The following is a 67,443-nucleotide window of genomic DNA, read 5'->3' as shown; positions in this document are numbered from 1 at the left end:
ACGCACGCACACACACACACACACACACACACACTCCCTCCCTCCCTCCCTCCCTCTCTCTCTCACGCACACACACTCCCCACGCAAAAAACCCTCTGGAGGAAAACTTTCTGAACAATCTCAGAGAACTTTCCTGACAAGCTCCCGGCGCCCTCTCCGAGTCGCGAAAGCTCGGGTCCCTACAATCGGCTGTCGGGCGCCGCTTCAGCGTGACCGACCCCCGCCCCACCTTCTCCGCCCCCTCTCGGCCGTGGGCCCCTAGGCTCCGAGTGCCCGCACGGTCGCACAGTCGCCGGGCGGCTCTGCCCGCCTCGGCCGTCGGCGGGGACTCTGGCTGCAGGGCCGGTGGCCGGTCCGTCCCCTCCCCACACCAGACCCACCTTGGGTGCCCGCGGCTCCGGGGGGCAGGAGGGCGAGGAGGAGCCCCCAGCGGCACCAGGCCGCCAGCTCCATGGTGCTCACTGCGGCTCCGGCCCCATGGCTCGGGCTGCACCGGGCTGCGGGTGCGGGGTGCGGCGGGGGCAAGGGCCGGGCGCGCGGCCCGGAAAGGCGGCCTGGGCTGGGGCGCGAGCTGCTCGCGGGGCTCTCCGGCTCTAGGGTCCCGGTCGAGGGGAATCTCAGCTCCACAACTTCATGCTGTACTTCCTCAAGCTGCCCTCCTCCTCCACCTCCTTCGCCGCCCGTGATTGGGAGCAGCGCGCTCCCGGCTCGCCCCCCCACCCCTCCAACTGCATTCCAACAAGTCTGGGAGTGGCAACTCCCAGCTTCACTTTCTCCCTCTCGGCGCAGGCCTGGGTGCGTCCCTCCCAGCGCCCGGTCGCCTGGGTTGCCTGCAGTTCTCACCCATTTCCGTGGAGAAGCCCTAAAAGCAGACGAGGGTGATCATCGTCCTCCCGTGGAGTCTGGGTCAAATTCTCCAGGCTGCCATCCTTGACCCTTTGAAACCTCAGGTTTTTATCTTAAACATTCCTGGGGAGTTTGCATCCTACTCCATCACATGCCTATGTGTTTTAATATCAAATAATGGTTTCTCCACTACATTCTCAAGTAAAATCGACAGTCAAGGAGGGCCTGTGTTGTGTCTAACTGTGTCTTCCAGGACTCCCTGAGATAGCTTCTCAAATCTTTTGGGTTTCTCCAGTCAAAAAAGCATGATATTGAAGGGGTCTACAAATCTGGGAAGAGACAGATTGGAGAGGCTTCTATCTCAATCCTTCCAAGAACATCTTTCCGGTTTCTTTATGGGGGCACTAAGCACCCAATTCGTTCAAAGTTTCTTCTCAGCTCCTTACCTTTTATTAGCTTGTTAATTCCACTTTGAGTCCCTGACCCTTTTCCTAAGACCTGGTGGTAGGGAGGGGATGGAGAGAAGGCCTATTTTTGTTGAAAATTCCAACAACATATTGCGTGGGACATGTTTATACTAACAAATTAGTCATTGTTTATCTGAAATTCAAATTTCACTGGACATCCTTACTTTCATTTGCTAAATCTGGCAATGCTAGTTGGAATGCTGTAGCCAAGAACACACCTGTACTGGTCAAGAAGGGATTATAGAGCCAGGCACAGTGGGGCATGCCTGTAATCCCAGCAGCTCAGAAGTTCAAAGTCAGCCCCAGTAAAAGCAAGTTACTTAGGGCCTTGCTAAGTTGCTGAGGCTGGCTTTGAACTTGAGATTCTCCTGCCTCAGCCTCCTGAGCTGCTGGGATTACAGCTGGGCATCATCACACCCAGCCTTACTGAGCACAGTTCTCTGTAGGCACTTCCACAGTAGGGGAGTTGTTCCACAGAATAGGGGGTTCTGGTATCCAGATGACCTGGGTTCAAGTCTTGACTACATTACTTGGCAGCTGTGTGACCTGGGCAAATTACTGAGCTTCTCTGGTTCTCAGTTTGATTATCTATAACATAGGATCTGGCATACTGTGCTAGGGGTTAAAGGTGATAATGCTGCTGAAGCACTCAGCACAGAAGTTGGCACACAATAATTGCTCAATATATGATCCCATATTTAATTATATACTATGGCAGATCCAGGTTTTGTGGGGCCTGAAGTTTATAGAATTTGAGGGACTCTGTTTAAGAAAAGGAATACAAAGTTAGACACATATGCAAACGAAGGCCCAAAGTTTACCCTTTCTTACCAATTTAGACTGTTGAGTGGAGTCTTTTTTTCTTTTTTTTTTAAGAAACAGAATGAGGGGCTGGGGATGTGGCTCAAGCAGTAACGCACTCACCTGGCATGCTCGGGGCGCTGGGTTTGATTCTCAGCACCACATAAAAATAAAATAAAGATCTTGTGTCCACCGAAAACTAAAAAATAAATATTAAAAAAAAGAAACAGAATGAGGTATGGGGTTATAGGTCAGTGGTGGATCATTTGTCTAGAATGTGCAAGATCCTGGATTTGGTCTCCAACATTGCAAAAAGAAAAACAAGAAAAGAAAAAGAGAAAGGAATAGAAAAGATCCAAACATACCACCTGTCCTAAGAGTCAGGTGTAGTTTTGTTGCTGTTGTTGTTTTTAATGTGGTGATGGGGATTGAACCCATGGCCTCATGCATGCTAGGCAAGTGCTTTATCACTGAGTTATCTTCCCCCTTCAGGTGTAGTTTTTTATGTGTGTTCTGTGTGATGATATATTTATTCCCTGGATTATTGTCAAGAACATTCAAGAAATACTGCTGTACCTGTGGGATAGCCATCAATATCCCTATTCTCTTTTGGGGGTAGTTGTAGGGTTAGGGTGAGGATTGGGGAAACTGGGCCTCAAAAGAGTTAAGCTATTTGTCCAGGACATCTTCAGGCCAACAAGAGAAGTTAAGAATCCATCAAAACCCAGCCCTTGCCCTTACCCCATTGTTCAACCCAGGTCCTAATCCACAGGTCTCCAGGACCTGCAACTTCTAAGTTTTTTGGGGGGAGAGGATTCAGTGACCTGGTTCCCATATTCACTTGCTGGCCATACCCTGGAGGATTTGTGCCTAGGCAAGTGCACCTATGGCTTTAGAGAAAATATCCAATGCTAGGGTCAAAATTAGAGGTGTCTCTTCCCCGCCAGACCCCATCCCTCCCATGTCCTCTGGTTAGGAAGGGCTCATCCAGATGGGAAAGCTGTTGTGGATGCTGTCCTTTACTGGCCCCTACTTTGTGCCACTCTGTCCTAGAGCCACATCACTCACTTCACGGAATCCGTGAAGTTCCAGAGGAGGCACTCCTTTCCCACTTGGCAGAAGAGGAACCCTGAGATTCCAAAAGGTAAAGGAACTTTTCCAGGCAGAGCTGGGAACTGAGCCACGGAAGCTTTGGTTTCCACTCATTATCCTCATGATCCAAGAATCAAGGGTACCATGAGCCCACCCTCTCCCCAGGCCCTTGTAAGGAAGTCAGAGGTGGCCCCTCCAAAAAGCCATCAGGGCCCCTCCATCAACAAACATCTCTTCTCCTCCCTCCCTTCACTCCCTGCTCCACGCGGAGGAGAGATCCCAGATCCCAGGAAGAACCAGCGCAGGCGGACTACGCTCCATCCTAGTGGGCTGAGGGAGGGCGGGGCCGAGGCCGGGGCGGGGCGGGAGGGGCGGGGCTGGGGTCAGAACTCACGCCCCGGGGAGGAGGCTCGGGAGGAGGCTCGGGAGGGCCGGTCCGCGCCGAGAGAAAGAGCGCATTCAGAAGCCCGGGAGGAAGAGGGAAAAACCTTGTCTGGTGTTTGACAAGAGAAGAGGAAGGGGGGCAGGGTGGGCGCTACTGATTTGATTCTTTCCTCAACCGTCCTTCCAGCCAGGCCTGGCAGGAGAGCCAAGGAAAGAGGATGTCTGAGGGACAAAGACCGTGGGGGGAGCCTCGGGGAGAAAAGGGGGATTGTTGGAACTGCAGAGTTGTGTGAGGAGAGCCCAGCGAGAGGCCTGGGAGGCTGGGAGACGGGGCTACAGAGGGAGGGGTGGCCGTGGGACAGGGGCCCTCAAACCCAGACTTAGAAGGCAGATGCATGAGCTTCGCCACAGGTACCAACACTGCGGGCAGTGGAGGTGGCCACTGAACGGAAGAGGCAGCAAGGGGCTCTGGTTTATGGAGGTGACCTCTAAGGGTTACCAGGGTCTGAAACCAGCAGCCTGTAAAATGTCAGTCAATCATTGACCAGCCTCTTAGGCTGGGGGGCATAGGAGACCTCTGTGTGTGTGTGTGTGTGTGTGTGTGTGTGTGTGTGTGTGTGTGTGTGTGTTTAGAGTCTCTTCCCCTCTGCATACCTCGCCAGCCAGCCTGGGGTCAGAGGACTACAAACAAAAAGAAAAAGGGATGCGATGGTCCAGTCCAGAGTCCGAGGTCCAGTCCATAAACTGGGGCCTACCCCACAGACCTTGAGACTGGGGGTGTGTGTGTACGGATTAGTTACTTGGAAGGAATCCCCCAGAATAGGCATAAGGCTTCCCTGGGACCAAAGGGGAGTAATTCAGAAGTTTATGATCAGAACAATGGTCCAAGCTGGGCGTGGTGGCACATGCCTGTAATCCCAGCTACTTGAGGCTGAGGCAGGATGATGGCAAGTTTGAGGCCAGTCTCACCAAATTTAGCAAGATTGTGTTCCCTAACCATGGCCCTCACACTGAAGCATTTCAAAGATGCAGGCCATTAGTGAGAAGTGATATTTCCCTAATGAGATGTGGGTGGTACCTAGAGTACTATTTTGCCCAGACCCTCTCAAACTCATGGGCTTAAGAAATCTTCCTGCTTCGGTTGTTTTGAGGAAAGGTTTCCATTTCCCAGATTGGTCTCAAACTCATGAACACAAAGCAGTCCTCTTGCCTCCTGAGTAAAAGGGGCTTGACACTACTGAGTACAATTCAAAGTAGCCCTCCCCTCCCTGCTGTCACTATCCCATTAGCCATTGCTACTGTTCACAGCTTCTGGTTAATGCTTTAGGATTTGGTGTGGGGGTAGTGACCCCTTCAACCTCCATGCTTATCCCTTGAAAGGCTCATTGAGCCATCCCTTTCTGGATTCCAGATTCCTTGTTTCATGAGCTCTGAGTCTTCCCACTCCACTGCTCCACTAGGCCCTTCAGGACCACAAGCTCACCTTTCCTGTTGCTAGAGGTATAGACCACTGGGGTATGAATGAGGACACTCTTGCCTCTGGCTTTTGGTTTTAGAAAGACAAGACTAAGAAACTTTCAAAAGCATACAGCTATGGCAATCACAAGATCCTGATTTGGGGGACAATTCCAGTTTCAGATGATTTCACTCACTAAACGTAGCACCTTGTTGATCCTTCTGTTTCCTTGCCCTTTATACCCAATCATTCCTGGAGATCTACCGACTCTCTTCCAATACACCGATGCTTTTTCTACCTCTACCACTGGCTAGTCTAAGCCAAATAAATATATTAAACCTAAATCAGATCATGTAATTCCCCCTAGGGTGAAATACTCCTCAAATGGCCTTTCTTTGCCTGCAGTCTCCATGAATCTATGGGATCAGACAGAGCCTGGTCTCTGGCTGCTGCTTCAATCTCAGAGCATCACAGCCACCTAAACTTCTTTTCTGTTTTTCAAAGACGTCAAGCTTGTTCCTGCCTTAGGGCCTTTGCACTGACTGTTCCCTTAACCTAGAGGTAACTGCCCCCGGGCTTTGCAGGGCTGGTTCTTTCTGGTCATTAGGGTTTCAGCTCAAAAGATCTTCTATGGTCCTGCAATTCAAAGTAGTCTTTCCCTCCCTCCCCAGGCCCTCCTCTCCCTGCTGTCACTATCCTATTGGCCATCATATGTCACCCAATACTTGTCCATCCATAAAACTTATTTTTACATCTTTTTTTTTCTTTCTTTTATTCCCCTAGTACTGGGGATAGAACCCAGAGTCTCACACATTCTAAGCAGGCACTCTACCTCTGAGCTACATCCCAAGCTCTCTCTTTGTTTCTTTCTGTAGTTATCTATTTATTGGTACTGGGGATTGAATCCCAGGGCACTGAACTACTACGGAACTAAAATACCCAGCCTTTTTTGTATTTTATTTATAAACAGGGTCTCTCTGAGTTGCTTAGGGCCTCGCTAAGTTGCCTCAGTCTCCTGAGCTGCTGAGATTACAAGCATGCACCACCGCACCTGGCTCTTTATTTTTAACTGAAGATATATGCAGATCACTGATACAAAATTTTAATAATTTGAGGATAAAAAGTGTCTTTCACCTCCCTGTTACTCAGACACATAGTTCTATTTCTGCCCAAAGACAATAATTATTTCTACTTTCTTATATATCTTTCTAGATATATTCCCTAAAATAACAAGCATATATTCTTTTATGATGAGTAATGTGTGTATGTGTGTGTGTGTGTGTATATATATATATATATATATATATATATATATATATATATTCTGCACATTTTTGTGCTTATTAAAAATACTGCGAGCCAAGCACAATGGTGCATACCTGTAATCCTAGCATCTCTGGAGGTTGAGGCAGGAGGATCACAGTTCAAGGTCAGCCTTAGCAACTTAGCAAGGCCCTCAAAAACTTAGTGAGATCTTTTCTCAAAATAAAAAATTAAAAGGGCTGGGGATGGAACTCAGTGGTAAACCACCCTCAGGTTCAATCCCGTGTATGTGTGTGTGTGTGTGTGTGTGTGTGTGTGTGTGTGTGTGGAGAGAGAGAGAGAGAGAGAGAGAGAGAGAGAGATTTTTCCATGCCAGTACATTTCTATTGATTTCTATTCAGCATTAATTGAAAGCAATTCATTCCCTATCAATAGGCATTTCATTATTATTATTTTTGTTATTCCAAAATGACAAGTGCTGCCACAACTAGCTTTGTACTTACAGCATTTGCACTTGTGTAGGTATACCTGGGAGTGAAATTGCTGGGTTACAGAGTGTTCATATTTTCCAGTCTGATAGTGCCAAATTATCCTACTGAGTGGTCGTACAATGTGTTCTTCCCTTAGCAATGGCATTATCTTGGTCTTTTGTCTGATACTTGTTTGTGTCCCTCCTCTATGAGAATGAACAGTGCCTTGTTGATCATTCTGTCTCCAGAATGTTGCACATTACAAACCTTAATAAATATTTGATGAATAAGGAACCCTCATGGTAAATAATCACCAGTGTTTGCTCTAAGGACATGGTCAGCTTGCCATTGAGCCCTTACCATACTGTGTGACTTGCTTTGTCTGTACTGGGAACCATTTCTTTTATTTTCTTTGTACCAGGGATTGAACCACTGAGCTACATCCCCAGCTCTTTAATTTTTTTATTTATTTATTTTTGAGACAGGGTCTCACTAGGTTGTTTACAGCCTCACTAAGTTGCTGAATTTGGCTTTGAACCTGCAATCCTCCTGCCTCAGCTTCTGGAGCTGCTGAGATTACAGGCATGCATCACCTCACCTGGCTTCTAATTGATTTTCATTCATGGTTCATGATTGGAGCAGCCTCCATTCTACAACACAGAATGAAGTCTTCCACTGAGCAATAGTGGAAGAGTGGGTTTTTAAGGCAGAAACAAGGGAACAGAACAATAGGGGAAAAGTTAATTGGTTTTTTGTTTGTTTTGGTACTGGGGATTGAACTCAGGAGCACTAGACCATTGAGCCACATCCCCAGCCCTATTTTGTATTTTATTTAGAGACAGGGTCTCACTGAGTTGCTCTGTGCCTTGCTGTTGCTGAGGCTGGCTTTGAACTCTCAATTCTCCTGCCTCAGCCTCCTGAGCTGCTGAGATTACAGGTATGTGCCATCATCCCTGGCATCAGATGACTTTTTTTGACTGTGTGTTGGAAATTGAATCCAGCTAGGGCTTCAAGTGAGCTAGGCAAGTATTTTACACTGAGCTATAGCCCCAGTTCATATCAGGTTACTTCTTTTGTAAGGATTAAAGCAGCGGGGAATTCCTTATTACACTCACTTAGAAATCTTCTGTTCTCCAGAACAGCTGATCTGTTTTGTGATCTAGCTACTTCTCTAATGATTATGTGGCATTTAGCACAAATAACTCCATTTTGATCTCTTCTACTGGGCCCCAGTGCAGGGGCACAGTCCAAACAATGGCCTCCCCACAATTTTGTTTAACAACCCTATCTCCCAACAGGACAACAGTACAGATGACTTTAAGAGGATTGTGTTCTCTGTCAAGCACATAAGCATATAGGTACTCAGGGGTCTATGAAGCACTTGGATTCTGAACAAATTTTCACTGTTAGCTCAAAATATGCTACGAAAATTAATATTTATCAAATGTATATAAATGTAGCAATATTTAAGTTATTAACAGTAACTCAACTATAATTTTTATTTAATATGGGATATTGCCACATTTCAATATATTTAATATAATATAGGATGAGACTTTCAAATTTGGAACCTGAAGAGCTGGGATGTAGCTCAGTTGTACAGAACCTGCCTAAAATGTGCAAGGTCCTGCGTTTGAAAAAAAAAAAAAAAAGTTGAAACTTAAATGTTTTGAAAGAGTCATGTCTGTGAATACAAGTTTTCTCAAAGGAAGAATACTTATTTGACAAGACTTCATCCTCTTTGATCCCAAATGTCCTCATCTTTAAATGAGGATCTTCATAAAAATATTCATCCCAACACTGTAAGGACAAAATGAAAAAAAATGTTATGAAAGGGCTAATAGGTCAAATGCAAAGAAGTAGTGGTACTTGGTTGTTTTCAATCAGCTAATGAAGGGCTGAGCAATTGTTTTATTCATTTCAGCTTCCCAGTTAGTATCAACTAGGTGCTTAGCTCCAGGGCACATTATTCAAGTCATATTAACTTGAAAAAGTGCCATCCACAGAAAAGGCTTTACTTAGTGGCATAGTGCTAGAGCTAAGGACTCAGGATATGTTTGCTAGGTGACTGAATGAATAGAGGCAGATGTTAACTTCTTGCTTATTCCACTACCTCCCCAATCCTAACTCCCTCTCCAGGATACAAAGGAACAATCTGACAAAGAGTCAAAGAATGGGGGAGGAGAAAAGGCAATCATTAGCTACCTGACTTCAATGCTTCAATGAGATTTGCTTGAGTGAGTGGGTGCTGGTGGTCGTTGAGGGAGGTATGAGGAGTTACCAAAGCAAGCATCCTATTTCCAATGGTCCCCCTTAATTTTTTCCTCAAATATTACAGTTATTCTATCTCAGTGTATAAGCATGCTGGTGATTTCGCAGCTCCTGATTTAAGTAACCAGTGTTATGTTGTTCATTCATTAAAAGAAAGTGCACTAATTCCTTAAGTTTAATTTTATGCTAGTGCTGGAGGTAGAGTAGTAAGCAAAACAGGAGAGGCAGATGGGCAGGTGGCACACACCTGAAATCCCACCGGCAGGAGAAGCTGAAGCAGGAGCATGGCGAGTTCAAAGCCAGCCTCAGCAAAAGCGAGGCGCTAAGCAATTCAGTGGGACCCTGTCTCCAAATACAAAATAGGACTGGGGATGTGGTTCAGTGGTTGAGAGAGTGGTTCAATTCCCCATGCCCAAAACAAAAAAACAAAAACAAAAACAAAACAAAACAAGAACAACAAAAAAAAAAGAACAAAACAGGAGAAATACCCTATTCCTCCCTTGTGGGCAAAACAGACCATTGTATCACCCTCCAGTTGTTAACAATCACCCTAGGAGTTGGTGTTTGAATTAACAATGGAAGAAGGGTAAGCAAGAGTGAGAGAATGATACAAATAAAACAATGACAGACTTGAGAAACATGGCTCTTTGAAGAAGATCTGAAGCAAAAAAGTGAAGTCCAGAGGGCAGGAGCCAGATTATGCAAGGCTTGTGAAGTTTGTATTTTATTATCCTGAAGGCAATCATGGGAAACTAGTAAAGAACTCTAAGAAGGAAAATGACGTGATCAAATTTGAGTTTTAGAAATGGATCTCAGATTGGAGGATGCAAAATTAGACAAGGAAACGCTTTGAGGGGCTACTGCAGCTGTCTCAAGGATAAATGAAAACGTCTTTAACCAAGGTGGTGCCAGAAGAGATGGAGAGAAGTAAACAGTGCCAGGTACGTTTGAGAACTGAAATCCAACAGGGCTGGTGACAGAATTAGCCCTATTCCAAACAAAAAGAGCCCCTAGAGGAGAAAAAAAAATCACTCCTGAACCCACCAAGAGTCCCCTTTCCCTTAACTCTCGATTCAATATATGCAGATAGCTATGGGACGAGGGGCGGGGCAGGCGCCCACAAAAAATCCGGGAACCTTCATTTAATGTAGGCGGACATCAGCGTAGAGTACAACGGAGATAACAGGTACTTCCGGTTACTCCGGAAGTGAAGGCGTCACAGGCTCTTAAGTTCCTCCCTCGGAGGCCAGCCAGAGTGACAGTATGGCCGGCGGCGCGGCGCGGCTGGTGCTACTAGCCGCAGCAGCCGCGCTAGCAAGCGGCTCTCAGGGCGACCGCGAGCCGGTGTACCGCGACTGCGTGCTTCGGTGCGAGGAGCGGAACTGCTCGGGGGGCGCACTGAGGCACTTCCGCTCCCGCCAGCCAATCTACATGATTCTGGCAGGTAAGCCCCACCCACAATAAGCCCCGCCCATTTGGCTGTGGCCCCGCCCATAACGCCCTAGTTGTTCTGCGATCTTTGACCCTTAGTTTCCCCTTCTGGTCTCTTGTGTGATTGGCTTCAGGGTTATGGGGGTCTCATCAGCTGTCTGACTTTCCCACAAGCTTTTACTTTACGTTTACTAAGTCAGACCCGTTATTTATTAAGTACTAACTGCATACAAGGCCCTGAATGACACAGTAATCAGACCAAAGTCTTTTAATCTTTGGAGCTTTCAGTCCTTGGGGACATTAGCCTTCCCAAACAGAGAAGGTCCTAAAGGACCTTTAAATTAAGCATTAGATGTATTTGGGAGAGGAAAGAAGGAATTCTGGCTCTGAGGGGGTGGGGAAGGGATTATCTGGGAATATTTTGTGGAAGAGGGTCTTCCAGATATTTACATTAAATTTACACCCATGACTGTATTGGGCAAGGAACCAACAAACTACATGTGACAGATGTCACAATAGGTCAGTTAACTTTCACCACAACCCTTTGAAATAGTTTCTCTAATCCTAGATGTGGAAGTTAAATACCCAGCCTGAGGTCATATGGGTGGTAAACAGTTTCCAGTTCTGACTTATTTGACCACAAGCCTGTCTTCTTTTCTACGCCTTTCTATTCTAGACAGAGGGAATAGAGAAAGTGAGTGTCCTGGGAAGACCTGGGCAGCAGCTTGGATTACCCAGGGAGCAAGGAGCATGAAAAGGAGTAGTGGCAGTAAAGATGGAAAGATGGTTTAGGACCTCAGGTCAGGGTGAAGGATTTGGGTTTATTTTCATAGCAGGGACAAGACAGCAAGGACTCCTCCCTGGCAAATAAAAGTAAATCCCTTGTTGAGGTAGGTCAGATATAAACCCAATTCTCCATAGATAAGGCCATCAGATGCCAAGATCTCCATCTTGGACAAAAGGAGATGAAATATCTCTATTTGCTCACTGCATACCCAACCCTAGATTACAGTTACATATATACACATCCCTGGCCCTTGTGTCCTCTGTCTCTCTTCTCTCCAACTGGGAAGCTATAATTTTGGAATTTCTTCTGGTTATCTCCAACCTGCAGGCCCTCTTGGCCTGCATTTGTGCTTGGACTCCATTCACACCTCCTCTACACCTCCCTGGGCTGGAGAGTACACAAACCAAATTTGTCTGTTTCAGGTTGGACTTGTCATGACGACTGTAAGTATGAATGTATGTGGGTCACTGTTGACATGTACCTCCAGTATGGTCACAGAGTGCCTCAGTTCCATGGCAAGGTGAGTTGGAGGGTCAGGGAAGGATATGGCAATTATATGGTGGGAGTAAAATGCTCTGAAGTTGGCCAACACTGTCTAAGCTATTTGAGGTATGGGTGACAGATTATGTATTTAAGGCAGGTACCTGTTCTCAGAATCTGTTTGTTTTCATAGCATCTGATGGGACCAATGTGTCTTGCTTCTGAATATTGAGTAACAAGACCTGAGAAGCTTTGGAGCCTCCAACTTCTTGAGGTGCCCATCTTGCTTCAGGGATAAATTCCTTACCCCACTATGACATGTTTCTCCAATACATATCTGGATCAATAGTAATATCCCTCAGATTGCCCAGTGAGGCGATTTTTTTCTGGTGTCTTTTGATCCAGTATTATCTCATTCTAACTTGTTGAGGTTAACAGAAATTATTCTCCCCAATTTGCCACAGAGTAAGGTGATACTCAGAGCACTGGGTCAGTAGCAGAGGAGGGATTGGGAACTTTTTCTGGATAGTAGGTCTGTACTGTTTCCGCCATGCCATAAGTCATCCCACTGGTATCCCCGGAGATGGGGCTGACAGAGTTGGGCATGTTGTCCAGGATAGGGGATCCTATCCTTAGCCAGGGACTGGAGAGAAGAATTGACCTGGAGAGAATCAGAGGCTTTGACTAAAATTCAGAACTAAGACCTATAGATGCAGCGTGTCAAGAAAAGATTGATTGAAACTAGGTACAGTAGTACTTACATAATCCCAGTGACTCAGGAGGCTGAATCAGGAGAATTGCACATACAAGGCTAGCCTTGGCAACTTAGTGAGAACCTGTCTCCAAAGTACCACTGAGGTTGTGCTCTGTGGTAAGTGCCCATGGGTTCAATCTAGAGTACCAAAAGGGAAAAAGAAAAAAGACTGAGGATGTAGATCAGTAGTAGAGCACATGTCTAGAATGCTTGAGGTCCTGAATTCCATCCCCAGAGCCCTCCCCCAAATAAAAAAGATTGGGTTGCCTGCCCCTCAGGTCCCCTCCTTCTGCTCCTTTTTCAGTGGCCTTTCTCCCGGTTCCTGTTCTTCCAAGAGCCAGCTTCTGCCCTGGCCTCTTTCTTCAATGGCTTGGCCAGTCTGATGATGCTCTGCCGCTACCGCACTTCCGTGCCAGCCTCCTCTCCTATGTACCACACCTGTGTGGCCTTCGCCTGGGTAGGTAACCTGGCGGGATGCCTGCTGCACACTTCATCTAGGAAGGAGGAACTCTGAGATTCCCACTGACACCTGACAGGGCTTCCGCCCAGCCAGCTTCTCCTCTGTTTCCAGGGCTGAAGTTGCAACTATGGCGGGGGTGGGGGTCAGCCCTAGTGAGAAAGACGGGAAGGTGCTGAGTCAAGCTTTACCTTTTTAGAACAGTCTAGAAGGCTGTTTGGAAAGGAAGGAAGAAAGAAACATTTTTCTTGTCCTCAGAAGAAGCCACTAAAAGACCCAGTAGGGCAGTTTATGAGCACAGAAGAGAGACGGGCAGCAGGGAGAAGGCTGGGACCATGGGCTTTGCAGAGGTCCACTCTGGGAAACTTAGAGTGATCCCAGTTCCAGCCCAGGTTGTAGGCAGTAGCAGCTATAGCACTCTTTCTGGAGCTCACCCTGGTCTTAGTATATCCCAGGGTGTGTACCATCCAAATACAGAAGGGCTCTCAGCCTCATGGTGAGGCTACTCTTTGAAGAATCAGTATCCAGGGCCTGGAACTGTGTGAAAAAAATGGACTAAAGCACAGATGTGAACTGTGACAACCTGGGTGTGGGGTCAAAAGTAAGATATTACAGTGATTGTCTCTAGATCAGAGCCTCCCTGCTAGACCTTAAGGAAAAAGTTCTCACTCACCTTCATGCCATCAAAGCCACCACTCATTCACATATATAGCATGTACTATGTATGTGCCAGGCACTTTGTTGGGTGCTGGGGATCCAAAAGTATATTTAAAAAGATAGGTTCCTGCCCTATGGTACTAATCACACAATCATACAATTGAATTTAAAAGTACAGCGATGAAAAGGTGCAGTGGAAGCTGGGCACAGTGGTGCATGCCTAGAAACCCAGCTACCAGGGAGGCAGAGGCAGGAGCATCAAAAGTTCAAGGCCTACTGGGCAATTTAGCAAGACCTTGTCTCAAAACTAAAAGTAAGCTGAGTACAGTGACGCATACCTGTAATCCCAGCAGCTTGGGAGGCTGAGGCAGGGGTTTCGCGAGTTCAAAGCCAGCCTCAGCAATTTATCGAGGCACTAAGCAACTCAGTGAGACCCTATCTCTTAATAAAATACAAAATAGACCTGGGGATATGGCTCAGTGGTTGAGTGCCCTTGAGTTCAATCCTCGGTACCACCACTCCCAAGAAAAAGAGCTGTAGGGTATGTGAAAGGGGCAGGACCAGCACAGAGCAGTCAGAAGGCTTCCCTGAGGAAGGGAATGGGAGGAAAGATGGGAACGATGAGTGGAAGTTACTAGGTAAATTTGAGCAGAAGAGGGCTGGGGGTGTTGCTCAGCGGTAGAGCACTTGCCTAGCATGTAGAGGCACTGGGTTCGATCCTCAGCACCACATAAAAATAAATAAATAAAATAAAGGACTAGCAACAGCTACAAAAATTTTTTTTGGGGGGTACTGGGGATTGAACTCAGTGGCACCCAACTATGGAGCCACATCCCCAGCCCTATTTTGTATTTTATTTAGAGACAGGGTCTCACTGAGTTCCTTAGTGCCTTTGCTCTTGCTGAGGCTGGCTTTGATCCTCCTGCCTCAGTTTCCCCAGCCAGTTGGAAATACAGATGTGTGTTATTGCGCCCGGCAAAAGAATATTTAAAAAAAATTTGAACAGAAGACAGAATGTGCATAGACAGGAGAGAATGAGGATCAATGCAGGGCCTGAAAGACCAGAAGACCTAATGTTCAGGCAGTTAGGAGGCATCTGGTATAAGACAGGTATGCAGGTGGGCAGTGGCCAAGCCAGCCCCTGGAGAGCCTAACACTTTAGATCTCAACTCTCAAAGTGTCAGGAAGCACCAAGGGATTTTCTTTCATTCATTCATTCATTCATTCATTCATTCATTCATTCATTCAATTTTTGTGTTAGAGATTGAACTAAAGAGTTTACCACTGAGATATACCTCCAGCCCTTTTTTATTTTTGTTTTTATTTTGAGCCAACGTCTCTCCAAATTCCTGGAGCTGGCCTCACACTGTGATCCTCCTGCCTTAGCCTCCAAAGTCTCTGGCATTGCAGATGTGCTCCACCATGCTTGGCTTGCTAAGGGATTTTGAGTGAGGGTGGGGAGAGAAATGATCTCAGAATAGCTTTGTCCTTTGGAAACCTTGTTTTGTCTACTGTGTGGAGGACAGATTGGAGGGTGAGGTAGATGCTGGGGGCCAGTGGGAACATTAGCACATGCTCCGTCACTGGACTAGAGGGGTGTTCTGGTCTTAGGCGTTAAGAAGTACATTTTATTTTATTTTTAAAAAAATTTTTTTTGAGAAGTACATTTTAGCTATATTTTGGAGGTGACATTAAAACGTTTTTGTGGGGGTTAGCAGGGATTGAACTCAGGGGCACTCGACCACTGAGCCACATCCCTGTCTATTTTGTATTTTATTAGAGACAGCGTCTCACTGAGTTGCTTAGAGCCTCGCTAAATTGCTGAGGCTGGCTTTGAACTGGCGATCCTCCTGCCTTTGCCTCCCCAGCCACTGGGATTTCAGGCATGCACCACCACGGCCAGCTAAGACTTTTTTTTTTTTTTTTTTTTTGTAGTTATAGTTAGACACAATACCTTTACTTTATTTATTTATATGTGGTGCTGAGGATCCAACCCAGGACTTTGCACGTTTGAGGCGAGCATCTACCACTGAGCCATAACCCCAGCCCCGGCTAAGACTTTTTAAAATTTTATTTAACAAACACATATATAGCTCTTACTGTATGCTAGGCACCATTCTAACCATTTTATAAATATTAACCTTGTTCATCCCATAACAGAATTAAAAGGTGTAGATGATAATCTTATCCCCAGTTTACAGATGAGGGAAGCGAGGGCTGCAGAGGGCAAGGAGCCAGCACTGGGTCATGAGCCAGGGCGGAGTCCAGCGTCTCCTCCAGAGTCCACACTCTCACCTTCTTGGCCGTGGATAAGCCTGGCAGGGCTTAGACACAGACACTTGGTGGGAGAGGATAGGATGCAGGCATTCCCAGCATTCCTAGCTAGGGGCTCGGGAATGACACATGGGACCTACGAGGAAGCTTGGGTTGGTCAGCTTGGTTGCAGTGTGACTGAGGGAAGAGGAACAGAGGGAAGGAGTGAGGTTGACCCTCTGCTTTAGTGACTGAAGCTGCTGAGTATGGGTAAGGCCAAAAAGGGGAATGAGACAGTGAGAAGAGAAGGAGTCTAGGGCGGAGACCTGAGAGCCCAAAACTCGATGGCTGGATAGAGGAGGATGAACCAGCAAGTGGAGACAGGGGTGGCCAGAGGAGAGGCAGAAAACTTGGAGATTATGGGATTGGGGAGCCCCAGGACAGGTCAAGAAGGAAAGAGTAGTGTGCTCTCCTGAATGATGCTGGACAGACAGGTGAGAACTGAGGGTCTGGTGGCCCGAGGACCTGAGGATAGTGTGGGCATGCTGAAAAGTCCAGGCTGAGCCCAAGACCTAGGAGATGGGCACACAGGAGGCTGTTAAACTTCTGGGAGATCCTGGGCCTCCCTTTTACTTCCTTTTCAACAAATATTAATAACAATCATTAAGGATCGTAGAACACAAGCCCTGTTCCGTAAACACTTCACACACATCTCCTCCTGTGATCCTTGTAGTGCACACTTGAGCTCTGAGTAACTCTCAGAGGTGGGAAAGTTGTGCCTGAGTGAGAGCGACCAAGTCAGTGGCAATGAGTAGCCTCCAGCACTGTCTGACTCCAGGGCCTGAGGGCTCAGCATGGCTGCCGGCATGTCCTGTGAGGAATGTTGGTTGAGCACTGGTCAACGTGGGCAGAGGCAGGAATTCGCACTTGTGGGGCTGAAGCCCCTGCCCCAGGGAGCCGAGCATAGTGTGAGTACAGATCCAGCCATCCCTGGTGGCAGGACACAGGCTGAACCCAGGAGCCAGAGATCCCATCCTCTGGTTGGTGCCAGGGAAGCCCAGGGAGGGGGTGAGGTGTCATTGGGAATTTGCAAGCCTGGTAGGCCTTAGACACAGACACATTGGGGGAGAGGAGATAGGATTCAGGCATTTCCAGAATTCCTAGCTAGGGGCTCAGGAATGACACATGGGACCTAGAGGCAAGCTTGGATTGGTCAGCTTGGCTGCAGTGTGGCTGTGGGAAGAGGAACAGAGGGAGATGAAATGGAGCAGAGAGGGCCAAATGCCAGGTGGGGGTAGAGCTTCTGCTTTAGGCAGGGGCTTGGCACACATGGTTTTGGGCATGGGTGAGATAGAGCCACCACTTCCTGTGTAGGCCTGTCACAGGGAAGGGAATTTGGTCTTGGCCAGGAAAGTAGGAAAGTGAGGAGGTTACACCTGTCCCCTTTCCCTTGGGATTCTTCAGGGACACTGCTTGTCTGGGCTCACTGCCTGTATCTCCTCTTTGCCTCCTTCTCTCTTAGAGAACGTGGGACAGCTGTGCCTGAACACTTGGAGCAGTGCTCAAAGCCTACATGATAGGGCCTCAGGTCTGAGGGATCCTCAGAAGGTCCCAGCCCTTGGCTGCCTAAAATGTGCCAGAAACCACTAGTCACGTCACAACTCTGGTCTTGATCTCCTTGTTTCTTGGGTCTTTTGTCTCAGTGGTATCAGCAGCTCAGCTTCCATCTTAGCAAGGGATCACCCCTCCCAAGGATACCCTGCAGTCCATTGTGACCAAGGACACTTAGAAAAGGACCCCAGGGACGTTGAGGTGGGAGACGGTACCCTACAGAATATGGGATTCTGAGTTTGGGGTCCTTCTCATGCCACCCCCAGGCCCTCAGGGGGCACATCCTCAGAGCCCGTACCACTTTGATGATCTAGTTGGATTTTACATGTGATCTTGAGCCTGTGTGTGTTTCTGCAGGAGGGAGGGATCCCAAGCCATTCAGAGGGTGTGACAATGGACTTTGTCCTTGGCTGGGTCTTCTGGAGTGAGTGGGGCCCCTGATTTCTGTTGGTTGCAGGTGGGAAGGCCCCTCACCTACTCCAGGTTAGTCTTGCAGGAGAGGTGTCTCGGCCTTTTTCTCTGGGAGACGAGGAAACTCTTGTGCCAAAGCTGTATCAGGCAGCCCCTGGGCTGGGGCTGTAGCTCAGTGGCAGTGAGCTTGCCTACCACGTGTGAAGCCCTGGGTTCGATCCCCAGCACAATAAATAAATAAATAAATAGATAGATAGATAGCATTATGTCCATCTACAACTAAAAAAAATAAATATTTTTTTAAAAAACATAAGGCAGCCACTGCATTCCCCTGTAGGCTTGGGCTTGGGCTGGGCAGCAGCTGGGCAGAGCTAAGGAGCCCACCGAAGCTCTGTACACTGTGGCCCTTGGACTTCACAGAGCAGGGGGCCCTGGCTCTTTGCCAAAATTAGAAGGGTAAACCAATTTTTCATCCCTTCATCTAGTGGGGAAAAGCCCCCATGTACAAGAGTGAAACGAAGAATGGCAGGGAATCCAGTCTGTCTCTGTAGGATGATTTGTGGAGGTAGGCGCTGATTATATCATCCCTGTTGAGGAAACGATGAGAAAAGATAGGCTGAGGATATAGCAAAATGATGGTAGACTTCAGGAAGGACTTCCTGACCATCAGATAAGTCAGTGGTAACAGAAAATCAAGGAATTCTTTGGAAAAAGCCTCTATCTCTCAGGAGTGAGCTGGGACAGGCTTGTCTTGCCTGAGGCATGGAGCGAGACACTGTAGCCTCGGTGGTGGGGGCAGTAGGCATCATATTTAACATTCTACCTCCCCCACTTCTGAGACACAGAGCTATTTAAAGACTCACTTGTCCCCACCACTACGGTGTCAATGACAGCCCCTAGCACTGGGGCTTAGCACTGGGGTCGAATTCCTGACAGATCTGGCTCACTTGGCATCCAACCAGTTTCACGGCTGTGATATTTTTGTCTCAATTTTCTTATTTTCCAACAGACTGAAACAGCCTCCTGCTCCCCCCACCAGCTTTTCCTGTCCCCCTCATCCCCACCCACACTGGCTCCCTGCCCCTGGCTGCCTCCTTTTCTCAGTGTTTGCACAGAGTTCTTAGTGCCTTGGGCCCAGCCATCACCCTCCTGGCCAGTTACACTGTCTGCCCCCTCCCATCCCACTAGGGCCTGGCTGAGAAGCCTGGGAGTAGTGGTATATTTGTATCTTGAGACTGTCCCTTCCTTCCACATCCATCTGTCCCCTTTGCTTGTGTCTTGATTACAAACTCTGAAGAGAAACAGGATCTGTTAGGTCCATACTGGTGGGATTGTGGCTCAGGAGCAGGGAGCAAGGGGCTCTTCTCATAGCTGAGACATCTACAGTCTGGGATCCATGGGCCTACTTCTGCCCCATAGTCTAACCTTGAATTTTGTGACCCTTGAGGAAAGGAGAATGGGGATGCATGGTGGGGGTCTGCCTGTACGTGATGCAGGACAGGGACATTTATGGAATCCCCGCTGTAGGCCAGCAGTGATAGTAGTGGCCCTTTCTGGAGTGGCTGCTCCGTGCCAGGCCTTTGTGACATCATCCTCACAGCCCTCCTGTGGAGGAAGTGCTGTTTCTAACCCCATTTTCTAGGTGAACAAATAGCTGAAGCTCAGTTACTTGTCCAAGAACACATAGGTAAGCTGGGCAGGAGGCACACACCTGTCCTCCCAGCTCCTAGGGAAGCTGAAGCAGGAGGATCGCTTGAGCCCAGGAGTTCGAGGCCAGTCTGGGCAACATAGTGAGTCCCTATCCCAAAAAACAAAATCCAACAAAACAAAAGAAAACACAGTTGTTTAGGGGCTGGAGCAGTACTTGAGCTCAGGGTCTGTCTCATTGTAAAGACTCTGTACTTTTCTGTCTCCGGCCTGCACCTGTGGGGGTGGGCTAGCAGCAGGGGAGACCAGTTTCTCAGCCTAGACCACCTTAGCCTGGTGGGAGATTGAGAGGCAGACTTGTTCTCGGTGGCCTTTGGGCTATGGGAGAGCTGTGAGAGTTCCATGCTGGCCCACCGGTAAAGAAAATAGCAACTAAGGCTTTAAACCCCATCCTGGACACCATGCTGCATGCTGTGTTTGTACAGGTGCTCACTCAATCCTGATCTACACTGATATTATTCCCATTTTACAGATGAGACAACTGAGGCACAGCAAGGCTAAATAACTTGCCTAAGGACACACAGGAAATGCAGAGCCAGGATTTGAACCCTGGCAGTCTGGCTCTAGGGGCTGCATTGTTAATGACACAACTTCCCAAGTCTGAGGGAAGGGTCAGAAGAGGAGCCCCATATGGGACACTCCCAGGGGAAAAGGGCCATCTCAGGGGTGCAGAGTCCAAGCTTCAGGTGGGTCTCTGTAAGTGGAAGGCACCCTGGGGAGGCAGGTGGACAAGGGACCCAGCAGCCCTGCCCTGTGTGGAGCTGAAGCTTGGCCAATGCACTTCCACCCCTGCTTTCAGTGTTCCAACCGCCACTTAGCTCAGTCCTCTTGTCACCTCCCCCTTCCTGTTGTGGGTGACAAGGAGGCCTGGCTGGCTGCCAGTCCTAGCTGTCTTCCCCTCCTCCTCCCCACACTGGTTCCAGGGACACTGTCCTTTCTAAGGATGTCCCTGTGTCTGGTCTGCCTGACTGCCTAGGCCTTATGTCCAGCCCAGGGCCTGCTCCTCTCCCCACGTTGACCATACACCCCACAGACTCTGGGGGAGTGTCCAAAGAAGCCACCAGGGATAGACTCACTTCCTAGCTCCAGACTGTGCCTCCATGTTGTCCCTGGGGAGGAGCTTCGAGGCTGGTGGAAGGGGCAGAATGGCCTTCCCTCAGGGCAGGAAGGCTCTGAAGACCACTCAAGCCAGCTGGTGACAAGTCCCAGGGGAGATCTTGGGCCTGGGGGAGAGGAATGGGAGTTGCCTTGGGCCTCTGCAGCCTGGCAGCATGAGGGTGCCTGACTGGCTTTGCCACTGAACCCTGCCCTGCCTCCCCCTGGGTCCCCCCCCACCCTCCTCCACTCCCCAGGCCTGTCAGGCCCCACAGAGAGGCTTCTTCCCTTGCTCCCTCTGCCCTCTGCCTGGCCAGTTGTCCTGGCACCTAAGTGCGCAGCCTTTTCCATGTCCGGCAGGCCGGGCCCACCCTGGACACCCCTCCCCAGCTCCGGGGCAGGCCAGGCCTGGCCCCTGCTCTTTCTTCCTGGGACTGTCTGTCCCTGGCTTCCCTGCTGCTATTTGTAGCTTCTCCTCAGCCCACCCCTCCCCGAAGAAAGTACCAGCACCACCTCCCAGAAGACCTGGGGCCCATTTACAGGATGATTCTTACTCTCTCAATGCATTTAATTTCCAGGAAGAAGGCCTCAGATATTCCCCTGGACCCTGCCCACTGCAGCCCCTTCATTCCTGCCCTGCTCCGCCCAGGTCTTAAGAGCAGCTCTGGTCTGGCAAGTCAGGCCGGCCCAGCCAGGAGGAAGCTGGGCTAGGCTGCCACTGGAGTCCTGGTCCTAGGACTGGGCCCAGTGGGATCTGCTGGATCTCCCTGCCTTGCTTGCTTTTGGGGCACGCCCCAAGCTGGCTCAAGCCTTTTCCACCCCACCCACCTCATTCCCGCCCCCAGAGGCTGAGGTCACCAGCTCCCCTGGGCCCGGGTGGGGCTGTCATCACCTGGCAGTTAGGGGAGGAGGTGAGGCCCCTGGGGCCTGTTGTCTTAGTGATTGAGTAACCAAGGATCTTGGCTCTGCCAGAACTGGTTCCCAGGCCAGGCTAGAACACGCGGAGGCTGCAGCCCCCCAACCCCTCCTCCATGGCCTTAGGGGCTGGGGATGATGGGGAGTTGACCTGAGGGGAATGGGCCGGGCCTGGATGGGGGATACAAGTTTGTTTTTCCAGGGGCATGGGAAAGCACATTTCTTGCCCCCAAAGCCCCTTCCTAAAGATGAGGTGGAGAGGGACCCTGGGGTCTCCCCAACCTTGGGGAAACATGTTCACTGGCCCTTCCGTCCTCAGGTGTCCCTCAATGCTTGGTTCTGGTCCACAGTCTTCCACACCAGGGACACCGACCTCACAGAGGTGAGAGCCCCCATTTCCCTCTCCTGCATGGGACTGTCCCCGAGAGCCCGGGGGGGGGGGGTGGCAGAGCAGGGCTCGGGAGTGCAGCTGCCCTCGGCTGGGCATTCTAGAACACACTCGAGCTTCCCAGCCTGGCGAGGTAGGTCTGATGGTTAGCTCTAACCATGAGGCAGCTGAGCCTTGGGACGCGAAATCTTTTGCTCAGGGCCACCTGGTGAGTGAGGGGCTGCAGTCAGGGTAGAGCGCACAGCTAACAGACCCAGGCACTGGGCGTCGATGGTAGGTTCTCCTGCCCCACAGCCTGGCAGAGCCCGCTGCTGAGCAGCACACTGTAGGCTGTGAGCACAAGGGTCAGTCTGTCACCTCCGCAGTGAAACAGCAATAGGCAGAAGGAGCGGGAGAAGAGACCCCTCTGGCTGCAAGGTCAGGCCCTGTCCCCTCCCTTCCTCCACTCACAGTGGCTCATCTGGGCCACAAAGCTGTTCAGTCTCCAGCAGCACTCATGGGCTCCCCTTGTCCTCAGAAAATGGACTACTTCTGTGCCTCCACTGTCATCCTCCACTCAGTCTACCTGTGCTGCGTCAGGTATGCCTGTATTGGTGGCTGCAGGGACAGACTCAGGACCGGGGTCAAAAAGGGGGGTGCTGCCCCAGGGCTGCCTTCTTTGGTCCCCCACACATCCCTGCTGTCCTGGATGGGGGTTCTACAGAGGACTGGGTGCCCTGGCTCCTCACAGGGAGCTGCAGCACTTGGCCAAGGCCCCGGGGGTGGGGTGGGTGGAGTTCTGCCCCAGCGGCCTGTTTTGGTAGGGGAAAGGGCAGTAGCTTTAGTGAACTCACTGATGTTGGGGGAGGAGAACTTCAGGGAGGGCTGCTCTGGTCATGGGCCACCTGTCACCACCTAAGCAGCTCTGGGTGGTGGGCAGGACCGTGGGGTTGCAGTACCCAGCCGTGGCCAGAGCCTTCCGGGCCTTCCTGCTGCTGCTGCTGACCACACATGTCTCCTACTTGAGCCTCGTGCACTTTGACTATGGCTACAACCTGGCGGCTAACGTGGCTTTTGGTGAGACAGAACTGAGGCGTTGGGTTGGGCCATCTGCAGGACTTTGGGGTGGGCATGGTGGGTGGCCCTTCTCTCTTCAGAAAAGAGAAGGTTCTGGAGAGAGACTTGCAGGGAGGAAGGGGGAGAATTTGAAGTGGGAGAGAGGGGAGTCTGGGAGGAGTGTCTGAGGATGGTCCCAGGGTCAGAGAGCACGGGAGGGGTGGCCTGAGGGAGAGGCCCAGAGAGTGAGCCTGTCCTGCCTGTGGCACCCAGGTCTGGTGAATGTGGTGTGGTGGCTGACCTGGTGCCTACGGAACCACCGGAGGCTGCCGCATGTGCGCAAGTGCGTGGTGGTGGTCTTGCTGCTGCAGGGGCTGTCCCTGCTGGAGCTGCTCGACTTCCCACCCTTCTTCTGGGTCCTGGACGCCCATGCCATCTGGCACATCAGCACCATTCCTGTTCATATCCTCTTTTTCAGGTTGGTGCCATCCCTTGCCCGGTGTTTGCCTTCCTTGTGCCCAGTCCCTTGACAGGTCCTAGAAGAGACTTGGGACCCCATGTACCCTCTCACCCCTTCCCGCTTGCCTGCGCTCACCCCCCTTGCCCAGGGAGCTTTAGAGCTGGGTTCTTTAGTGGGCTCCTCCCTTGGCCCGCAGCTTCCTGGAAGACGACAGCCTGTACCTGCTGAAGGAATCAGAAGCCAAGTTCAAGCTGGCCTGAAGACACTTGGAGTCGTCTGGTCTTTTCCTGCTGGCTTCTCCTTCCCCCTCCCACCTTCAGATGATTTGTTTTCTCCTTTTAGTTTTTTGAACTTGGACATGAGGAGTGTGGGCCCAGAATCATGTAGCTGCCCACCCTTTGCTGGCCCTCACAGGGCTTGGAGCCTGCCCTAGGGATGGCCTCATACCTATCATCTGGGGTCACAGAATGGGCAGCCCCTCTGGTTCCTAAAGCTGAACTGGGGTAGAACTGTGTTCTGAGTTCCACTGAGAGAGAGGAAGGCCCTTAGGGATCCAATGGGGTCCCCTTCTATTATTGGCACCCTGCTTTGGGGCACCACTAGGTGGTGCTAGAGGCCTGCTCTTTGGCTACCCGGTTTTAAGGCCAGTCTTAAGTACCAGGAGGGATGCAGAGGGACTAACCTGCTGGGATTGGGACTGGGGTGGGGTTTCACCCTGACTTTTGCCCCAGCCAGGCTCCCAGGAGACCTCACCACACATCCCTCTGAGCCAGGACACCAGAGGGCCCAGGACAAGAATCTGATGCTGTTCTGGTTGGGAGCTTATGTGTGAATGTATAGGAGAGCATGGGCAGGCCAAGTACAGAGGTGACTGGGTAGCGAGCGTGGCTCTGCGTGTGTGTAAGAGACAGCATGCCTGTGCACAAGCTACTGCACTCGGGCCTGAGTGTGTAGTATAGAGTGTTTGTGCCTGTTCGAGGGCAGCTAGGTATGTGTGGGTTTGGGGAATATGCATAGATTGAGTGTGAGTGTGCTTGTGGGTGTGTCTGAGATGAGTGTAAATGCGAGTGAACGTGCCATGCAGTGCTGGGAATTGGGAGCAGGATGGGAATCAAGTCACCATCACCAATCACCAGCTCTGCCCAAGGCCTCAGCCAGGATGTGTACATGCTCTGAGTGGAGTCTGGGGGTCCAGGCTGTATGCCTGCCTGTCCAGTGCCCCCTTTGCCATTCCCCTCCAAACCTCACAGGGCCCCCTCATAATTTAAGATCAGTACTAGCTCCTGGAGGCCGAGTGAAGAAGGAAAATGGGGATCCTGGGCCTTCTTCAGTCTCCCTGTTTCCTCACCTAGCATGTTTGGCCTTTCCTCCCCAGTTCCCTGCTCTAGCCCTTTGCCACAGCCTGGACTTTGGTGTGTGTGGGGGGGTTGCACTGTGAATTCTAGGGACAAGGGAAGAGAACTGTGGCCGAGTCTGGTTTCTGCTATCCCCAGAGGCACTCACTATTCCAGGGTGACCCCAGGGAAGGCAGGAACCACACTATGCTTGTGTCCTTATAAAGGTGACCCCTAGCAACTGCCAGCAGCCCTGGCACTCCCTTGCCCCACAAGGATAGGGTATGTGGCTTCAGAAACTTTCCATCCTGAAGGCAGTCTGCAATTGAAGCCAGAATACTGTTGTTTTGCTCTATCTCTGCTCCCCAGCATAGGGAGCTATGCTAAGACTCTAATCTCAGAAACTTAGGTGGCCCATGTGAGGTTCTTTTGATACTAAAAACTATTTGAAGGCAGGATGGTAGTGAGGATGATGCTTAATAAACCAGTTCCCCTCACCCTCCCTTTTTCAGTTCATTTGTGTACATAGGGTAGACTGGAAGGAAGGAAGAGCTGGCTGGAGGCAGTAGACAGAGGTGGGATCTCTACCTAGGCATTGGGGGTGGGAATGGTAGGGACCAGATGCAGAGCTGGGCAGGGTTCAAGTCCATCCTGGGGGAGGGAGCTGGCACTGTTTTTTTCTTTCTCACATCCCAGGCCTGGATTGTAATACTCGCCATTCACACCCAGCACCCTGGCAATGTTGTCTCCCTGCTTTTCAGCTTTGGGTCTGCAGGCTCCACTACTGCTTGTTACTTAACCTGTCTGAGATTCACCTGGAAATAGGCTAACAGGGTCCAACACTGAATGCAATGACTGAATGACATGACAGATACAAGAGCCTGGCATACAACAGGTACCAAATGAGCTCCCCTGAGCTAGGCCTTCCCTAGTTTAGGAAGAATGAGTAGTACAGAAAGCTACCTTCATGGAAACTTCTGGAAAAGAAGAAAGGCTAGGGTTGATGCCTCCCATACCCCTATACTCAAAAGAGAACTCTGCACCCTTGTTGCTTCCCAAGAAAGTCACAGATGGTACTGACACTTGACTTCAGGGAATGATTTCTTTATTAGGTGCCACACAAGTAATAAGGGAATCTGGTAGGTGAGGACCACAGGGCATTGGGCACACTGGACGCTCACACCTCCACCCCCACCTTCTTCTGGGCCCAGGCAAAGAAGATGCCCTTGACATCATCCACGCCTGTCCGGAGGTGGGTAGGCATGATGTAGGTGCGAAGGTCCCGTACCTCATAGCCACTGAGCACCAGGGCCTCCCTCACCTCCTCCTCACGCACAGGCACCACTGCCAGCCTGGCCTTCCCAGCCAGGTACCATGACTCCTCTAGGGCCCCAATGAGGAGGAGGTGTCCCCCAGGCCTGAGCAGAGTGGTGATGTGGTCCAGGGCCCGCTGAAAGCTGGAAAGGTCTGGACTCACAGCTTCCAGGCAGAAGGCAGAGACTAGGGCATCAGCAGGCAGAGGCACCAGGCTGGCAATGCCCAGGGGCTGGGGTTGGTGCACATCAATGGGCAGGACCCGCTTCACTCTGGCTCGTAGCTGGCGCTCCTTCTCCTGCCAGGACTCACTGTGCAGGGGGCACAAGCAAGGCTCAGGACTACCCCATTCAGTCTCTGCTGTTCCCCTCCAGCCACTCCATGGGAAGGCCTGCCCCCACCTCCAGCCCTTACCCCTTTCCCTCAATGAGGCAGACATGCTGGCTGTACACGCTCCAGTTGAAAGCCCCTGGCTCCTCGCGCAGCCAGAGCCCCAGCTCTTGGCGGTTGACCTCCAGGAAATCTGTCATGGTAATGTCTTCAAAGTGGGCGCAGGCACTGAGCAGCTGATATATGGTAGGTCCTGAACCAATATCAATGAGGGTGCGGCCAGCCACCTCACCTGGGAGGGCAGTAGAGGAAAAGGGTCTTGTGCCAGGTCTGCCCAGGCACCATAAGGCAGGCATCCTCTGCCTTAGACAACCCTGTCTCACCTGCTTCTCCCTCCCTCTCCTGAGCTCTTCCACCTGGATAAGAGGGTCTCTCTGGAAGATGCATTGCCTCTGCAGTTAGACTGAACAGGGCTGTCCTGGGTCCAAGCACTCACTGATTTACCTTGGAAAAGGAACTTGGCTTCTTTGAGACTCAGGTTCCACATCTAGAAACCTACATCCCCAGTGAGGATTACCAGGGACAATCCTGAGACAGGTGGCTTTTCTCTCCCTCTTCAATGACTTCTTCCTCCTTTTTTTTTTTTTTTTTTTCTTATCAGTACCAGGGATTGAACCCAGGGGTGCTTAACCACTGAGCAACATCTCCGGCCTTTTTTACAAAAATATTTAGAGACAGGGTCTGCTAAACTGCTGAGGCTGACTTTGAACTTGCCATCCTTTTGCCTCAGCCTCCAGGCACTGGAATTACAGACCTGCACCAGGCATTTTCTCCATTTTTTTTCCTCCCCTGTATCTGCCTTCATCTCAGTCTCTCCTGCATTCCCCAACTAACTCTGAATTCGGAGCATTTTCACCCACCCCGCACCTTCTCTTTCCACCTCTCTTCTCTCCTGTAGCGCTGCTCTTTCTCTTCTCTCTGCACTTGTTAAAAAATTAAAATAAAGGACGGGTTCTCACTGTGTCCTCTAGTACTCCTTGGCTTAAGGGTTTCTCTGCCTCAGAATCCCCAGTAATTGGGACCACAGGCAGGGCCACCGCGCATTAGGCCCTCTTTCTCTTCTTGTACCTATTACCTATCTCAGTTTCTTGGTCCCTATTTGGTTGGTTCCCTTCCTCCCTCTCTTCCCTTTCCCTTTCTTGATGACAGGTCCCCAGGACTCCAGTGTCCCGGGTGCTTCAGTGTCCTGGTACTCACCTGTGGCGAAGGTTTGCGCCAAGCAGCGCAGCTTCCAAGGCCCGACGCCGTCCGGGCTACTCAGGTCCCCTCGAGGGGGAGTATAGTTGTTGCGCAGGTAGGCTCCGGGCTCGAAGCGCTGGTAGGCCGAGGCGACCGCAGCCCGGCCGGGATCCCAGTCGGTACCTGCCGTGTGGCTCCGGTCTGCTTGGCTCATACTGCTGGTTTGAATTACCCAAAGTTTGAATTATGCCCCTTTCCCCAGTCCCCACTGCCCGCCTTGTCCCCCGTCGGTCTGGAGGCCCCTTTATCTAGCCCCGGACCCCCGCCCGACCCCTCCACTGCGGGGGCGGGGGCTGAGCGATGAGCAGCCCCGGGCCATGCGCGCCCGGTGGTGGCCACCCCATCCATCTCAGTTAGTGTCGAAGCAGCAGACACGCCGGTGGTGTGGGGGCGACCGCTGGAACATCAGTTCCTGCCCCACCCTTGCTCCACACTTGTTCCCGCAGCCCTCCACCCTTGGCCTCACCTGCCCGGGTCCCAGTTCCAGTCCTGCACCCTACCTCGACTCCTGACCCCCTGTCCCACAGCCGCGTCTCCTCTCTTCACCAGCTCCAGCTCCCTGCAGCCATTCACCCCTTTGCCTGGCATCCCATCCCTTCTTTTTTCTTTTTCTTTTCTTTTTTTTTTCTTTTTTTTTTTTTTTTTTTTTTTGGTGCTGGGGATTGAACCCAGGGCCTTGTACAGGTGGGTCAAGCACTCTGCCAACTGAGCTACATCCCCAGTCCCCATCCCTTTTTTCTAAGGTTTGGAATTGCTCCTGCCCCCAATCCCCACCTCTAGGAAGGTCTCAGACTCCTACCTGGCTCCCCTTCCTCTAGGACACCCCTTCTAACCCCCACCCTTTCCTTATTAATGTCACCCTGACTCCCATCCCTCCTCCAGCCACTATCCCATCTCTGTTCTCCAGTGCCCCTCCCCACCTCTAGAAAGGACTGTCCGTTCCAGTCTCTGCCTCGGTTGCCCGGGGCCCCAGAGTCAGGTTCTGCCCTTCCCGTCCGATGGCAGCAGCGATAGGGGAAGCGAGCGGGATAATGAACTTAGCAGGCGAAATAATGGGCCCCAGGGATCCGAGCTCCTTATCTGGGGGCTAAGGACAAAAGGTTCGGGATGTTCCCGCTGCTTCCCGGGACAGAGAACACAGGTCAGTGCAGTGACACGTGGAGCATTCTTCGAGCCACCTGGCCACTAGGGGGCGCAGCCCACGTGTTCAATTTCCTGTGGGTCTGGGGTCTTGGACCCCTCTTCCAGCCCATACTCTAGCTCCTTCTGGGACTCTGGCCAAGCCAGGCCTGAAAGTCCTACTTGGTGCCCCAGGTATCCAGCCCGCAAGATGCTACAGTCTTCCCTCCTACCCCCCAAGTGAGAAGCCAGTTCCACTCTCCATGTGCATGGTCTTTCTGAAACTGGACTTCTCTGGATCAGAAAGGTGCACCTCTACCCAGGGTAGGCTAGTGGTCTCTGCCAAGATCAGCCTCTGGCCTCCCTTGATCCAGGCCTCCTCTGGGCTCTCTTCTTGTCCCAAGGGGGAAACCTCCTTGTTGGGTCAGACAGCTAGGCTGGGATATGAGTCATCATGACAGCTGCAGGGGTCATAGACAGGAACCTGACCCCTGTAACCCCTCCCATAAAACCCATTCAGGTCAGGGAGGGTGGCACACCTGACCCCAGGCAGGATTGATTCTGTCTGGATTTGCAGCTGAGTGGCCTTGAGGTCACTGACCCCATCCACACTCTGAGGCACAGCCAAGGACAGTCCTGGTGCTAGCCTCCTCCATGTTCGCCTCGAGATATCATTTAAACAAACCCTGATGCCAGCTGGCATGCTGGGCACTGCCCAGTGCCAGGGACTGAATTCGGAAGCCAGGACTGGGCAGTGGAGTTAGGGCACAGGAAGGGGACTGGACAGACGGCAACTCTGTTTACAGTTCTGCCCTGTACCCCACCCCCAAGCATGGGGTGTACCCACAGGCTTTACCATATTTAGTTCAGAGGTACAGCCTGGTCCCAGAAGTGCTGGGGGCATGAGGGGGACATCGATGGACTGGCCCCCACAACCACAGGAAAGAGATGAGACTGGAACATGGTTGAGCATTTATTGCAGCGCTAACAGAGGGTGCTGGGGGCCCCGCCCTGCCTCTGCCCTCTTCACGTTCCCCTCCCTCCAGTCTTCTCCGTCTTCATCCCAGAGCATTCCGCTCACACTTGTCCTAGTCCTCCTCCAAAGCTGAAACCTGGACCCGGGTCACTGCTCCCAGGGACCTCTTGCCTTCACCAGCATCCCTTATCCCTTTTCCTGGTGCTGAGGGTGCTAGACTGTGCTGGCGCCCAGCTCTCCAACCTTAGTGCCCACTGTCTTTGCTCCCCTCCCTTTGGGAACTCAGGGGACCCAGGCATCCAGGCCTCTGGCTCCCTCTTCCCATAGCCCCCAACTCTGGGCAAACTACAAAGCATCCATGGCCAGCAGCTCCCCTCCACAGTCCTAGCCAGGAAGGGCCCAGCCCAGGGTAGGCACAGTGGAGTCTGAGTCACAGTCCCTCTCAGCCTCTCTGTGCTTCCTGGGACATGGAGCGGGACAGGGTACGACGAAGGGTCCCAGGCTTGCTGACGGGCACCACAGGGGGCAGCTGCTTGGTGATCTCGGCCACATCCTGGCGCTCCAGGCACTGGCCACCCAGGGCCGTCTCCAGTGCCAGCAGCTCCCGCAGCTGCACGGGAGTTTCCTCGCGCTCCTCCTTGGCAGCCCCCACCTTGGTGGGTGTGAAGATGGGCAGGGGTAGCACCCGCTGGTAGGGCAGCTGGTACTCTTGCAGCCCGCGGCCCAGGATGCCCATACGCATCACCAGCCAGGGGGAGCGCTGCACCAGTGCCTGGCACTGCCCCTGCCGATGGTAGGTCTCATGCCGCTGCGTATCCTCCTCATGCAGGGAGCAACTGGAAGCAGAGGGGAGGGGCAGTGAGCTCCTGCAAGCTGCTGTCTTTCAGTCACACAGGCTGTGTAGGGGGCTCCCTGGGGCTGCCAGGACCCGGGCAGGAGGGGCGATTCCACTCTGCTCTTCCCAGTAGGCACTCTTCTTGCCCCACCCCCAGAAATTTCAGGGGTTTGTGCTCTGGCCTCATAGGACTTGGGGAGGAGGCTTTGGGACACAGAGGCAGGACTCCCAGCGGACCCACACTCACCCCTCCTCGGGCCGTGTGGACAGAGTCAGATCCTTCCACTCAGCCCAGAAGGCCTCTCGGCGCTCTCGGTTCTCCTCGGACACCTGGCAGCACAGCTCTGAAGTGGCCATGATCACTTCTTGCTCCCTACGCTCTGCTCCGCACCTCCCACGTCCTTTAAATAGTCTCCTTCTCCCCTTCTCTGGGGGCTATTTTTGGCCCCTCTGGCGTCAGATGCTATAAGCAGAGCCAAGGCTCACTGGTGGGGGGGGGGCTCTGAGTCTAGGATAGGGGTTGGGGCTTTTGGACTCTGGCTGCCCCCAGGTCAGAGGTTAGTTTCTGAAGGGAACAAGGTGCTCTGGTGGGCGCAGGGGTCTTCAGATCAGCACCGCCAAGCATCTGACACTCTGCAGACACTGTCTCAAACCAGGCACGTGCCCAGCCTCGTGCTACCTTGGCATTGCCCTCTGCCCCGCCTGTTCCCCTTGCCCAGGGAGGACAGCACTTGTCTGTAAACAGAGCAGGAGAGAGCAGGGACTGATGCCCCTCGCTCTGTTCCAAGACTGCCAGGTCCCCCCACCCCCACTTTCTCCTCTCCTGGGCTCAAGGGCACATCCTCAGCTGGGCCCCCTGGACCGGGAGGGACAGTGCACCAAAGTTCTGGTTCCCAACCACCATATATTATCAGCAAGGGGAGTGGATGCCACCCCCACACCTGGAGTCCTGCAGCATGGACCTCTGTCAGGGTTTTCCTTCCTTGTGGTCAGTGGTTAGAGAATGGTCTCTCTAAGCAGATCCAGTCAGGGTGGAGGGGGCATGTGGCCCTCGATTCTACCTCTGACACCCATGCAAGGAGGAATGGGGTGAAGTGGGAACACAGGGGCTCTGAGGAGGAGCAGTCAGAAGACCTGGCTGCAGTCCCAAGTCAGTCATAAACAGGCTATGTGACTATGGCCCAGTCCCTGTCCCCTCTGGGCCTCACTTTCCCTGTTTTCTGGCTATAACAGGATGGCCAGAAGAGCTCTGGGGGTGGGACCAGCAGTCATTCGTGGGGAGAAAGGTAAATCTGCTGCCCAGCACCCCAGGGAGCAACTCATGGTACAAGAAGCTGGTGTCCAGGGCATGGAGGCATGAGGAACGAGGGAATCACAGAGCGGAGCAAGCAAAGGCCCTGGAAGAGGTAGTGACAGGAGCTGAGGATGGGGGCCAGTGGAGATAGCAGAGCTCCCAGCTGGGCCAGTCACAGACCTGCATGCTGACTGCTGAGGCACTACACCGATTCTGCACATCTAATCTCCCGATCCTGATGCTGCTTCCATTACTATCAAGTGGGAAAAGGAGGCTCAGAGGTAGATTTGCCCAGGGTCATACACCTGTTCCTGGGACCAAGATAGGATCACCTGGCTCAGAACAAAATGAACCATTCAGAGGACAGCAGGGGTCAGGTGGGAGGAGGCCAGGAGGAGGGTAAGGCCCAGTTCCAAGCTGCCCTAGTGTGTGTTGGGGGGAGAGTGGAACCCAAGGGTCCCAGGGTCCTGGGATCCCAGAGGTGCCTCAGGGACCCTGAAGCCCAGGGCCCACCTAAAGGACCCCCTGGACTCCAGACCCAGGACAATCAAGACCTGCTATGACGCTGATGGTGGCTCTTCCACCTCTAACCCTGGCCCAGGGGACACTGCTCTCCTCCAACATACCAGGTGGGCTGAACCAGCCAGGGCTTGCTCCTCCTGGGTGAGCTCATGACGGGTGGCCTTGCTGCATGTTAGTGACCCACTCCTTCCCCATCCAAGGGCTGCTCTTTGATGTACTCATGAGTGAGGAGACCCAGGCCCAGGACAAGGCAGCAGAAGCAGAAAGAAAGGGCCTTTTTTTTTTTTTCCATTCATGTGTTTAATTGGCTCAAATTACAAAGGTCCCCAAGGAGGCCTGGGGAGAGGGGGACAACCTGGGAAAGGCAGAAATTCACTACCAGCACCCACCGCCCCCTCACTTGCCCCCACTCCTCCACAGGTGCATATGGAAAAAGGTCCCAGACCCTTTAAATAACTCTAAAAAACCTTGATAACAAAGGAGGCAGACGAAGGCTCCTTCACCTTAACACTGATGACAGGCTGCTCTGCCTTGCTCTGTCTTCCCCAGGGCGCTGGCCCTCTGAAACCAAGTCTGAGCTTCCATCCCAGCTCTGCCCCTGGCAAAGTCCGGGATGGCAACTTCTCCAGAGGGCAGGGATGTCATGTAAACATCAGCAGGACAGACCCCACTTCTTCAGCCAGCAGCCCCCAGAGTCCACATGCTCCACCCCACACCTGCTCAGGACCGTGGTTCCAGACAGTGCGGCTCAGGGCAGGGAAGTAGCTTGGGACCAAAGTGCTACCCACTGCTTGGGGCCAGGTTCTCTGTGGGCCATGGAAAGCCCAACCAGCCCCCCTTTCTAGCTTGAGAGGCTGTGGCGGCAGTACCCCGACCTGCAGGGTAGAAGAAGGGCATGTTCACATCCGGGCCCCCAACTCTCCAATGCGCTGCCGCAGGTGAAAGGCAAATTCAAACATGGTGGCTGCGAGGCTCTGGTGGATGAGGTACCGGGGCAGGCGACCCTGCGGGAGGCAGGAAAAAGTCACACCATGGCTCATCTTTAGCAGGGCCTCCCCCTCAAGCTGGCACCGGAAGGAGTGCTCTGGCCAGAATGCAGGTGCAGCTCTGGGATCCTGCCTGGGCCCTGCTCCCCACACTCCTGGTGGGAAGAACACGCTGTGCCTGGAGCTTGGCAGCAGCCACACAAACAGAGCTGGTGGGTCTGGGCTGGCAGCCAGCCACCCCACTTCAGGGCCTCAGGATCAGAGGTAAGATGGGGAAGGCCCATGTCCTTCTGCAACTCGTGGCTAGAACACCACCTGGACCCTGCCCCATTCCTCATGTCACGAAGTGGGCTGAGTAGGGGCCCCTGAGCAAGGCAGAGAGCCCTCAAGGTCACTCAGCAACCAAGCCAGGAGCAGCGTCCCCTCCACCCCACAGGCCTGACTCAGCCCCCGGTGCCCACCTTGAGATCTGTGTTAAGAATCCAGACAAAAGTGCAGACTCGAGGGTTGCTGGCTGATTTGAGCACGACGAAGCCCCCAGGACCATTCTCTCCCCTGAGGACAGAGTTATCACTGAAGGAGGGGCACACGGGAGCCAGCAAGGCCCTGCCCACCCCACTGTCTGCTCCAGGCCCAGCTTGCATCGGGGTGGAAGAGGGAGTGCAGGTGCTGGTCCAGGAACTGCACCCTGTCTCAGCAGGCTCACGCCTGGTGTCCAGAAGCTGGGGTATCAGCCGTCAGTGCCACCCACTCGGTGCTGCTCCTCCAACAGTTGCTGGTGCTTGTGCACCCCAATGGCAGAGAGCTCGCTATCTTTTCAGCCCTCACCAGCTCTGCCCAGGGATGTGAGTGAGGTCAGCTCTGGCTGTGAAAGGGTGCCACTCCTCACCCCTGCCCAACTCAGGGAGCACGTGTGCCGTCAGCCTCCAGAAGAGGGCGCCTTCCCAGGAGGCCATCAGGGCTGGGACCCAGTTCACCTCCGATGGCCTTTCATTCTCCCTCAGGCCACTGAGCACACTTAGGCCCACTCCAGAGATAAGGGAGTTGGCACCCAGAGTGGAAACGAGCTTGCCCTTCACCCAGAAAGTCCCTTGCAGGGCCGAGAGCCCCAATCTCACATTCCAAGAACAGCGTTCTGCAGGAAGCATGAGACCCACAGGAGGCCCGCGGCTTTGCAGTCGGGGTTAGAGGGTGGGGAGAAGCAGAAGGAAGCCTGGGACAGGCACAGGAAGACCCCACTCCTCTTCCTCTGAGGGGACTCCTGCGCAGTCCAAGAGAATGGTGAGGCTAAGGGGATGGGGGAGGAGGAGGAGGAAAGGGACCCTCGGGGAACCTGAGTCTCCTGAGGCAGGAAGATGAAGCCCAGAAGCCAGATCCAGAGCAACCCCATGGCTATCAGCCCTGCTTCCTGGACTAGTTCCCACCCTGATCTCTCCCAGCCAGCTGCCCACCGCACATGTCCCTCCAGCCTGGTGGCCTGGTTCCAGTCAGCAAGATTAACAGGATTAGGGGCTGGGAGGGGCAAGGCCTGGCAGGACAGGGAGCAGGAACACGACCTCAGCAGGAGAATGTGCCCAGCTGCACACACTGTACCCTGTGCTGCTCACTGCTTCCAGAAGAGGGGCTGCAGAATGATCCCAGGCAAGGCCCCGGCTCACCTGACGTATTTGTGCGTTGGAGGCTTGGCACAGTGTGTGGTGGCAATTCCTGATGAGAGGTACCGGTCTCTGCGCCGCTCTATGCGCCGGACATTCACAAAGTCCCTGGGGGAGAGAAGGTTAGAACTGGGGGCACAGAGCTCAAGGAGAGCTGGGCATGGTGGCACACGCCTGCAATACCAGAAACTAGGGAGGCTGAGGCAGGAGGATCGCAAGTTCAAAGCCAGCAAAAAGCGAGGCACTAAGCAACTCAGTGAGACCCTGTCTCTAAATAAAATACAAAATAGGACTGGGGATGTGGGTCAGTAGTCGAGTGCCCTGAGTTCAATGTCCAGTACAAAAAACAAAAAACAAAACAAAAACAGAGCCCAAGGAGGCCTGACTGTGAGAAGAGGGTGTGGGGACACTCACCTGGGAGAGACCACACCGCCTGCAGCCCCTGCAGACACGTCGTAGGAAACAAGGGTGTTGTCTTCCACCCGCTGCAGGATCTGAGGGCCCATCAGGGGGACATGAGGTATAGCCCACGCCAGGAAAGCCCCAGGGACAGTCCACATGTCAGGAACCTCCTAAACCAGCCTCCTCCCTGCCTGGGACCCAGGACTAAAAGCCATCACCCTTTGTGGGCCCTGGGCTGGGCACTCCACGAGCATACTCCTGCTTCCCACCTCCTGCCCTGGCCCAGGAGGCACTAAGACCATCACCGCATTTTACAAAGGGAAAGCCACGTCCCCTTGTTGTTAATGGTCACTCTAGGATATGGCTGGGCCCTGACACATGTGGGGAGGCAGGGCTGACCTGGCAGGCAGTCACCGTCTTGTTCCACAGCACCATCCTCTCGGGCTGCAGAATCACCTCTTGGTACACCAGCTCCGCAGGACAGGGCAGGAAGGTCTGGGCAGGACAGGTGGAGGCGGATGGTGTCAGAAGGGCTCGGGCACACCAGCCCTTCTCTGTGGTGGGGGTGCTGCAGGGGGGTCCCTCAGCCCCTTCCTAAAGCCCCAGATGGAACAGGAGGCTCCAGGATCCTCCTCCCTTCACTCACCTTCAGGATGAAGGTCTTGCCATGAAAGGGAACCTCGATGGTGTACACAGTATCCCCATACTCCTGCGGCAGGAACAGAAGGGTGGTAGGGAGGAGCTTGGGGTGGGTTGTGGCATGAATGAGTGACAGGCAGGACAGGTTTTCACCAGGATTTGGGGGCTATCTGAGCAGCCATTAAAAAATGGTGGTTCTGGGCCAGGGCTGTGGCTCAGTGGTAGAGCGCTTGCCTGGCATGTGTGAGGTACTGGGTTCAATTCTCAGCACCACATAAAAATAAATAAAATAAAATAATGGTTCATCAACAACTAAAAAAAAAAAAAAAAATTTAAATGGTGGATCTGAGGAAACCTTCTGATCTTAAGTTGAAGGACAGGAGTCCAGCTACAGCTGTGATCATGAAGAACCACGTCTCTAAGCCAACAAGGGCTGCCAGAGGGACTGGCTAGAGAGAGAGGGACTGGGGCATGTTTCCCTGTTTTCTAAGCTCTCTGCAATCTTTGTAGATAATGTTGTTTTGATCATGAAACAAAACACCGGACACAGGGCAGAGCCTGGCTTCCCTTTCAAAGTGGGAGCCCAGGGCTCAGAGCAGCGGGGAGTGAGGACTGAGGCTTTCATGGGGAGACAGGAAGTGTCAGATCCAGCCTGGGCCCCCTCTGGGGCAGGAATAGGACTCCAACCCATGCAACCCTCAAATATATGGGCTCGGGCCTCAGGAAAGGAGTGAAAACTCTAACACACACAGGAGGGGCAGGTGGCAAAGGGGATTCTTACATTATTCTTCTCAAACTTCCAGTTCTCCTCCTGGGCCAGGATCTGGTCCACCACGGCAGTGGCCTCCTTCCCCTGGCGGAGGTACTCTCGCTCCTGGTCAGGAGTGAGAGGCAGGAAGGGGTCAGATGGGGGCCTGATCCAGTTAAACATGGGGTCTGGGCTGCTCTCCCAGGGTTCTTGGGGGCTTCCTGAGGCCTGTGGCTGTGCCAGCTCCTCCTCAGTCCCCTGTGGCATGGGGCACACCAGGGGGCTTTTCTGGCCCAAGGAGCAGTCCTGAGGTCCACCCTGGCTGAGGCCAGCGCTGGCCCCTTCAAGTGCACACTCTGAGGAGGCTCAGGGTAGGCAGCCAAATACCTGGGCAGAGAAACTTTTCTTTCCAGTGACTTCCTCATCTGATCCGTTGTCAGACCCTGTGGAAAACAAGCACAGATGACAATGGCAGGGGGTGGGGAGTGTGGGAGGGGGTAGGGCTCAGGGACCTGAAGTGCAGGGATGTGGGGGAGAGGTTGCTGGCTTTCCCCAGGGAGCCTGAGGGAAGAACAGAAAGAACAGGCCCAGCCCACCCTCGCCTCACACAGCCCCTCCCTGTAAGCTCCCCACCCACCAGCCCTCACCTGCAAAGGATTCTGGGGGTGAGTAGAACTGGCCCTCAGACAGAGCGCCAGAGAACAGCAGGGGTCCACGTGCAACAGCAGCCTGGGCAGCAAGATACCCTAGGGGAGCAGACATGGGCAGCCATCGTCCCAGACCAAGGACAGTCATGCAGAAGCAGCCTGGGGTCCCCTCTCCCCACCCAGGCTCTAGAGCTGCTTCTAGGAGGCAATTGGCTCAGAACTCACTCTCATTCCTGAAACTCTCCTCCCTTAGGGCTGGGCTTACCCTCACTGCCCTCACTCTGTCCCCCAGGACTCACATCGCTCCTCCTCAGCCTCCTGGGGTAGAACTTTGAAGTCAAGGAACCAGGTCTCCAACCAGGCAAGGACAAAGGAGACGATGGGAAGCAGGTAGCCAAACGCACCTTTGCTGAGCAGCTAAGGTGGAAGGAGGGGGCTGAGTTCCACAGCGGCGGGGGGCGGGGGTCGCCTTAAACCCAGAGCCCCTTCCTGGAGCCACCAGCTCTGGTATCATACACCCCATTCCCAGCACCATATGCTTGGATACCCTCTGTGGCACATGCCTCTGAGATGGATTAATTGGGTCTACAGCAGGACATACCAGGGTTAGGCTGTAGGAAGAACTTTGGTTTCTGGGGTGGGGGGATAAGTGCAGGAAGCAGAGGCTGATTCCTTGGAAATATCAAAAGACAGGAGTCCCCCTCATTCCAACCCTGACAACAGAGGCAGACACCCAAAGCCAGAGAAAGGGCCCTTTCTTAGGAGAAGCCCACTGAGCCACTGACCTCAGAGAGGATAACCTTGACAATGAGGAAGGCACTGGAGACCAGTGTAGTGACCTGACAGGAGAGAAGGAAAGAGGTCAAGAGGGAAGGCAGAGGCTGGGGGTGAGTCCTCCCCCATCCCAGCCCCTGCCCCCAGGTGGTGGCAAAGTGGCATCTTACCGCAATCACCCACCAGTGGCGGAGCCGCAGCACAGCATAGCCCAGGAGTAGTCCAGAGAAGCGGAAGAAGGCCAGGACCTGACCGAGGAGGGCACCAGACCATCAGAGGCAAGCTTCGTCCCCACCCAGCTGCAGGGTGAACTGCCCCCAGCCTGCTCAGCATTTCTTTGAGACAATTTGGATGGGATTTTGGAGGGGATCCTGTCTCCCTCATCCCACGGGGGCTCTCTGAAGATGGGGCCCCACTGAGGATCTTCTGGAAGACGGAGGATGGGGGCCAAGTCTCCTGATTAGACTGGGTGTGTGGCAGAAAGAAGGGGACCAGCCGAAGGCACCTCACTGCTCCCTCTGCCCCCAGGGCCCTGGGGTCTCCCAAAGCCACTCACAAAGATGTCAAAGAAGGACGTCTTAAAGTTGTAGTGGATGATCTCCTGCTCCAGGTTCTTGCGGATGCCTGTGTTGGTCTGGGGGAGGAAGATAGGAAGAGCTCTGTGGGCAGAGCCGAGCCCCCGGGGCTGCCCCCACCTCCCAGAAGGGGGAGGTAGGAGGGGCTGGGGGACCTGGAGAAGAGGCCAAAAAGGCTAAGCCACCACCCAAAGGGGTTCCCAAAGCACCAAGGGAGCTCAGCCAGAGGTACCAATACTATTCCTCCAGGAGCAAGGCAGCGCAGCGGGCAAGGCTGGGTTCCAGTGCGCTGGCCTAGGGCGGCAGGTCTGATGGCCTTGGAGCAGTGCAGGGAGGTGCTGGGAGTCTGCTCTCATGTAATTCCATTTTCCTGCCAGCACTGTGGTGCTCCACCTTCCCAGCCAACAATCCATCTGAGGTGATGGGGGCTGAGGTGGGTGGTGGGGGCGGGGGTGGGTGGTGGTGTCAGACAGAGCCCCAGGTAGCAAATCAATTGATTAGGTTTGGGCTTAATGGACAAAATCTATCAACCTGCCAGAGAAGATGGTGTGGGGAGTCAGGAGACTTGTCCTCGCTCCTGTCTCTACCCCAAAGATGGAGGATGGGAGTCAAGTCCCCTGAGAAGACTGGGTGTGTGGTAGAAAGAAGGGAACCAGCCGAAGGCACCTCACTGCCTCATTTTCACCAGGATCCCTGAGACTTCAATGTCAGGGGTGTGGAAGGTGAAGGGCTGTATGGACACTGGGAACCAGACTGAGGTGTGAGTCCTCTGAAGGATAGGGGTGCCAGCACTCCTGGATAGGAGGGGGTTTGAGGTGACCCCAGGGGATGGAGCCCAGGGACCCCACTGAGGAAGACCCTTCACAACCACCTAGACTGGGGCTTCTGGCCTCTGGCAGGTAATCTGGATTTAGGGGGCTTATTAAAGACATTGCCAATCAGGCCTCAGTGTGAATCTGAGGCTGAATACCAGGAATCTTTATAAAGCTTCCAGGAAATCCTGGGGCTAGGAAGAGGGACAGCAGTCTGAATGCTGATGGACATACACTGACACTTGAATGCCCCTCCAATTCCCACCATGTGGTTCTACCCCAAGACCACCTGGGCCTCATGAAATCTGACATCACCTCTCCTTTGGCCTACCCGAAGAGTCCCAGTCTGGCACCCAGCCCTGCCCTCTTCTTCCTGCCCTTGGGCTCCACAGCCCCTCCTACCCTTTGCAGTCTCTGTGGCTCTGAATGCCAGACCAGGTCCCCCATCACACACAGCATGGGGACCCACCAGCACCACCCAGATCAGGACTCAATAATCATGTTTCACTCCCTGCTTTGCCAGTCTCTCTGCTGGTCATACAACCCAACAGGGGTCCCTTGTGCCCACTGGACAACGCAGTCTGCTAGAGAACTGAAAATATATACAGTCCAAAATACCAAGATAGAACTACAAAACTAAAAATTAATAAAATTTTCATTAAGTGTCATCCAGGGGAAACATTACAGGGATTCTTCAAAGAGTTAAATCCAGTATTCTGGCATTTTCATTACATTTGAAAACAATTTGTGGTTGGATTCTCTTTGCAGGAATCTCAAGTACACATGAGGACTGCTGAGTCTTCTCACCTGACAGCCAAATAATCTCAAAAGAAAAATTATCAAAAAATTTTCAGCCCCTTCTCCAGTTATAAAATCTGGATTGAACGTAGGCTGTGTGTGAATTTTCTTCTTTGCTTTGTATTAGTTGGAACCTTTGAAAGGAAGGATTCTGAGCACTCAGAAGCTCTGCAAAAGGCCCTGAACCTTGCTGGGTCTCAGTTTTTTCATTGTTAACATGTCCCAGGGCCCTCCATGGCAGCTGACAGTGCCAGCTCATCTCCAGTGCACAAAGGACAGACACCCGCCCTGAGCCCTGCCTTTCTTTTCAGACCAACATGCCCCAAATAAAACTTGTTGTCTCTACACCTATGTCAGCCCCTTCCCCAAACTCCACTTCTATAAAGAAAGGCACTGTCAGCCAGTGTGGTGGTGTGCGCCTACCGTCCCAGCTACTCAGGAGGCTGAGGCAGGAGGACCACTTGAGCCACAAGCTCAAGGCCAGCCTGGACAACACAGTGAGACCAAGGAAGGAAGGGAGGGAGGGAGGGAGGGAGGGAGGGAGGCAGAAAGGGAGGAAAGAAGAAAAGGGGAAAGAAGAGGAGAGAAAAAAGAAAAGTAAGAAAAAGAAGAGGCTTTGCTTTCCTATCACCCAAGTTAAGACCGGGCTACTGCCACTCAGAACCTCTGCCCACGCTGCAGAGGAAAGCAGAGGGAGGCCCCAAGGGGCTGAGGTCACGGTGAACAGAGGAGGAGCTGGGGTGAGAGCAGGCCTGGGACACCCTGCTGTGAGTGCTGAGGTCAGATGAGGCCCCGCCACCAGCTAGACTGTGTTCCTGCGGTGGCCACCAGCTAGACTGTGTTCCTGCAGCGGCGAGCACTGTGTGGGGCGGGGTGAGACAGTTCTGTCTCCAAGCACGAGGTGGCATCTCACCAAAACCAGAGCCATGAGGAACTCAAGAGTTTTACTGTTTTCCTTCCCACTGTCCCTCTGCTTTTAGCACAATGCCTGGGCAGAGCAGGAACTCAAAAAATGTTCTCTGAATGAATGAATGAATTAGAGCCAGACAATAAAGTAGGGCAGAAAGAAGACAAGAAAGTTTCATGAGGGGCTGGGGATGTGGCTCAAGTGGTAGCACGCTCGCCTGGCATGCGTGCGGCCCGGGTTCGATCCTCAGCACCACATACAAACAACGATGTTGTGTCTGCCGAGAAATGGAAAATAAATATTAAAAAATTAAAAAAAAAAAAAAAAAGAAAGTTTCATGGGCTCAGCCAGCTCTGGTTGTCCTCCACTTCCACTAGGGGGCAGCATGGTGCAGAGCCAAGCGCCCAGCTCAGCACCCAGCGGGTCTGTTCAACCCCCTCCTTCTCATACTTGTTGAGCAGCAGCAGCCAAAAGACTCAGCCGGTCATAGCCCTGTTTTCTTCATGCAGATGACAGCAACTGTTCTTGTCTCCTGTTCTTCACTAGACCCAGATAATCAACCCCATAGAAGAGACAATCCCCCCACACAGTAGATGCTGAACTGCGCCGGGTGACTCCCAAACATAGCTTGTCCCTCCAGCATTGCCCCTACTCACGTTCAGCTCGATAATCCACAGCAGGGAGATAAAAAGCAGGTCGAAGGTGACAAAGAGGCAGAAGGTGCGGCGGACATCAGAGATGGCCCTGCGCTTCTCTGGAGGTGGTGGGAGGAAGTGTGATGAGAGGCTTTGGCTATGGGACAATGATGAGCCCAGGGAAGCCAGGGCTGGCAGGCTGCGCTCCAAGTCACGAGTCAGTTCCCCGGGTCGTGTGCTCATCCTGGTGGCCCCACGTTGGGGTGGGGAAGGCAGGACCTCAGCAGCAGGGCTAGGAAAGAGGGAAGTGGCTGTCAGGGTCTTGAAGGCCACATACATCCCCTGGGCCCTCATTCGTTCCAAAAACATCTGGCGCCCCACCCTATCCCAACCCCACAATCCAGGACAGTCTCTGCCCAAATTCCCTCCATGGGTCCAGCTTCCAGGCTGGGGAGGGCAGTGAGCATCCCTCCTACTCTCTGCCCTTCCTTGCCCTCAATGCCAAGAGCCCAGCAGCCCCATGGTTCACCCTGGAGGGCCCTGGGGCTCCTCAGCTGGGCACCTACCCACTCCCAGATGCCCAGGGACACAGCCTGTTCCTGCCAAGCCCAGCTTGGTGGTCAGCCTCTGGTCCTGTCAATAGCCTCTTGGCCTGCACCACCCCCAGCAGAAGAGGCCCCAGGCTCTGTTCTTTGTTTTCCCAGCACAAAGCCACTTTCCCTCCCAGCAGCCAGCCCTCCCCTCCACCACTAATCCATGGCAACTGGGAGGGACTCAGCAGTGTGTGTGTGTGTGTGTGTGTGTGTGTGTGTGTGTGGTGCGCTCTGTGGACATCTTGGACCTTCTCTCCAACTCTACCCGCTCACCGCCACCCCAGGCCCAACTTTCATCACCTCCCGCCGGTGGCTGCTCTCACACCCCTTAACCACCCCTTCCCCACACTGTGGCCAAAGGAAGCTTTATAAAGTACCACCCCGGGGCTCCTGCCACTCATGGGACAGCAGGCCCTCTCCTCATCAGTCCCTCTGGGGGTAGCCTCTGCCCAGCTCTTACCAGGGAGCCCCATCTCACTACCACCACCACAACATGGCCTTCTTTCAAATCCCTCAATGTGGCAGCCCTGATTTGCCTCCGGCCCCAGGATCTGACTCTCTCCATTGTCTGGAATATTCTTCCACAGCTCTTCCAAAGGCAGCTCAAAGGCCCTCGGCTCAGTGTCCCTCTCCACTCAGAGCACAGTATGTCACACTGCTTTAACCTCCTCAGCCAACTCCTCATTGTCTGGAATCTCTACTGTTCTAGTTTATGGTTCACCCTTTCTCTTAGTAGAACTTCTATAAACCTCGGGGGTGGGTGACATGGTCACTGCGGTCTCCCTGGTACTCAACACAATGCGTGTAGTAGTTCATAACTACTGCTGAATAAACACTCCAGAGGCGCTCCTGGCCCTCAGCTCCTTGCTATGCAGCAGAAAGGAACAGAGAAAAGCCTACAGAGATCGAGAGCCTGCCATTTCCAAGGTAAGCCCAGTGTTCTGCTGCCCAAAGCCTGAACTTCTACCATGGTGTCCATGCCCACGCAGAGAAGGATGGTTCCTTCTATTTTACAGATAAGACCATCAAAGCCCACAGGGATTCCTTAACATCCTGTGCAACCATAGGGCTCTTATAAATCCTAAGAGAAAAGGAGCTCCAGAGCACTCCCTCCCTGCTGTGTGGCCCTCAGGCCTAGCGTCCTTGATGTACCAATTTGCTGGTAGTCCATGCCTGTATCGCAGCAACTCTGGAGGCTAAGACAGGAGGATCACAAGTTTGAGACCAGCCTCAGCAATTTGGCATGAACTCAGCAACTCAGCAAGACCCGCCTCAAGATTAAAAATATAAAAATAAAAAGGACTAGAGAGGGCCAGACATGGTAATGCATGCCAGTAATTCCAGCGGCTCAGGAGGCTGAGGCAGGAGGATCCCGAGTTCAAAGCCAGCTCAGCAATGGTGAAGCACAAAGCAACTCAGTGAAATCCTGTCTCTAAATTAAAAAAAAAAAAAAAAAAAAAAAAGGACTGGGATGTGGCTCAGTGGATGAGTGCCCCTGAATTTAATCCCCAGTACCAAAAAATAAAAAGGACTAGAGAGGTAGTTCGGTGGTAAAACGCCCCTGGACTCAACTGCCAATACCAAAAGAAGAAAAAAGAAAAGAAAAAAACATTTTTTTTTTTTAAAGAGAGAGGAGAGAGAGAGAGAGAGAGAGAGAGAGAGAGAGAGAGAGAGAGAGAGAATTTTTAATATTTATTTTTTAGTTCTCGGCGGACACAACATCTTTGTTTGTACGTGGTGCTGAGGATCGAACCCGGGCCGCACGCATGCCAGGCGAGTGCGCTACCGCTTGAGCCACATCCCCAGCCCCAACATTTTTCTTTCTCATAGTTCTGGAAGCTAAAGTTCAAAACCAAGGCAGAGCCATACTCCCCTCTGATTTTTTGCCTCTTCCTGGGTCCGGCTGTCGCCAGAAACCTCTGGCATTCCTTGCCCTGCAGCTGTGTAACTCTAGGCTGCTGTCACATGATGCTTCCACTGCACCGTCTTCACATGGCTGTCTTCTTATAGGGACACTAGTCCTATTGGATTAGGGGCCCACCCCACTCCAGCATGAGCTCAGCTTAACTCATAAATCTGCAATGAACCCATTTCCAGACAATGGTCACATTCTGAAGTTCAGGGGACAGCACTTTGATGTATCCTTTTTTGCAAGGAGGGGGGGCAGGGGACAGATTTCAATCATAATAGTAACTTCTCTTTAAGTGTCCTTTTTTTTTTTTTATGGTGCTAGGGATTGAACCCAGGGCCCTTATTTAGTATCTTGATTTATACTCCTGTATTTCTTTCTTTATATATATATATATCTTTTATACTCCTGTATTTCTTATATATATATATATATATATATATATATATATATATATATATATATATATATCTTTTTTATATATACAATGGCCTGTCACAGATGCTGTTTTGGGTTTTGTTTGTTTGTTTGTTTGTTTGTTTGTTTCACTTAACAATATATCTTAGAAATCACTCCCTATTATATCTCCCTATAGAGATCTTCCTAGTTTATAAGGTTGTTAAGTACCCTTTTTTCTCTCTTAGTGCTGGAGCATGACCTTGTACACATTGAGCTACCTCTCCAGCCCTAGTACTTCATTTGTGATGAGCCACATTTGAGCCAATCCACCTCCTATTAAGAAACATTTAGATTTGTAAGGATCAGAAACGCTACAATGAAAAACATAGTATGTAGTTATTTCCCTGTTGCTGGAAGTGTATCTTCAGGACAGATTCCTCGAAGTGGAATTGCTGGGTCAAGCTGCGTGTGTGGTCTTGTTAGGCTGCTGCCAAATTCCCTTTGCAGCATGCATTCCCGCCAGGAATGTATGAGGGTGTCCAGAGCCCACAGATGAGATGTCCCGCATGTCTGTCTGGGATTTTTCCTCTCCACCTCTCTACCCTTAGGACTGGTGCTTCCGCCCCCATCACCTCTATCGGTGCCCCTCCCCACCTCCTTCCCCAGCTCGTCTTGGTTTCCACCTCCCTCCCTGGGAACAGGACTTGGGTGGCATAATACTTAGATGTGAGACTCACTTGGAGTGGCAACCACACTGACACTCACACACCCAGAAGTCCCTGGGCGAGAGATGAGACGAGGCTTAGAGCAGAGGTGCTGGGATCCAGGAGCGCTGAAGCAGCTAGAGCGCACAGGACCAGGCCCTGGGCTCAGCGGGAGGGGGAGTGGCCAAGAGTCAGCTGAAGAGGTTCCACATCAGCCTCCTCACCAAGCAGCTCCAAGTCCACAGAGAGCCTGGGTCCCAAATTAGGAGACTTGCACCTGATCTTAGGTAGTCACTGATTCTGAGTGGTTTTATATACTCCTTTTTTAGGGGGGAAGGGGGGTACTAGGGATGAACTCAGGGGCACACTGAGTCCCATCCCCAGCCCTATTTTGTATTTTATTAGAGACAGGGTCTTACTGAGTTGCTTAGCACCTGCCAAATTGCTGAGGTTGGCTTTGAACTCGGGATCCTCCTGCCTCCGCTTCCCCCAGCCGCAGGGCTTACAGGTGTGCGCTTCAGCGCCCAGCTTAAATTCCTTTTTTTAATCAAGAGAAACTTACTTTTTTTTTTTTATAACTCAGAACCTCAGTATGTAAAACATAAAAACCTGACTGCTGGGAGTGTAGCTCAGTGGTAGAGCATGTGTACAGCATACGCAAGGCCCTAGATTCAATCACCAGCACCAAAATTAAAGAAACAAACCAAAAAGGACTGCTGTGAGTGACGGTGGCTGCAGAGTCCCCAGGTTGCAGTGTGAAAGTGTGGCTCATTCACATGACTTCAAAAAGCCTTTGAGGGGCTGGGGTTGTGGCTCAGTAGTAGAGTGCTTGCCTCACATGTGTGAGGCACTGGGTTCAATTCTCAGCACCGCATATAAATAAATGAATAAAATAAAGGTCCATCAACACTAAAAAATATTTAAAAAAAAAAAAAAAAAAAAAGCCCTTGAGCTCACCAGGCTAGAGAGTGAAACATGCCTTGGCCTGAAAACAGCCCCATCAGTTCCCCAAGCGCTGCTTCTCTGGCTGTTTCCAGACCTCCGTCAGAGGGCAGAGGCTGGCATCACAGGGAGGCAAGAGTGAAAGCTGTGAGGACGGAGATGGCAGGGCTGCCACCCAGCCCCTGGGAGCTGCCCCCCCTCCCAAGCACCTTCAGAGGTGTCAGGAGAGGAACAGCACTTGTGGCGTGAAGCAGTCAGCCTGGGACAGCTGCAGACTTGACACTGTGGGTGTGGAAGCTGAGCTGTTAGGCGTGGGGAGGGGGGACGGAGGCAGGCAGCAAGGACTCAGAGGTTCCAGTTGCCCTAGACTGGGCGGGGATGGGCAAGTCAGGTGCAGGGGTTATTCAAGTTACTGCAGCTCTTGAGGCAAAGGGAATGGATGGGTACAGGCCTCAAGGCCCTTCCCAGACCGTCTCTCCAGGACATGCTAGTTACAGTTCAGCTTACAACAGGGTTTTGGCTGGGCAACAGACTCGGGCAGCAGCCAATATCCTGGAAAAAGGAACGGACTGGGACTGGGGAGATAGTTCAGTGGTACAGCGCTTGCCTAGCACACCTGAGCCCCTGGGTCCCATCCCCAGCCCCCCCCTCCAAAAAAAAAAAAAAGAAAAAGAGAGAAAGAAAGGAAAAGAATGGACCCTGAGACTGGGGTTCAAAGCCTGGACTTCCCCCTTCTTAAACCTGTGATCTTTGTGAGGCTGTTTCCTCGGTCAAAGAGTGTGTGTGTGTGTGTGTATGTGTGTGTGTGTATGTTTTACTGAAGATCAAGCCCAGGGCCTCAAGCATGCCAAGTCCTTACTCTACCACTGTTACTCACACCCTCAGCCCCTCGGCTGTTTTTTTTTTTTTTTTTTTTTGGGGGGGGTAGTTGTAGATGGAGAGAATGCCTTTATTTATTTATTTGTTTGTTTGTCTATTGTTGTTGTTGTTTAGTTATATGCAGTGCTAAGGATCAACCTGGTACCTCATGCATGCTAGGCAAGCACTCTGTCACTGAGCTACAGCCCCAGCCCTTTTTATTTTTTATTTTGAGACAGGGTCTTGCTAAATTGCTGAGGGTCTTGCTAAGTTGCCCAGACTGACCCCGGACTTGCAATCTGCCTGCCTCAGCCTCTGAAACTGCTGGGATTACAAGTGTGCACCACTGCCACCATGTCTAGTTCAGATGGATTTTTATTTATTTTTGTTTTTATTTTATTTTATTGTGATACTGGGGATTTAACTTGGGGCCTTATCCATTTTTAAAAGGCAACAATAATATACTTAATCCTCCTGATGTACACCTAAAACTTGTTACATCAGTAAATTTCATGTTCTGTATTTCCTCCCTCTCTGTCTGCCTTCTCCCCTCTCTTCTCAAGCCTTAATAGTTCAGCTTCCATAAACATACCACACAAGAATTCCAATTTATGTTCAGAAGAGAAGACACTGAGGGCCAGATGTACAAGTAGCTGGCAAGAGGAAAATGGCAGGAGCAGGTGGGATACACTCAGGAATGTGTGATAAGAATCACCCTTAATCCCAGCGGCTCAGGAGGCTGAGGCAGGAGGATCAGGAGTTTAAAGCCAGCCTCAGCAAAAGGGAAGCACTAAGCAACTAAGACCCTGTTTCTAAATAAAATACAAAATAGGGCTGGGGATGTGGCTCAGTGGTCAAGTGGCCCCTGAATTCAATACCCCCCACTGCCCCCCCTCCCCGGGGTGGGGGAAACCCTCAACAGCCTGGGTTCAAAGTTGAACTCTAAGTGAGCCATAATGGCGGGTACCTGTAATCTCAGCAACTCTGAAGCCTGAGGCAGAAGGACTGCAAGTTCAGAGCCAGCCTCAGCAATTTAGTAACACCCTGTTTCAAATAAAAAATAAAAAGGGCTGAGGATGGGCTCAGTGGTTAAGTGCCCATGGGTTAGATCCCCAGTACAAATCAAACAAACAAACAAAACTAGGGCTGGGGGTGTGGCTCAGCAGTAGAGCGCTCGCCTAGCATATGAGGGGCCCTAGGTTCGATCCTCAGCACCACGTAATATATAAAATGAAGGTACTGTGTCCAACTACAACTAAAAAATAAATATTTTTTAAAGAACCTAATAACTGTACTATTCACTTGCTGAGCGACCCAGGGCAAGCTCTCAAACTTCTCAGTCTGGTTCCTTCATCATATGGAAACCAAGTTATTCCAGCTCCAGGCAAAGGCGGATTCCCACCTTGGGAAGGGGTAGAGAGCTGGGGATTGCTCCCTGCACAGGCCCTCAGGGATGTGCCAGGATTGATCTCCCACACTACCCGCTCTCCATGCACAAGGGAAAGGTGCCAAGATGGTGAGCCCCCTTCCCGCCCACCCACCCCAGTTCCTCATTTCCAAAAGTCTTAAGTGGCAAGGGCACAGATGAAGTCCTTGTCAGCCCTCCAGCCACAGTCCAGAGGTCCTACCACCTGTCTGTAGCTTGACAGACGGCAGCTCCCAGTGGGCATTTCCTGGCCAAGGCAAGTCTGTGACACGATGAATGCCACTTACTTGTTGTGTAAGCTGCAGCTGCCACACATGCAAAGTGCACAAACCTGTCCAGATCCTGGACTGGCTGGACATCCAGGGAGACAACGAGGCCTGAGAAGTGTCTAGAGCAGCCCGGCACCGAGGGCTGAGTGCTCGACAGATGCCCACCCCACCACCTGTGTCTTCTATCCTTTCCCTTTCTGAACCCCAACCTTATTCAGAGGGCTGGGCCAAAGTGTCTAGAGCTAGAGCTGGTTCCACAGAGCCGTGCTGTGTGAACTGACTAGGGGACCAGTCTCACCTATACCCAGAAAGGACCCACCTTTCTGGGCAGTGTGGATTCTCCAAGTCCTCTCGGAGCTAAGGGGAAGAGCAGAAATGGCTGTGCATGCTGGATAGCTCTGCATTCCTTCAGAAATGGCCATAGTGTATATGGTGGGGTGGCCAAGGGGGTCCATAACCCAGGACAAAGTGGGGGAAACCAGTGAAGCCAAATGAGGACTGGACTTCAAGCCCACAGAAGGGTCAAACTTTGAATTCCCACCTTCCTAGCCACTTATCTCTCAGTGTCTCAGTTTCCTTCTCTGTAAAATGGGATTAAAAACAGCACCTACTTTTTCCTGTAAAAAGTAAATGACCCATTCAATGCAATGGCCTAGAGCATCCCTGACACAATAGCCACTGCCTGAGGGTCAGCAGTCATTCCTGTTCTGCCTCCTCTCCAAAGAAAGACAGCCTTGAGGGCTGGGGTTGTGGCTCAGCGGTACAGCACTTGCCTGGCATGTGTGAGGCACTGGGTTCGATTCTCAGCACCACATACAAATAAATAAAATAAGGGTCCATTAACAGGAAGGAAGGAAGGAAGGAAGGAAGGAAGGAAGGAAGGAAGGAAGGAAGGAAGGAAGAAAGAAAGAAAAAAGATAGCCTGAGTGGCTACTGCCCTGGAGATGGCTGCTGGCTGGGGTTGGGGGTGAGGTTCTCAGTCAAGCAGCCCTTATGGATGCCCAAGTTAATCACAGGTCCACAAAGGGGTAGAAAGCAAGGGTCTGGGGTGAAGGAGGCTGGCTTTGCTCATGTCCTGCTGTTGGCCAGACCAGCAGGAGCTGGCAGTGGCCCATGTGGCACCCTGCAGACATCATCTCCTTTAATCATCACATGTCTACCAAGAGCTGCTGGGATGACTCTATTATGAAAAGATTAAAACTCTGAGAGCTCTGTCCACAGTCCCATTCCAGGAAGAAACAAAGCCTTGTGGGCCCCAAGGTCTTGTGGACTTCCCCCTAAGCTGGGCTGGGACTGCTAAATGCAAATGCAGCTGCTACCAGGGGCCTTTGGCTGGGGAGAGAGGTGTCATGAGACCCAAAGAGCTAAGGAACCATCTAGCCAATGACTATGGACAGCTCAGCCTTCTTCCCCATCAACATTCAAACCATCAACAAATATGTGGGCTCTTCCTTCCAAATCCAGCCAGTATCTGCCTGCTGGTCAATTACCTCTAGGTCCCCGGTCCAAGCCATAATCTCTTCACAGAGTTCTGACCTCCTCCTGTCCTGGTCCCAAGTCTATTCTCAACACAGCAGTCACAGGGATCCTGTTAAAAGTCTGACCGCATCTCCCCAGTGCTTCAAACCTCCAGTGGCTTTCAGCTCAGCCAGTCAGGGTCAAAGTTCCCACATGGCCCACAAGTCCTCCTCTTCCCTTGTTGGAATCCTCCACTCCAACCCACTGGTCTCTTGTCCTTGGACACATCAAGCACACTCCAATCCCAGGGCCTTGCTCTGTTGGTTCCCTCACTCCTCCATTCTGGTCTCTATGCAAACGTCCCTGTGAAGAGGCCTTTCCTGACCAATCCTCTCCCCATCCCTTTCCCTGCTTTATGCTTCACAGCACTTGACACCCCTGATGTGTGAAATCTTCATTGGTCTGTGTTTTTTTTTTGTGTGTGTATATATGTGTGTGTGTATGTGTGTGTGTGCGCGCGCTGGTGCTGGGGATCGAGCCCAGGGCTGTGTGCATGCAAGGCAAGCACTCTACCAGCTGAGCTATATCCCAAGCCCTGGTCTGTGTTTTTTGTTCAGTTTTCTTGTTGTTGTTGTTTGTTTTGGTTTTTGTTTTTTAAATTTTTTTTAGTTATACATGGGCACAAAATCTTTATTTTGTTTATTTATCATTATGTGGTGCGGAGGATCGAACCCAGGGCATTACATATACGAGGCAAGCACTCTGTCACTGAGCCACAACCCCAGCCATGGTTGTTGCTTCATTCATTTGTTTGTTTTTGCAGTGCTGGGGATGGAACCCAGGGCCTTGCATGTGCTGGGCATGTGCACGACTACCCCCCAGCCCTACTGGTCTGTGTTTACCACCCATCTTCTCCACTGGAATGCACGGACTCCTATCTTTGCTCACTACTGAGTACCAGAAGCATACCAGGCTCACAGGAAATGTTCCAGAAATGTGAACCAGGATTTACATCCTTCTCTCCAGGGGCAGGTGCACAGGTACACATGGACACTTACACCTGACCCCTCCCTGTCCTGACAGCTTCTCCTGCAGCTGGACTTTGCCCTCCTCTGGTGGCCTGCCCTGTCCAGAGCCCACACAGCCCTTCCACAGCAGGCAAAGGGAACTGGTTCTCTGGGCACTCTGAAGCAGGATGGCTGCTCCTCTCCCTCCCCTGGGTCCCCACATGCAAGGAGAAGACTCAAGCTGAGTTAAATTCCTTTGATGATGAGTATCAAGGAGGGGGACAGGCAGGCCTGTCCCCTCAGCAGGGCCTCAGTACTCCTCCACAGTTTCCTGACCCCAGGTCACACCACAGCTGTTTATCCTTCTGCTTCCTCATTCTGGAATGTCCACTAGGGGACAACTCAGACCCTTCAAAGACGAGTTCAAGTGATACCTCCTAGGCAAAGCTTTCTCTACCACCCAAGCTCCCCCAACCTCTCACGACTCTGGGTCAGCACCTCCCTTATCCACAGCACACCTGAGCCAAATGGTCGTCTCTTCTCAAGCCCTTGAAGCCCAGGCCACAGTGCCTGGCCATAGCACATGTCTAGTAAGTTAGCTGATATATATGTCCAAGAGAGAGGGTGCAAGTCTTGGGGTCAGCACCAGATCTGGAATCAAAAGCCCAAGCTCATTCCTTATTAGACTGTGTGCCCTTGACCAAATCCCTGAGGCTCTCTGAATCTCTGTCTCCTTATCTATAAAATGAGGATAAGACAGTGCCCAATTCACAGAGCTTAAAAGAATTAGAAACTCTATATGCACAGCGTCTGTGCTTAATTAATGGTAGCTACTACTACTAGTACTGCCCTCTATGGATATGGCATGAGAGGCAGGGCCCTGGACAGGCATGTCCAGCAGAGCACTCTGCCCAAACTGAGAGTTCACCAGTCCTGCTGGAGACAGGAAGGGCCCTAGCCTCAGGCAGCTGGCCAGGGATGGCACATTTTGAGTTTTCTTGTAATTCATGGTTCAGTGGCTCCTGCCCTCAGCCTGGGAACAGCTGGCCTTCTAGCCCCTACCTGTTCTCCCATAGAAGGTTTGGAAAGTTGTCCAGAGAAGTGGAAATTTAAGGAGTGGAGGACATGGCAAATAAGAGCACAGAGCCAAGGACTGGCTGTGTTTCTCCTTCCTTCTGGGGAAGTGGAAGAGTCAAGTGGAAACAGAAGCCAGATTCTTCACTGAACACCCCTCCTCCCTGTAGAGGGAGGTTCTGTTGGAGCAGTTCACTGAAAAACCCCAACAAGAGGATTGCACAGCTCTCCCACCTCCTCCCATGCGAGGCCAGGCTGAATGTCAGGGATGCCCCCAGTTCAGTGACCCCATGATCTTGGGCCTACTCAGAGGCCAGTGAGTCAAGCCCAGTCTCACTCCTTAATGCTGTTAAGTAAAACTGGGGCTGAGGAAGCCCAGTCTGGAAAGAGCTAGTCATGCAGAGGGCAGACCTCTCAATCCTCTCCAGCAAAGGTGGGGATGGGGGAGTCTCTGGTCAGCATAGGCTCCTCCTAGCACAAAGGCCAGGATTAACTTCTTCCCAGCCAAAGTTCAGAAGGTCACACAGCTGGCCGTGTGGGATAACCACCTTATCCTCTGCCCCCTTAGATGGTGGGACCTGAAGCAATTTCTGAGAGAAATTGTGGTCCTGGAGTCAGGAGACAGTTCTTCAAATTCCTGCTGAGTGACCCTGATTCTCAGCTTTCTCATCTATAAAATGGAGCCAATAAGCTCCACCACTCAATTGAACAAGGGTGAACTGCCAAATGTGCAGGATTAGTGGCCTCACCCACACTACCCTCCCAAACAAACCTAGGTGTGTGGGAGCTCAAGTGAATGCAACCCCCAGGTATGGAGAGCCTACAGCGTGCTAGATACCAGGTCAGTCCCTGGGGTTGCAGGACCCTGTTCTTTTCCATCAGGGGCTCTAATTCAGGGAGGAAGACTGACAGATAAATGTGTGGTTCACGCTGAGATCAGCATTTTCAGGGAGGAATGAACAAAGGACTGTGGGATCCCAGGGAGGTCAGGGAAGAGAGGACATCAAAGCCCAGGCCTTAAGAATCAGCAGCTATCAGCCAGAGGCAAGGAGGAAGGGCATCCCAGGCAGGCACAAGAGCAGGAACAAAAGCCCTGACACTGGCCTAGACCCAGCCAGAGGCATGCAAAGGGACCCCACCCCATGGAGCCTGTCTCCAAATACCAGGTACTTCAGACTTCCCCAGAGTAACCCTGGCTCCTAAGCCAGGGGGCACTTCCTCACAGCCAAGTGAGAAAAGGACTCAGCAGAGGATGCTACCTGTGTCTTCAGCTCACCTCCCTTCTCCCCTCACCCTACAGCACCCACTGGAGCTTTGTTCCAAGGACCCAGCTCTCCCTTCTCCGAGCATGTTCCAGCCTATGCCTGCCTCTCTCTTGTAAATTTATACTCTCATTTTAATGCCCCCCACTAATTGTCGTCTCCTCTGGGAAGCTGCATCTGGCCTTTCTCTCCCTCAGTTCCCAGCACTTCTGTAGAATTAATGCTTACCATGTAACATTTTCCCTTTTCAGGTTTGTTTTCCTGAGCAGACTGATATCAAGTCTAGGTCTTTTTCACCATTAAATCCTCACTTGATAAATCCAGATCCTGCCCCCATGCCCTCCACCCCAGCATTTTATTTATTGACAAAGAGCCAGACTTTATGGCCCCAGGAAAGAGTGAGAAGCAAGCCACACCAACTATCATCAGCTGCCTTTGAAATTAAAAATCAGAGCCAGTGAACTAGACTTGAACTACACTTTTTTTTTTTTTTTTTTAACATTACTGGTGATTGAACTCAAGGCCTCCCAAATGCTAGGCAAATGCTCTGAGGGACGTTCCCAGCCCTTTTTATTTTATTTTGAGACAAGATCTTGGTCAGTTGCCCAGGCTGGCCTCAAACCTGCAGATCCTCCTGCCTCAGTCTCTGAAATCACTGGGATTACAGGTATGCACCAAGGAAATAGGTGAGACTGTTCTTAGGTAATCATAATAACTAACATTAATTTATTGAGCATTCATGTGTCTAGCAGTTTAAGCATTGTACATACACTTTCAATTAAGCCTCACAACAACTCTTATGAGGAAGGCACATTATTCTCTCTACTTTACAAATGAGGAAACTGAAGCACTGACTTCAACACGGTTACAAAACAGTATCAGAACCCAAGCAGTCTGGGAACTGGGGTTATAGCTCAGTGGTAGAGTGCTCGCCTGGTACATGTGAGGCACTGGGTTTGATCCTCAGCACCACATAAAAATAAATAAAATATACAGAGTAAGGATATTGTGTCTATCTTAAAAAAAATAAAGAACCCAAGCAGTCTGATTCAGGAACCTATAATTCTCAGCCACAATGCTATCACGGCCAGCATGCTAAGGGGACACAGAGGGGCAATTCACCTTGCAGGGTGGAGGCAGCAGTGATGCAGAAATGACAAGCAAGTCACTAAAGGACAAGTAGTGTGCAACTACTGGTGTGTGCAATGGCAGAGAAACATGAACAGCAAGGCACATCCAGTAGCACAATGTTACTGGACCCTAGGATGTACACAGGAGATTACTAGGGAGAAGGTCAGATTACAAAGAGCTCTGTTAGTCACGCTAGGCAATGGAAAGCCATAAAAGAGTTCTAAGCAAGGAAGCAACACAATCAGACTTGTGTTCTAAATGGTTTGCAAAACTGGAGACTACTGGGTTACAAGTAGTTGTGATTGGAAGATTATGGGAAGCTAATACGGTCAACCTGGTGAGAAATAAGTCAACAAGAGTGGTAACAGTGGAGAAGGCGGAGTAAGAGGGTCAGGAAGTGAGCTGTACCAGGTTACTTCTGAGATGTAGGAATTAACAGAAAAGAGGAAATGGAAGATAATCCCCAAGTTTCTTGCTAGAGTGGGCTAGCAGAGGAAGAATGAATCTGCAGGAAAACATCAGTTCAAGTTTAGACCCAGTGAATTCTATCTGAAAGGGAGGTGTCCTGCTGGCAACTGGACAGTCTAGTCTGGAGATCCACGGAGAGGTCGTGCCAGTGATTTAGGTACTGAGCTGGGGTAAAGCTGATGCTATATGAGTATAAGAAACCATCCAGAAGCAGTGCATAGAGAGAGGGGTTGGGCAACAGGGCAGAATATGAAGCAGTACTTCTGCCCTCATGTCAGAGGATTAGAAGAAAGAAATCTGGAGATGCGCTGGAAGCCAAAGGTATGGGGGAGGGACACCTGTCAATTAGGAACAATTGTCAACGGTATTGTGACCTCTAAGAACTCAAGAAAGATACTTTAAAGGGCCCTTTGAATACAGGAAGTTATTCACAGCCCTTTCCAGAGGAAGTTGGGGAGACAGCGGATGACAGGGAGACGCAGACTGCAAACCTAACGGAATGTGTACGTTCTTCTCCAGATTCTCAGATTCTGACCCCTTTCCCCCCCCCGTCCCCCCTCCGCCTCCAATACCCAGCTACGGTCCCCTCGCCTCTGCCCTCACAGTTAAGAGAGAGGCTTTGGAAGTCGATCCCGGACGCCCTCCCGGGTCCTTATCCGGGCCTTCTCAGGTAGGCGTGGCTGCCGAAGGTCAGAGTCCGAGACCCCCAACACTGCGCGCGGAAAAGTGCAGCCGGGGGCTAGAAGGGGGCGGAACCTGGAGTGAGGGGGGCGTGGGAAAGGTCGGACGGAACCGAGAACGGACATCGGGCAGCGAAGCGGTATCCGCAAGAGATAGCCCTCGTACCACCACCTGGTCCCAGTGACCTCTGCAGGACCCACCTGCTCCATCTCAGCACCGCCTCACTCTCCAGCCCCAACTGTAGTCCGGCTCCCGGGCCACCGCAGCGCCTCAGAGCGGAAGGAGATCTCCATCCGCGCCACTTCCGCCGCTGAGCCCGCCCCCAAGAGCAAACTAGGAATTGCGTTCGGCTGCAGCCTCTCCCCCAGCCCCGCCCCCAGCCCACGCCCCCAGGAGAAGGGCTCCAAGTAGAGTTGCAGTGTGTTAGGTTTAAAGAGGTCTTCCAGGCAGGCGCGGCGACCCACACCTGTAATCCCAGCGACTCTGGAGGTCGAGGCAGAACGACTGCACATTTGAAACCAGCCAGGGCAACTTAGACCGTGTCTCAAAATAAAACAAAAAGGGCTGGGGTTATAGCTGTGTTAGAGCATCCATGGGTTCAATCCCCAGAACCAAAAAATACAATAAAAAGGACTGGGAATGTAAAATCCTCTCTCCCGACAGCCCTCGCCCCAGTCAATGCCCAGTACTGGGGGTGGGGGGCTGTGAGAAGTCTCCCTAAGGCTGGGAGAATGGGAAATAGCATGGGTATTGGACCACACAGGTCTGGCATTGTGGAACTGCCTGTGGGGAGATCTGTGAGAATGAAGAGCCAGTCCCTTCAAGAAGGTCACAGTTACTCTTGATGGACTTCTATTCTCCACCACCTCACCTTTCAGCCATCATAGCAGTAGTCAGAACTTCTGTGGGCCCTCCTGAGTGTCTCAGCCTGTTATCTCCAGAAAAACTCCCAGAGGACTGGACACTAGGGTGAAGGTCCTGACCCTTGGGTGACTACCAACCTTCTATATCAGAACACTCCATTACTTCCCTTCTTCTCCTCCCTCCCCTGAAAGAGGAGTCTCAGCACAGTTATTTACAAAGATTTATTACAGCATGGGGGCGATTCAGGTCTAGAGTCAGGGAAGAAGGAGAAGGGGACAGAACAGCTGGAGGACAAGGAAATCCTGGCGCCCCCCCCCAACGTGTGCCCCTTCTAAGGACATATACTAGGTGGCATTCCTGGCATCAAAGCACAAACAAAATGCAACAAAGCAGCCTCTGCCAGTCCATCTTCCAGGCACCCAGGAGGAGCAGGGGTGATAAAGGGAAGAGTTCCAAAACTTGGAGGCTGTGGAGAAAAAAGTCTTGTCCTGGGTCCTGGTAGAAGCCAGTGAAAGGGGTAGTGACTTGGAGTTTTCCAAAGAAGAGGGGATGGAGAAAGATCTAAGGGCACCTGCAGGTTCTCAGTACCTCCTTTCCCCAGATCTTAGGGTCCTGCCCTGTGGGTCTCCTGTGCCCAGGGGAGAGGATCTGAGGAGTGGAATTATAAAGGGGCAATCCTTGTTTTGGGTTTCTGATTTTTCCAGCGTGGGCTTGCTCATATCCCACCTCCCACTGGGTGAATGGAGGAACAACTGGCAGGGATAGGCATCAGAGACTCTGGGCATCAGCCAAGGGCGGGCAAACAAGCAAACACAGACCAGCCTTAGTCTTCTAGAACTTAGAAGCCGCAGCCCTAGCAGGTGAGGGGAAGGGTACAAAACAGGATGAGGGCAGAGTGGGCTTCTAGGGAAGAGCGGTGCCCCCTCCACTTCCTCTGGGGAGAGGCATGATTGGGAACTTAAGTGCCAGGCTCAGGAGGGCTGGGGCGCTGAGGCTCCTCCCCTGGCTCTGCAAAGCAAATAGAGAGGAAGTCAGGGCCTGGCCCCACCCCCAAGTTTCCCACTCCATCTCTTTGTCCCACGCTCAAAACCTTACCACTTAGTGCTGCGTCTTCCAGTTGGTCCTCAGAGGTTCCATCTCTCTGAGGCTCATCCAGAGGGGGTGGACGTTCCCAGGGCCCCTCCAGACCCTGGCCATAGCTTATCTTCTGCCCAGCTAGGGATGGAAGACAGGGAATCAAAACACAAACTTTGATGGGCTGGAGGTCTAACTCCGTGGTAGAGCACATGCCTAGCACATGTGAGACCCTGGGTTCCATTCCTTCACCGCAAACTAACCAACACAGGCTTTGAGTGTCCATCTGGATGTCCTGGAGAAAGAGCTACTCTGATGACTGAGGCCAAACTTTCTGAGTCACCATAGCATAGTGGAGAGAGCACTGGACTAGAACAACTCTTCCAATGACTCAACATATGATTTAGATACTCAGCCCATACCTTGCTGAAGGAGATGTTGTGGATGAGTGACATTATGTAGATTACCTCAAATAAGATTATGAGATAATGCCTGCAGAGCCCAGTGCCAGCATTCAGGAGTGCTGGGGGTTAATGTTGCTCCTTGGTAGTCTTGTCATGTGACCCGGTGCCCTCCTGCTTGTCCTGGGAGACTTGACCCCTCTCCCTGTGTCCTGGGAGACTGGTCCCCTCTCCCTGCTCTTGGGGTCTCAGTTGGAGCTGAGTTAACAATTCCAGTCCTCTGGTCCCCTCACTGTCAGAGATGGATGCAGAGAGGTGACCCAAGCTATCTTGTTTGGGTTTAAGGGTTAAATACTTCAAGCAGGGATAGTCAGCTGTTTGTCATTCCCATAAATAATGATACCACAAAGTTTAGGGTGCAGTAGGAGGGATAGATGTGGCACAGCCTTCCATGGCCAGGCTGGAAGAAATAACTGTGGGATGGGTGAGATCTTTCTGCCCAGAATTCTGTGGGTTTTAGGATGGCCCATGGAGATTTTTGGACCTGGAGCCTCTGCCTTCAGGCCCCTTCTATGGAGGTTTTAAGCTTCTCTCTGATCCCTTTTCCCCAGGCAGCTGAGGTCAGAGGTGCAGAGGACCAAATTGGTTCTTAAATCTAGATTCTCCATCTGGACACTAGAGGGCACCCTCCATCCCCCTAGGAAGGAAAAGGAAGAAACAGTCCTTGGGTCCTGGAGAGGGCAAATCAGCCAGCCCCCTGCATCCCAGAGACCACATCCCAGATTCAGAAATACAGGCACTGGGGAAATTGGGCTCTCTCAGTCCACTATCCCTGAATCTCCTCACATCCTCTCATTGCTCTTGTGTGGAAAGTCCTTTTTTAGTTCTTTTTTTTTTTTTTTTTAGTTGTAGTTGGACACAATACCTTTATTTATTTATTTATTTGTTTGTTTTATATGGTGCCGAGGATCGAACCCAGGGCCTTGCACATGCTAGGCGAGCGCTCTACCGCTGAGCCACAACCCCAGTCCCCCTTTTTTACTTCTAACCTCAAACCCTCATGTGGTCTTGCCTTAACTCTTAGGGAAGAGAGGAATCATTAAGGAAAATCTGATTGTGAGAGGAAAAAGCCAAGACTGGAGGAAGCCAAAGTCATAGGTGAGGTTAAGTGTGAGGAATTCTGTGGGACGGGAGGAGGGGAGGCCCCATGGTGTCATTGCCGTGTACCTGTATGAAACTGTACTGGAAGGGGTGTTCCAAGATCCTCCAGGAGCACCCACGCCTCACAGTCCCTTCAGCTTACCAGACCCCCTGATGCTCTTTAGGACTTCAGCCTGGCTGTCTTCTTCTTCCTCCTCGTCCTCATCCTCCTCCTCATCCTCATCCTCCTCTCTTGGGTAACCCAGCTCCCGCAGCTCTCCCAGCTCATCCTCCTCCTCCGAGGCCTGGTTCTCACTCAAGTTGCTGATGGTCTGCAGGTGGGACTCAGCAATGCGCTGCACGGCTGGCACAGAGAGGACCCCGGAAGGCGAGGGTCAGTCAGGCTCAAGATACAGCCCCCAGAGCTCCTCCCCATGAGTCTGGGGTAGGGGTAACTTTCTCAGGAGACACAGTTCAAGGGCCAAAGGCTACAGGCCAGCCTGCTGGAGGCCAGACCAAGGCAGAAGCAGCAGGGGGTAAATTTGATCACTTGGTTCTTAAGTTGTCCCAAGATATTGGCCACCCCCAGAGACTGGCACCACAAAGCAGTCCCACACCATAGGGTGCCAGGCTGGGCAAGACCAGACCCGACAGGCACAGCAGCAGCTAACCATGCCCTGGCTGGGGAGCTGGCCTTGCCAACCAGCCAGTCCTGGAGACAGACAGTATCCACCAGGCAGAAGCTGCTGTCTGTGGGCTGGGGCTTTGCTCCTTTCCATTTCTGGGGGAGAACCTTGCCTGCTTAGGGCTCATGGCTCACCCCAGTCCTCATGCAATACCCCACCACCACCAAACCACCCCGTCTTAGATGCCAATCCACACATCCCTGCCCCAGGCTCCAAGAGTAGGAATAATTGATTCTGGATTGAAGAATCAATAGTCTGCAGCCAATGAAGTCCATGCCTGGGGAAGTGGCCTGTTCAGATGCAGCCCCCACAATCTTGACCCACATCCCCAAGCTCCCAGCTCCCTCTGCGGTGACCTAGAAAGCAGCAAACACACCCCACCACCACCAAGACCTGCTTGGATAGGGCCTAGGAAGGGAACAGTGTGGGTGGCTGGAGGAAAGTTTCACAAAGATGGAAAGGAACAGGGGGCTGGGAGAAAAGGGCCACACTGAGGGTTCTGGGGCATGACAGGGCTGAGGAAATATCCTGAGCTGAGACTGAGCAGAGTCGGCAGGGGGTCAAAGGCTGGTAGATTTTAAAGCTCATGGGACATTCAGTTCATGGCCCCCAGGCCAGACACTGCCCAGCAGGGCAGAGTTGAGCAGCTCCTTGGTCTGCCCACCACCCTCCCCTCAGAAAGTCCAGGGGGTAGATCCTGGCTGGAATCCTCCGGTGCAGTGAGAAGGCCCAGTGCTCCTGCCAGCTCAGGGACAGGCACAGAGGGTGCATTGTGTGTGCCTACTGCCCCGCCCTGCCCCCAGCAGCCAGACCAGTGCCTCCCGCTGACTCTGGGCAAGATCCCCAGGCAATAAAAGTGCAATAAGTCATAAACTGCCCTGCCCTGGCCTTGAGCACTCAGCAAAGTTCTACCTTGAACCAAATGTGAGAGCTCTGGCCTTGCAGCATCCCGCCCCCAGCCAAGACAGTGTTGCCCACCCGCCCCTAAGGCCTTTGAATCCTTCCCTACAAACCCCCGTGCCTGCCAGGCCCTTTCCCTGGCCCAGAAAGGAGCAGGATCCTACCAAACAGTGCCCTCTGGGAGAGGGCCCCTGAGGGAGAGAGAGAAGGTGGCAGCTGGGGCAGCTTCCTTTCCCCCCCAGCCGGGGGAGGAGACTCCAGTTCGTGAGCTGCAGTGACAATAGGTGTGTGCAGCACCTGTGCTGGCTCCCGTGGCCTCCCTCGTGCCTCACCTCGCCTGCCTCCCTCATCCTCCCTCTTCCTCGTGCCTGCTTCCCCTAGCTTCCCCAGGCTGCCTCCTCCAGCTTCTTCACTTCTGGGACCCTGAACTCCCCCCACCCAGCACGTCTCCCTTTTTTATCCGCAAGAACCCAACACATGGTCCCCAGAATGCCCACCTCGCTCCTGACCCCTTTTCCACCTCCCTGCCTCTCCCCACCTAGACTCTTCAAGATGTGACCCAAAGGGGAGTGTGGATGGAGACAAATTCTTGGCCACTGCCAGGTGCATGGGAAGCACCCTGGCCCCAGTCTCCTCACCCCATGTCCCCACACTCACCATTGGGCCCCAGGCTGGGATGTAGATGGGCAATAGAGTGTGTTTAGCATGCACAAGGCCCTGGGTTCAATCCCCAGCACACCTCCCACCAAAAAGAATCCAGGGAACAGTCCCCCTCACCCCATCACTTCCAGGAGGAGGCAGATTATTATGTTCTTTCCTGCAAAGATGTGACCTCTCCCTCATGCCTGCTTTGTGACCCTACAGGTAGAGAAGTCCTTCCATACCTGCTGTGTCCCTTCGTCTTCCTGTCCTGGAGGAAAAGAAAGAACCCCTGCCCTTCTCCTCTACTCCCAGCTCTGGCCCAGACAGGCTGGCAGGTGCACCTGTTGATCTTGGCTAGTGCCAGGGAACAGTTTAAACCCACCCTAGGGAGCTCTCAGCACACCCTTCCGGTCTCCCTCCCCCTCTTCAGGGGAGGAGGGGGCTAGCCAGGCAGGAAGAGACTCAGGCTGGAGTAGAGGTGGAGATGGTAGGTGCATGGCACTTAGCTAGGAAGAGGCCCTTTGCATACCAGATCTGCACCCTTTCTCCCTCAGGTGCATTTCCCACAGTTCCTGGACAGAAGCCAAGTCTCCATCTGGCCCTAAGGCTCCCCTGGGATGCCCACCTCCCGCCCTTTGCAACTTTCTTCCCTTTTGCCTGCCTTGCTGGCGTGTTGGATTCTATATCCTTCCAATCCTGGGTCACACACCCTCCCCTCTTCGAACTCTCGCTGACCTTGGAGGCAAAGAGCCCAGGATGGTGGGAACCAAATCTCATTTTTTCCCAGTGCTAGGGATGGAACCTAAGGCCTCTGCATGCTGAGCACACACTCTACCACTGAGCCACATCCCAGCCCCCAGATCTTACTCATTTTGCCCAGTGCCCACCAGCAAGGCCTGGCACACAGTAGGGGTTCAGTATATGCTACAGGAATGACTTGTCTGTTAATACAGAAAGGAAAAGCAGAAATGGGGCGAATCCTGGATGCAGATCTGTTCAAATGAGAGGTGAAGGGGAGAGAAAAACAGGGGGACCCATGGGAGAAGGTGCCTTTTGATGGGCTTGCACGGTGGAGATGCAGACTGAGTCTCTTTCACCCACTTGTCACTTTGGGTGTGTCTTTTCTTTTGACCCCCTGCAAACTGTTTTAAGGGCCACAGCTGCCCTTTCCAGTCTTTGGGCACCTTGTGTTTTGCAAGAAAGAGCTGGTCTCCAAGTTGGGTTGTGATGCAGGAAGCAATCACCTCTGCTTGACAAGAGCTGACATTTCACCCCCCTCCCCCACTGTCAGCCCAGTTCCAGGGCTCAAGGAACAGCCAGGCAGACAGGACAGACAGGTGGGATATAGTACCTTTCAGCGAGGGGGGTGTGTAGGCACAGGGATTGGGTCTCTTTGACTTGAGGTGGTGCCCCTCTCCTGAGGCTCTCTGCAAGGGAAGAGCCAGGTTAAATGGACTCCTCAGAGGCTCCTTCCCCTCACCCTTTCTCCACTTCATCCTGCGTTGGCAACCCTGGCAGACTGGTCTAGGCTTTGCCAATGAATTCTGCACTAAGGCAGAGCCCTGACCTCACTGCTGCTTTGGGATGGGGGCTCCCAGAAGCTGCGGCTTGGCTTAGGACCCTAGGCCCTGGGCATCCTACTGTCAGTCTGAGCAGAGGAGGATCTGTTGGGGCGCCCTGGCACCAGACCTCTCAGAGGAGGTACCCATTGACATGCTGATGTCTCTCCAGGGTGGCACCCTCTGTTAGTTGGCTGGCAATGCAGGCACAGGTCGACTCCACCCCAAAAGGCCCAGGCATCCTCCTTCCAGCTGCCCCAGGAAACTCACCTGGTGGGGGGAGGCCTCCTCCTCTGAGGGAGCCATCAAAGGGACCAGCATCAACAGAGGATCCAGAGAGAAGGGGAGAGGGAGAGAGAAAGAATCCCAGTTACTTTTCACAAAGTCTCAGTCTCTGGGGACAAGGAGGTGTGTCCTCCCTCCTGGTGTTGGGAGGTGCCCTGCTAACCCCTGAACAGTGAGCTGGGCTCCCAGAGCTTATCTACTCCCCAGTCGTTGCTCGCCTCCTATTCCTGGGACTTTGGCAGGGCCCTCAGGAAGGCATCAGAGTTAGGGTGGGGCCTGGGATGGGGAGGGAAAGAAGGGGCCCTACCTGGTGAGGAGTGCTCTGAGAGCCGGAACAGCATGGCAGGGGTTGGTCTCCTGCGCCGGATCTAAGGAGATGGAAAAAGGAGGGGCAGGATAGACACCTGCAGGATAAACACCCTAGGTCCCACTCCACCCCCATGCCCAGGCCACAGGGAAAATGCTTTGGAGACCCCAGGGAGCCTTTGAATCAAAGGCGATCTGAGCTAAAAGGAACTCTGTAGCTCACTCAACCCTTTCATTTTGCACAGATGAAAACTCTGAGGTGCAGAGAGGTTCAGCCATGCGCTCAAGGTCACACAGCACATAAACTCCAAAGGACTAGAAAAAACCTAGTCACTAACTCTTAGCCCAGGCCCGTTCCATTCATGTCTCCTCCAGAGCTAACACCTCCCTTTTTATCTTCTCTCACTGAGGCCCTTCCTCTCTCCAGTTTCTGAAGACCTTGGGAGCTGTGGTTTAGTCTGTGGTTTGTGCTTCCTGATGCCTAGGATGGGCCCTCTGGAGGAGATGCCCATGGGTCATGGCACCCACATGGCCCTGCCCACCTAAGAACAGCTCAAGGGCTCCAAAGAAACTGGAACCAGCTACAGAGGGAGACTGAGCCAGGGCACTGCGGACACCTTGGCCTCACACTGAGGCTCAGGTGTGGGTCTGAGTCCCAGATGCCCAGAGGCCTGGGGATATCTCTGGAGGCAGGGAGAGCTCTGGCCCTCTCTGGCAATCTTTCTCAGGCTGTAGAGTTCACCCAATCCCTGTGAGAAATGAGAAGTTGCCCTCCTTGCCGCAGGAGCCAGGCTGTATCCTGAGAGTGGGGGAATGAGCACTCCCAGCAACTGCCCCCCCACTAGCTTGGCAATCAGACCAACTGTCAGTTAATTAGGTCCCTTTTGAGCTCCAGGGAAATGCACAAAGAGAACCAGGTGAGTCAAGCTGAAACTGTCACTTTCCCCTGCCAAGCTTCCAGCACTGCCCTCCAGACCCCAACCCCCAGTATCCCCGCAGAATGACTTGGCCCCTTCTCACTGCTCTGCTGGAAACCAGTGGCATCTCATCAACAAGTGTCCCCTGCTGGGCTGTGGGCTCAGACCTCTGCCTCACCCCCCCCCACAAACACACACACACACACACACACACACACACACACATTTGGAGACCTCCCAGCCCCCATGAGGGAGTAACTGGTCACCTTTCCCACCTTGAGGTTAGGGCTCCAGGACCCCACAACAGAAAGAGGTCAGAACAAGGTGCTAGTCACTCCAGGTCAGACACGACTGGAGGCCAGCAGGGCAGTGGGGAACCAGGGTGACAGGCTCAGACTCCTGGGCCGTGTAATAGGGTCAATGTGTGATGTACCAGTTTTCTCACATGTGACCAGCTGTGGAGCTGGAATCGGGACCAGTGGTCCGGGTGGTAACCTAGGGAAAGGAACTAGCCCAGGGCAACTGTGCAGGGCGGAAAGGACAGTCTCCCAGGAAACCAGCCTGTCTCAGAATTCTCAGGCCCGGGGATCGGCGGCAGGGAAAAAGTTGCTGAGTCTCCAGCCAACTTCACGCGCTGCCCGGCGCCCCCGCCTTGGCCAAGGCCACGTGCCCTCCTGGCACCCCAACCCCGGACGGGTGGGCTCAGCAGCTCCGGGGAGTGCGCTGGGAGCGCTGCGGGGCGGAGCGCGGCCCCCTTACCATCTCCACCTGGCGGGGGTCGAGTTGGCTCGGGGGTGCGGGCACCGAGAACTGGATCTTCTTGCGGTCCTTGGGGTCCATGGCGGGCGCCTCAGGATCTCGGGCTGCGTCCCTGCTCCGCTCCCCTGTGCTACTCGGGCCGTGGCACTGCCAGCGAGTGCGTGCGGCGAGAAGAAGGAGGAGGAGGAGGAGGAAAAGGAGGAGGAGGAGGAGGAGGCGGCGGCTCCCGCACAGATAAAAATACCGCGCCGAGCGAGGGGAGGGCGAGCGAGCGCCGGGAGGGCTCGGCCGCCGGGCTCGCCTCCCGCGCCGGGCTCGGCGCGCCCCCCACTCCCGGGCCCGCCGCGCTCCTGCTCCGGGTCTCCGCCCAGGTCCCCGCGCGCCCCAACGGGCTGCCCGGCTCCCGCGCCCCGGGCTCTGCCTCCTTCCTCGGGCTCCCGAGGTCGCTGCCTGCCCGCGGGTCTTTTCTCAGCGAATCCTGACCTGCCTCTACCTCCCCCCAGTGCCTCTCTTCGCCCCCGGGTCTCTCGGTCTCTGTGGGGCTCCCTCCTCTAGTGCCAAATCTGGGGTCCCTGCCCGTCCCCTCTGCCAGGGACTGGCGCGGGGCGCTGGGAGGGAGGGCGTAGGAGAAAGTAGCCAATGAGCATCGAGAACCGTGCTCCCCTGGGGCTGGGAGGAGGTGTGGAGCGCGGGCCGGGCCGGGAGCGGGGAGCGGCCAGGGCCCCCTGCCGACTCCCCAGAACTCCAGGCTGCATTATTGATGGAGTCCAGCCGGGAGGATGAAGGAGGGGGGGAGAGGGGAGAGGGACAGCGGGAAGTCAGGGACTCGGGCTTTAACCACTTAGTGGCCCTGGTACTTGGAGTTTCATGGAAGGTCTGTGAGGGTGAGGAGAGAGTACCAGCGTGTCACGCTGTGAATGGGGGTGTCCTAGAAAGCGAGTGCGTGTGAACGAGGTGTGCGTGGGAGGACACGTGTCAGTCACATCGTGGCAGGGAGTATGTGCAAGTGAGTTCCAGGGGCCTGTGGTGCTGTAGCTCGGGAATGGGGGGAGCAGTGTGGTGTGAGTGTGTGTGTGTGAGTCTACATGAGTAAGTGTGTCAGAGTGTTAAAGATTTGGGTGTGAGTGGCAGGGCGTGGGAGGGCTGCGTGTGTGCGGGGGAGGGTGTGGGTGTGGGGGAGGACGTCAGAGGCTGTCAAGGTGATGGGCAGGCGGGTGCCAGCTTGAGGGGTGGGAGCAGTGTATCCACAGGGCCTATGCAGTAGAGGGGCTCCTGGCTGTGAATGTGAGCATATTCCCTGGGGGAGAGGGGGATGTGTCCTTACCATGATGTACCCTGCATTCACGTGTCTTCTGCCTTTTCTCCCCAGATCTAATGGGGGAGGGGGCAGAGCCAACCCAGGGGGCAGGTGGGGGGCTGCCTTACCAGTACACGTGCCATCACATGTGTGAGCTGGGTGCATTGAGCAACAGAACTTGGGAGAAAGGTGCTTATGCTACTGAGGTGCAAGCCTCCTTTCTACAGAGGTGCTTGTGTGTGTGTCGGAGGGGATGGGAGGGGAGGGCCACCCTGTGGACTGGAGAGTCCCTGTTTACCTGTCCAAGCCATTTGGTCTTTGCAGGAGCTGGCATTTCCCT

General features: G+C 52.7%; 6 protein-coding genes across 7 annotated transcripts in view; 1 reads left to right on the top strand and 5 right to left on the bottom strand.

The window, feature by feature from the left end:
• Erbb2 (erb-b2 receptor tyrosine kinase 2) overlaps positions 1–701 on the bottom strand; it is a 23,088-nt gene extending 22,387 nt beyond the window's left edge. The window contains exon 1 of the mRNA XM_026386701.2: positions 381–701. Coding sequence (XP_026242486.1) covers positions 381–453 — 73 coding nt within the window. The 5' untranslated portion in view covers positions 454–701. The remainder of the gene's footprint in view (positions 1–380) is intronic.
• A 9,604-nt stretch (positions 702–10,305) lies between these two features.
• Pgap3 (post-GPI attachment to proteins phospholipase 3) lies at positions 10,306–25,815 on the top strand. Of its 2 annotated transcripts, XM_026386850.2 has the most exons (8): positions 10,306–10,494; positions 11,691–11,788; positions 12,807–12,959; positions 21,928–21,990; positions 22,514–22,575; positions 22,916–23,052; positions 23,305–23,509; positions 23,688–25,815. In XM_026386850.2, the coding sequence occupies exons 1-8, from the start codon at positions 10,314–10,316 to the stop codon at positions 23,749–23,751; spliced, it is 963 nt and encodes a 320-aa protein (XP_026242635.2). In that variant the 5' UTR covers positions 10,306–10,313; the 3' UTR covers positions 23,752–25,815. The 2 variants fall into 2 exon arrangements, with proteins under 2 accessions (XP_026242635.2, XP_026242636.2); XM_026386851.2 differs by lacking the exons at positions 21,928–21,990; positions 22,514–22,575; positions 22,916–23,052; positions 23,305–23,509; positions 23,688–25,815 and adding an exon at positions 20,071–20,193.
• Positions 25,816–25,825: 10 nt separating this feature from the next.
• Positions 25,826–28,906, bottom strand: Pnmt (phenylethanolamine N-methyltransferase). Its single transcript, XM_026386852.2, has 4 exons — positions 28,689–28,906; positions 27,727–27,923; positions 26,554–26,761; positions 25,826–26,450 (listed from the first exon to the last, which is right to left on the bottom strand). The coding sequence occupies exons 2-4, from the start codon at positions 27,920–27,922 to the stop codon at positions 26,003–26,005; spliced, it is 852 nt and encodes a 283-aa protein (XP_026242637.2). The 5' UTR covers position 27,923; positions 28,689–28,906; the 3' UTR covers positions 25,826–26,002.
• A 941-nt stretch (positions 28,907–29,847) lies between these two features.
• On the bottom strand, positions 29,848–31,097 carry Tcap (titin-cap). The gene is made up of 2 exons (XM_026386870.2): positions 30,946–31,097; positions 29,848–30,699 (listed from the first exon to the last, which is right to left on the bottom strand). Exons 1-2 carry the CDS (start codon positions 31,053–31,055, stop codon positions 30,306–30,308), a joined length of 504 nt encoding a protein of 167 aa, XP_026242655.1. The 5' UTR covers positions 31,056–31,097; the 3' UTR covers positions 29,848–30,305.
• A 1,731-nt stretch (positions 31,098–32,828) lies between these two features.
• Positions 32,829–56,548, bottom strand: Stard3 (StAR related lipid transfer domain containing 3). The gene is made up of 15 exons (XM_026386881.2): positions 56,474–56,548; positions 42,114–42,384; positions 38,922–38,999; positions 38,536–38,613; positions 38,377–38,430; positions 37,891–38,008; positions 37,592–37,690; positions 37,332–37,387; positions 36,978–37,070; positions 36,204–36,266; positions 35,957–36,052; positions 35,570–35,649; positions 35,159–35,263; positions 33,962–34,055; positions 32,829–33,518 (listed from the first exon to the last, which is right to left on the bottom strand). The coding sequence occupies exons 2-15, from the start codon at positions 42,333–42,335 to the stop codon at positions 33,414–33,416; spliced, it is 1,341 nt and encodes a 446-aa protein (XP_026242666.2). The 5' UTR covers positions 42,336–42,384; positions 56,474–56,548; the 3' UTR covers positions 32,829–33,413.
• An 898-nt stretch (positions 56,549–57,446) lies between these two features.
• On the bottom strand, positions 57,447–65,967 carry Ppp1r1b (protein phosphatase 1 regulatory inhibitor subunit 1B). Its single transcript, XM_026387047.2, has 7 exons — positions 65,807–65,967; positions 64,132–64,192; positions 63,810–63,832; positions 63,332–63,407; positions 59,916–60,116; positions 58,233–58,352; positions 57,447–58,145 (listed from the first exon to the last, which is right to left on the bottom strand). The coding sequence occupies exons 1-7, from the start codon at positions 65,885–65,887 to the stop codon at positions 58,096–58,098; spliced, it is 612 nt and encodes a 203-aa protein (XP_026242832.2). The 5' UTR covers positions 65,888–65,967; the 3' UTR covers positions 57,447–58,095.
• Between the last annotated feature and the right edge of the window lie 1,476 nt (positions 65,968–67,443).

The sequence above is a fragment of the Urocitellus parryii genome, chromosome 7 (genome assembly GCF_045843805.1).
Source record: "Urocitellus parryii isolate mUroPar1 chromosome 7, mUroPar1.hap1, whole genome shotgun sequence".
Classification (NCBI taxonomy): Eukaryota; Metazoa; Chordata; class Mammalia; order Rodentia; family Sciuridae; genus Urocitellus; species Urocitellus parryii.
The sequence above is the reverse complement of the archived record's forward strand: the minus strand, read 5'-3'. Positions and strand labels throughout refer to the sequence as shown.

Bases quoted from the DNA above. Each gene is read 5' to 3' on its own strand.
- Pnmt (XM_026386852.2), bottom strand. From the start codon at position 27,922: ATGAGCCAAGCAGACCGGAGCCACACGGCAGGTACCGACTGGGATCCC. The intron at 26,762-27,726 runs GTGAGTACCAGG...CTGCCCTCCCAG, and splicing joins GGCGCAAACCTTCGCCACAG to GTGAGGTGGCTGGCCGCACC. The intron at 26,451-26,553 runs GTAAGGGCTGGA...CCCCCTGCACAG, and splicing joins TGCCTCATTGAGGGAAAGGG to TGAGTCCTGGCAGGAGAAGG.
- Stard3 (XM_026386881.2), bottom strand. From the start codon at position 42,335: ATGAGCACACGACCCGGGGAACTGACTCGTGACTTGGAGCGCAGCCTG. The intron at 37,388-37,591 runs GTGAGGGCTGGT...TGTTTTCCACAG, and splicing joins ACCCCCAGAATCCTTTGCAG to GGTCTGACAACGGATCAGAT. The intron at 37,071-37,331 runs GTATTTGGCTGC...ACTCCTGACCAG, and splicing joins AGAAAAGTTTCTCTGCCCAG to GAGCGAGAGTACCTCCGCCA.
- Ppp1r1b (XM_026387047.2), bottom strand. From the start codon at position 65,887: ATGGACCCCAAGGACCGCAAGAAGATCCAGTTCTCGGTGCCCGCACCC. The intron at 63,833-64,131 runs GTAGGGCCCCTT...TGGCTCCCTCAG, and splicing joins CTCAGAGCACTCCTCACCAG to AGGAGGAGGCCTCCCCCCAC. The intron at 63,408-63,809 runs GTGAGTTTCCTG...CTTCCCTTGCAG, and splicing joins AGGAGGCCTCCCCCCACCAG to AGAGCCTCAGGAGAGGGGCA.
- Tcap (XM_026386870.2), bottom strand. From the start codon at position 31,055: ATGGCCACTTCAGAGCTGTGCTGCCAGGTGTCCGAGGAGAACCGAGAG. The intron at 30,700-30,945 runs GTGAGTGTGGGT...CTCTGCTTCCAG, and splicing joins TCCACACGGCCCGAGGAGGG to TTGCTCCCTGCATGAGGAGG.
- Pgap3 (XM_026386850.2), top strand. From the start codon at position 10,314: ATGGCCGGCGGCGCGGCGCGGCTGGTGCTACTAGCCGCAGCAGCCGCG. The intron at 12,960-21,927 runs GTAGGTAACCTG...TTCCGTCCTCAG, and splicing joins CCTGTGTGGCCTTCGCCTGG to GTGTCCCTCAATGCTTGGTT. The intron at 22,576-22,915 runs GTATGCCTGTAT...GGTGGTGGGCAG, and splicing joins GTCTACCTGTGCTGCGTCAG to GACCGTGGGGTTGCAGTACC.